This window comes from Mixophyes fleayi, chromosome 11 (assembly GCF_038048845.1).
Source record: "Mixophyes fleayi isolate aMixFle1 chromosome 11, aMixFle1.hap1, whole genome shotgun sequence".
In the NCBI taxonomy this organism is placed as follows: domain Eukaryota; kingdom Metazoa; phylum Chordata; class Amphibia; order Anura; family Limnodynastidae; genus Mixophyes; species Mixophyes fleayi.
Window position 1 is genome coordinate 19,894,900 of NC_134412.1, and position 72,089 is coordinate 19,966,988.

Consider the following 72,089-nt stretch of genomic DNA (forward strand, 5'->3'; position numbering starts at 1 on the left):
TAGAAGCTCAAGAAGCCTCTCTTAAAAGGATTAATCGAACCAAGAACATAATGCAATTTATTTAATGGCCCACTCCCACGTTCAACCTACACTGGAAATATGAAGGTTCTTATGACGTGATATGTTTGTGAAAAGCATCCGCAGTCTAGCTCAATCTTAAAGTGGTTAAATCGACAACTTAGTTTGAGTCTTGTGTTGCGCTTTTATTTCAACTTTTGATTACATTATCCAAAGCGAGCGTTTATTTAACTAGAACCACCGGACCTATTGGTTTCTGGCTAGAGAAAATCGCACTCCCTCATACCAGATTATTTTTTAGGCGAGGGATGTGCCAGCTAAAATAATCTCTGTTCTACAAGCGAGGATATTATTTAACACATTGTATAGATTTACAGATGGTGGAACTCATTTAGAGTAAATACAACAAGAAGGAGTGATTTTACACCTACCAGAGGCCAAATATAAAATGTCCAAAGAGATTTAGGACTAGATTTACTAAACTGCGGGTTTGAAGTGGAGGTGTTGCCTATAGCAACCAATCAGATTCTAGCTGTCATTTATTTAGTACATTCTACAAGATGACAGCTAGAATCTGATTGGTTGCTATAGGCAACACCTCCACTTTTTCAAACCCGCAGTTTAATAAATCTAGCCCTAAGAGTTGAAATGGGGATGTTTCCAAACTAGACTCTAAATCAGTGTGAAAATAAAGCTGTCCAAAGCAAAAGCAAATTAGAATCAGTGAAATAGAGGTGTGCTCCTTTGAAATTAATGAACTGTGTACAAGTGAATAGAATCATTTGAGAAAGTGCAACCAGGACAATTAAGACCACTGTGTATGTGCAAAACAAAAGAAAATATAGTCCGGAGCAGACAATATATAAATAATTTTGTGCACAATATAGCTGTGGTGGAATAAAGAAAAAGATGATATTTTACATATTTTTGCTCTGAGTATTATTATTATTATTACCATTTATTTATATAGCGCCAGTAATTCCGCAGCGCTGTACAGAGAACTCCCTCACATCAGTCCCTGCCCCAGTGGAGCTTACAATCTAAATCCCATAACACACACACAGATAGACACACAGACTAAGGGCAATTTAATAGCAGCCAAATAACCTACTAGTATGTTATTGGAGTGTGAGAGGAAACCGGAGCACCCGGAGGAAACCCACGTAAACACAGGGAGAACATACAAACTCCACACAGATAAGGCCATGGTTGGGAATTGAACTTGTGACTCTAGTGCTGTAAGGCAGAATTGCTAACCACTTAGCCACCGTATGCGCAAAACTGGGACTTGCGCCAAAGATGATCGCACATAAATTACACTTCCGACTGCCTATGATTTGAAGGGTGGATCTGGGTGGGAAATGGGAAGACTAGCGTAGACAATGTACAATAAGGGTGTGTAAAGGCTGAGCCCATGCACAAGAGGTGCGATTCAAGCTTTAGACATCTCTAAGGTACGTGTTTTTCAACCGTATCACTTGCACCAGCTGCAGGGCATAAGTGCCGATTGATAGTGATGACGGACATGTAGGCATGCCGCAAGATGTTGGAGGTTTCCTTGGCGCAGTATAGAAGAAACTGTTGGTGTTGTATGCCCTTGCGGCCATGGGGATGCTGGTGCTTGTAGTACTACAAACACCACCATGCCCAAACTGTTTATGGCAGTCAGGGCTTTCTGGCACCTGTAGTGCACCAACACAAAACTTTACTATAATAAAATATTTTATTGCCCACACCCACCGCCCAGGGGTGTGGGAAGAGCCTGAGTGCTTTCAGCATTTTATTGCTATAGTGCCAGATGCTTGTTCTAGTAATAACTGGGAGACCTCATGCTTTGTCTCCCAGATTTTGCTAGTACAAGCACTAGTTCGGCAGTACTAGGGTTAATCTGATTGGGGAAGGGAGGGCACGCTTTTTGTTATGTTTTAAGTTTTGTGTGCAGAGGCTGGCGGGTCTGGAGACTCTATTGCTGCGAGATCCACCGGCTCCAGCACAAATTTTCATGTATTTTGGGAGGGGGGTATTTTGCAGCTTTTAGTACAGTTTTTATTTATTTGTTATAACTATTTTGTGCCCGTGGGTCCGGCGGCATTGCTGTTTAATGTCAACATTGCGACTGGCGATATTATTACAGTCGAAAACCACAGTGTCCACGTTTTAAGCATGTAGACGGAATTAATCAGTCGACAGTTAAACTGGCAACATTTTGGTGCCGACAGCCTAACTGACGACAGATTAAGTGTCGAAAATATGACCATCACCAACAGATAAAAGCAGTGGTGAGTTTCGTGGTGGTGTGATTTGTAGTTTTGTATGCGAGACATCTGTTGCAGTAGTAAAAATCTGTTTCTTTTTTCTCCTAGCCAGGTAATAATCTTTGGCCTGATTCATTAGTAATCTTATCTTGTGCAAAAGTTAAGATGCTTATTTTAAAAAAAAAACGGGGAGATAAGAGTGAAGTTAAGATGGATTTTCATCTTAACTTAAGAAATTCTTCACTTACGCAGTGGATTTTGCTTCTTATCTCCCTTTTTTGAGCATGCACAGAGTGGATTTGCTTAAGATAAGCAAAACTGCAGATAAGATCACTAATGAATCAGGCCCCTTCTTATCATCTTTGGGCATGAAACTTGATGTGAGGAAGCTCTTTAGATTCCTAGCTTTCTTGTCAATTATCCTTCCTTCGATTTGGGAGAGTGTTTCTTTCAGTATCTCGTTCTGTAGGAGCATGTGCCAATGTATCTTCAGGATTCTTTCTAGTTATTTGTGGTGGCTGTTAAACTGGGCGAGGAAGTCAATTTCTTCTCATCTATGTAGTTGGGGTAAGTGGTCTCTTTCTGGCTTTTTTGTTTTTTTCTAGGTCCTTGTTGAGGAATGAGAGGTTGTATATCCTCTTTTGGATTTTTTTAAAGTATTGTGACTTGTTTCTCAAACCTATATATAGTGGAGCAATTTCTTCTGAGCCTCCTGAATTGTTCTCCAGGGATATTCTGTAGCCAGTGTTTGTGATGGTGGCTGGGATGTAATTGTTGCAGTCTACTAGTTTTAAGTAGGTATTTGTGTGCAGGTCTCCATCTTCAATGTAAATGGTGAGGTCTAGAAATTCCACCTGTTTGCTATTGATGTTGGTGGTGAAATGGAGGTTGAGTTTGTTGCTGTTGATGTAGTTGGTGAAGGTGGTTTTGTCTTTGTGGTTACCTTTCCAGATAAAGATGACATCATCTATGTCTCTCTGCCATAGAATGTTGTTGGGATGGTGGGTGTTGTCCTTCCATATGTTTTCCTCCTCCCAATTGGCCATGAAGAGGTTAGCATAACTTGGTGCGCATTTTGTCCCCATTGCTGTCCCTTTCATCTGTTTGTAACCACAAACCACAAACCCCAACCACAAGTACCAGAAGTATTTGTGGTTGGGGACGAAAGACATTTTATCTATGAGGAATTCTGTATGGGTGCTGGGTATATAGGTTTCTTGTTGAAGGAAGTATTTGTTGTGTGTGCCACCGCTATCGTGTTTGATAACTGTATACAGGGAGGTGATGCAGGTGGCGTGTAATAGTCGTCTCTCCACTCGAGATCATTTAAAAGCTTAAGAATATAGGAAGTGTCTTTTAAGTAGCTCCTTTATGTGCAGATCAGATGTTGGTGGAAGTGGTCTATGTATTCTGAGAGGTTGCAAGTTCGGGACTCTATCACCATTGTTAGGTGACAATAATTGAATACTTTTTTTTCTGTGCATTCTGCTGGGACTTTATATTGTACATATGTATTGTTTGTATATTGCAGTGTGTTGTCAGTCTGCATGTGCCGTATAGGCAGAGCGTACTTCTATCCATATTCAACAAGATCCCTTTCTTCAGATCCGCTTGTTGCTGAATATGGGCATACAGGTGTTCAAATTATGTGCAAAATAATAAACTAATTTACATCCCTTGCAACATGGTTTTGTCCAGAACACTTAAATAAGAACACTTGCTCAATTTCTTGCCTAAGTTCCTTAATGAATCAGACCCATGTGTCCTTATTCTTTCTGACTATCCATTATTGACCTTGGCTTGTTTCCTGAATATGATTGTTCGCTAGTGACCAAGATCTCCGTTTATCTACTGACTTTGATGCTATGCCGCTTGCCATGAACTTTGGCTTGTCTCTATGGTCTGTGTTCTGATTCCATTATTATTTTCTACTCTTGCAGTGGTCTCCAATGAATATCAGACTGTTAATTAGATTTTGCATCCCAGGTGAGCCATCGCAAGCTACTAGCAGCAAAGAGGGCCTCCTATTGTTCCCATGGCAGCCCCGCACCGCCACAAAAAATTGTGTAATGATAGAGTGATCGAAACTTGGTTGCTATGGGTTTTCTGCAAATTTACACTATTGCACCTGAGTTTATGAATGAACCTGCCCCATCTCTCTCTGTATATTGTTGGAAAAAAAGAGAAAACCTTTCAGCTACCATAGCAACAGTACTTCCATTTCGGCAGGTGAAATGTTATCTTATGAGTTACACTGTTACATTCCTGATACATAATTCTGGGAAAGTGCCATAAACACACATATTGTACAACTCACTTCCAATTTAAGTAAGAGACATTATAAGATCATTAAGGATTATATAGGCTCAGCATTTCAGAGGCTGCCGCCACATCATCAGAATGGCGAAGGATATAAAATCCCATTTAGAATTTAAATCCCGTAATAGAGAAATTATTCATTTTCCTTAAAAGGCCTGAGGGAGCTTTTCTGAGCCTGTGATATTATCTATAGCACTTGAAATATCATAGAGGCTGGTGTCAACTCTTCACTCCCTTCATTACGCGTATTATCCTTACGGAATACCGGCAACACAAGTCGCTTAAATGTTGTTATATTTTGCATTGCAAGGTTACATTTTTTTAAGGCTGAGAGCTAGACAAATACATACACTTTTCACGTCCGATTTTGCTAATAGAAATATTATGATAGCATCATAAATTGTCATGCCGGGAAGTCTTAACACTACCGTTTGATGTAGAATGCCATTTACAATTCTAATCTTGTAATGGATAAATGATTAATTCCCCTCAGTGGGCAGTAGCTCTGAGACTGTGCTAGCTCTGTGTCTGTGATATTATCTATAGCACTTGGAGATATCATAAAGGTTAAGACGTGATGAGATGCAGAGCATGTTTCTCTATCTACGCATCTCCAATTATATTTTTTTTCCATTAACAGGAACTGTTACCTCTGAGTCAGGTCATCTTTTGTTAACTACAGGCTATTCATTGCCTAAAGAAATCTCCTTTCTCCCATTCTCCCGAGAGGGGGGCAGATAAGAAATGTGCTCTATATTCTAATTACTTATTACTTACCAGCCCCCTACTCTCCAAGAGCAATACTCCCTGGCTGGACCGAGGATATAGAGCAAGGGGCGACAAATTAAATGCAAGTTCGGCTGTTTGGCATGCTAGTTGGGATAATAAGCATGCAAATCCCCCAACCTACAAGATGCTTCTACTCGGCCGACCTGTAAGGTAAAGTTAGTATTTAATAAGCATACAACTAAATGGCGGATTTTGTTTCCATTTGGAAATGGAGCTTCTATTGTAAAACATTACTGAGGCCTGATTAAGACTCTATTCACTGACAAGTACACGCATTTGTGAATATTATACGCTATCAACCTGTTCATTCTTTTTTACATATATTTTATGGTTAGCCTTAAATCTCTTCTTATCTGCATTTTTTTTATCATTTGCATGATATACATCATCAGCATCTATTTATTTGTATAGTGCCACTAATTCCGCAGCGCTGTACAGAGAACTTGCTCACATCAGTCCCTTCCCTGCCCCACTGGAGCTTGCAATCTAAATCCCCTAACATACACAGACTAAGGGCAATTTAATAACAGCCAATTAACCTACCAGTATGTTTTTGAAGTGTGGGAGTAAACCGGAGCACCCGGAGGAAACCCATGCAAACACGGGGAGAACATGCAAACTCCACACAGATAAGGCCATGGTCAGGAATCGAACTCATGACCCAAGTGCTGTAAGGCAGAAGTGCTAACCACTAAGCCACCATGCTGCCCATTGGTTCATGCTATTGAACCAAAACCCACGATAAGAGGTGTATAAACAATGCAGAAGTGGAATAGGGGGATAAACGGGGGTTTGCAGTAAAGAACTCTGTAATATTTGCTCATAACAAGTGAAACCGGAACCTAAATATCAAATAAGAGCAAATCAATTTATTTATGTGTGTCCCAGATGCTACAGACGTTATCGACAATTTCAGGGTTCAGATGAGTTGAAGTCTGTGTTTTATAGTGCACCGTTTACCACACAATGGAGACAGACATTTTTTTTTTACCTGAACAAGCATTTATGATAACGCAACAAAATTGCACCAATATACATCTCCTCACTTGTCTCAAAATATCTCCCAACTTGACACTTCCGTTCTGCACAAGATTTGCGTCTCTCTTCTACTCTCATCACATCCTCCCAGTCTCGGTTACAGGACTCTTTTCGGACTGCACCCACTTTGTGGAATTCCCTCCCTCGCACAGTAAGACTTTCCTCTAGCCTTCAAACCTTCAAGCGTTCTCTGAAAACTCAAAGACTAGCTTATAATATTCCTCAACCACCATCTTAATCTCCCTAGGTTACCCTATTACCACCCTCTACACAGCTAACACAAGACAACAACCCTCTGGCCAACTTTGCTGTGTGACTGATCACACAGCCCACTCAATACTTTTTACCTTAGCATTCTAGTTGGTCCAATGTGCAATATGATGTAACACGTGCCCTTGTGTATCAAACTCCCATTGTCCCATAGATTGTAAGCTTGCGAGCAGGGCCCTCTTACCTCTCTGTCTGTATGTATTACCCAGTATTGTTTTATTAATGTTTGTTCCCATTTGTAAAGCGCTATGGAATTTGCGCTATATAAATAAATGTTGATGATGATGATAATGTGTACCACTAACTAGCATAAAAAATGTGTATGCAAATGAGGTAGGTCATAAAAACTCACCGGGCCTGATTCATTAAGGTAAGTAAGGCAAAAAATGTGTACGTTTTCTCCTGGACAAAACCATGTTACAATGCAAGGGGTGTAAATTAGTTTATAATTTTGCACATAAGCTTTGTTTTTACACTGAAATTTACAGTTGATCTAGGACATACCTTGCCCCAACTATAAATCTGCCACCACATTTCAAATTTGCTTCCCCATCCAATGCAACATGGTTTTGCCAAGGTGCAAAGTTACTTATTTTTTTTGCTTTAGTTTTCTTAATGAATCAGGCCCTTCATATGTACAGTGCGCGTTGATAGCATCTTTATTTATGTATTTAATGCAGTGGTGGTAGTGGGGTTGTATACGGAGGTATGTCATACTGCAACTTCTCCTACTGCCTTCATTGTAAAACTATCACATTCCATTCACTTACATTCCTATTACATTTTTCATACTGCCACTTCTAAATTTCCATAACACCACCTCCAGATTTTAACCACTGATTTAATGTATAATAAAAAAATATATACATTTTTACCAACCATATTTGTAATAATAGTTATACTGTTTTGACTTTTTATAACATCATTTTTATGTATATATCCTGATGTGACCTTATATTCCACATATTCCTGTGCATATTCTGCCCTCTGTTGTGTCTGTTAGGCAACATTTAGGTAGAGCGTACGTCTACCCTGGTTCAAATCCAAACGCATCTTGAGATCCGCTTGGATTTGAATATGGGTGGAAATACGCTCAAGTTCCGTGCTCTTTATAAACCGCAAGTTGCGTTCGGACTTGAATCTGGACCGCCGTGTTTAGGGGACCAGTGCACTAGGTGAATAACTTAAGGAGAGAATTCCTATGAAATTTCTATTTTTCTCCTCTGGGTCCTTGGAGAATTATGAAGCCAAATGACTTTCAGGATGTCCTTCAGCAGGAAACAGGGATCTGGCGGGTGGTAAATCAGTATGAAAGCTCTGGACATTATTTTCACTTTAACCAAGCTCGTCTTCCCCACTCCACATAAAAACACAACATTACATTACATAAATCCAACCAACCGATCATATCGTTGTCATGTACCATGGTTATAACCGTGGAAAGGGACATAAGGAAAAGCAAGATAAGCCCCATCTTTCTAGAGACTGGACATCTGTCTATAGTATTTGAAATTCAGTTGTAATATTTGAAATAAAAGGGGACGTGTGAGAGGTATTTTGCTCTAGGCTAGGATAGGATTTAGAATATTTGTATTAGTTAAGTGTGAGGTAGAGCTGCAATTATTTATATAAAGTGAAATCTAATCCACAGGCTGCAATGGAAATAAATGATCAAGAAAAACACTTAGCTGCGCAGTATAACAGACCACTTCTGATTAGCTGCCCAGCCATTTACTAGCCAGGCTCACAGATGCTGCCATCATTCTGCAGGGTGTGCTCCTCGGAAGAGGTCGTTTTAGGTTGTTGGTTTTTTTTGGTTTGTTTTGTACTTATTTTAAAAGAAACTCTTATGAATTACTTGCTTCCCATGGACCAAGAAGAAAAGAAGATTTTTTAGGTAAGTATTTATTAGGGAACAGTTATTTTATTATTATAGGGGCACTTTTATTGGAGATTTTTTTTGAAATTTTATTATGGGTCACTTTTATTGAACACTACTGTGGAACTACAAGTGAAAGTATGCATTTGCTCCAATGTGAATCCTGTCGCTTGCAGTTCTACAAGTGCCAGCATGCAATAACAGTCATGGGCTCTCAGTACATGCTGGCACTTATAGTGCTACAATAGATTCATGTTTGGAGGTAAGTCCCTTTGTGCGCCATATATTGCGTGAATTCTCTCTGCGCGTGCTCCGAAATTGAAATTACGCCACTGAACGAAGTTGCACGCAATTCACGTCCGGTCGCACATGACACATTTACGACTGGCTACGATTTAAAAGGCGGAACTGAGGTTGGGAAAGGGGGGGACGAATTTAGGCAATGTATGGTAAAGCTGTGCTGAGGATGATCTGATGGGGCCGAATGAAGTTGTGGGTTTCTAGTAAGTGCGCTTGTTTTAGCAGTGTCATTTGCACCAGCTGCAGGGCAGGTGTAAGTGCCGACTGAATGCAATGGCTGTCACGACATAGTCTTTGTTTTAAAAAATACAATTATGCATGCAATTAGTTAGCGCAGAACATGTGTGTGCAAGTAATATATACTATTAAAACGCACATGTACAGTACGGATTTGGAACATCTAGATTTATGTATATAATGTAAGAAAATAATAAACTTTTAGTTAAAGCACAAGTATTTTTTAATTAATGTTTATATTTGCATGTGTTCTGATGTGACCTTATATTACACATATGCTGTTGTGTCTGCTATCAAGTAACGTTTAGGTAGAGCGCACTTACTCCCAGATTCACATCGAAACGCATCTTGAGATCCACTCAGATTTAAATATGGGGGAAGTTCCGTACTATTTTATTTAACCACAAGTTGAGATTAAAGTTTTTGCCCTGGTGTCCAACGGCCAAGGTTACCAGTGCTGCTGTAGGTGAAGAGGCCCAAACTGTTTTTTTGGCTTCCCCCCTAGAGGTCTGAGCTCAATGCTGGAAAATCTGGGTTGTTTATTTACTGTAATGGAGAGAGCATATTTTTACTCTTTTTTTCATTATTATTTTTTTCACATTACTGACAGACGAGAAAGCTCAATGCAGCAAGTGGTTTGAGCCATCCCACCTATCAGAACCATGGGCCTGATTCATTAAGGATCTTAACTTGAGAAACTTCTTATTTCAGTCTCCTGGACAAAACCATGTTACAATGCAAGGGGTGCAAATTAGTATTCTGTTTTGCACATAAGTTAAATACTGACTGTTTTTTCATGTAACACACAAATACTTGATAGCTTATTTGTACACTGAAATTTAAAGTTGATATTTGTGTGCTACATGGAAAAAACAGTCAGTATTTAACTTATGTGCAAAACAGAAAACTAATTTGCACCCATTGCATTGTAACATGGTTTTGTCCAGGAGACTGAAATAAGAAGTTTCTCAAGTTAAGATCCTTAATGAATCAAGCCCCATATCTTTTTATATAAAATATTCAGCAGCGTTTTTTATGCAGTTTGTATCTCAGCAAGGTCTCCAGACCGTAGTACGGAAACTTTTCAGTATTTTATCTTCCTATATGCTGTGCGGTTTCACCTTTAGTAAATCACATGATTCAGACACCAGACAGGAAATAAACAAAGAAGAAAGCTGGCGGTTTGTACAAACCGCTGATAAGTAACTGTCCCCCTACAGTTCTTCCTCCACGCTACCCAGCTATTAGGAGTTCCCTTCTTTGTGCTGTCTCTTCCCAGTAGTGATTGTTCTCTATCCTAAGCACATCTTGTGCACAAGTCGCGGGGCAATGGAGCACTGTTAACAGCGTCTATCTTTAAGGGAAAGGGAACTGCTAGTGGTGAAAGTATTGTTTAGGCTTCGGGCTCTGGTGGCAGAATTCAACGTGGTTATATGAAGGCATAACGGGCTTTTGGCAACTAAACTCAGTGGTGAGCACACAAAGGTATTTAACCGTTCACTTTACCAGATCACTGGAAAGCAATACAATTAATGCTGTTATGGCACAAAATCGATCTTGAAGGAACAAACGCATGGTCATGTCATTCCAAATATCATTTTATGGTTCTGCAAATACTTATATTGTCAACAGCCACCAGAGCACTAACCCCAATAAAGTAGGAGAGAGAGGAGACTTCTGTCTTGAAAAGTATTTATTTATATTAAAACACCACCAACTGGGCATGTTGTGACTCTATGGTACGGTGAAATGATAATGCTGTTGTCAAGCCACGCCATGGGCTCTGGGCTAGTCTTCAGTTGAGCGGCACGATAACTCGATACAAGTTTTGGTGAAACGCTATGTGTTGTGCATTGTGGTTCTCTGAGGTCTTCAACTTGTTTGACTCCTGATCTTGGCTTTTTTTTGCATGTCCTGATCTAGACATTAGTCTAACCCCCCCATATTATTGAGGTGCTTCATCTGCCTATCTGGATTAACCTCGACGTGACTTCCGTTTCTTTGAATCTGGTTTCTTAGTCATGTCACCCTGCTGTTAATCATCTCTTAGTAGTGTGGAAGTCCTGCGGGCGACTGAATACTGGTGAGCTCAATTAGTTTGGAGGGATAGTGGACTGCTATTGAAGATAGAGAATGATTGCCAGGTCAGAACCTAAAAACGATAAAAATAGGCTTTTGTATCTATTCAATACTGGACTATGCAATAAAGCTTTTTCTTTTACACTCACTGTCAATCAAAGCATTATTCTTGTGTTTGCACTCAAACCAAGTAGACGTCTGACTAATCCTGTCCTAATGGCCCTTTACACAGCACTTTCCTTTCTGATCCAAACAGCTCAATGCTTCAAATGAGCAATTTGATTGGGGATTTAAACAAATAAATAAATATATAATACCCTTGATTTATGCTACCACCAGATCCATTTTTTCTCGACAGCTAAATCCAGTGAATCAAAATAGATTTTCCTCACATCATATTACTCACGTAGACTTTTGCTTTGCTTTAGAAAACTGCACTTAACTAATCTGCAGGAATTCATCCTTTAAGGCTGCCAGGATGAGGGTATTATCTGATGGTTGGCCAATTTAAGCTGTCTCTCAGTCACATGTGACATCTCAGAAGGCAGAGAATCTCAGTTCTAATCAGAGATGAAGTTTACAAGCTTGGTAAAAAGACTTTTCACGCAGGGCATCAAGCAGGATGGAGGGCGAGCTCACACCAACCTCTGCCTGCAGGGGAAAGTTCCATAATAATTTGCACTGCGGTATCTTGGCCTGTCAGAGACACCGCTACAATAAATCCAACAGAAGAGACGGGCGAAAAACATTCGTCTTAAAGTAAAACAAAAGTTATAATCAATGTGTAATTGGCAGTCTCTTTCAAAATAAAACTACCAGGTCTTAATAAAGGTTAAAAAAAAAAAAAAACAACAAAACTCACGATTGGCCCCTCCCCCAGTGGGCGGAGCCAAATAAACTTTGCGCCTTATTTATTACAAAGAATATTAGGATAATTATTTTTTTTTTATCGCTGAAAAGAAGAAAAACGAAGGAGAGTATCATCAAGGGGAATACTGGCATGGGATGGTAAGAGTTAACTTACCATTTCAATCGTGCCGGTCTCTGTAGCTGTGGGCATGCATGCTCAGTTCCGCTAAATAAAAATAAAATAAAAAATGGCACAGATTTAATTTATTTTAGGGAATAAAAATATTTTTTTGAAATAAGTAACATTTTAAGAATATTTTTTTTCTCTCAGAGATGGCGATAATAAAACAAATATCGAAGTGGTATAAGTATCGCTACAATACTTGATAAATAGGCTTAATCATGCAAAAAGGCACGGGGAACTCTTCGCCGGCAACCATTTTGAGTGAAAATAGGTCGTACTACCAACAAAAATTCCCATTTTCCTACAATAGGACATTCCGTTGTTAGACAGATATCCCCTTTACCTCACAGAGAACAGGACTGGGAGTTCTGAATTCACTTATAATAAGCAATATTGGGTTTTATTGTTAAGAAAAGTGGAGATGTTGCCTATAGCAACCAATCAGATTCTAGTTATCATTTTTCTAGAACATTCTACAAACTGATAGCTAGACTCTGATTGGTTGCTATTGGCAACATCTCCACTTTTCAAACTAGTCGGAAACTCACAGCTTGATACTTGGTCATTTGCCATTGTACTTGTATTCTCTACTGAATTAATAGTCTTTATTCAATGAATATTACCTCATGCGTCAGTGATGTTGTCAGTGATATCACACAATGCTTCATTTCATGCCTCCAAGCTACACTATCAGCCCACAAAATGGCTGCTACTCCATATGTAGATTGTTATTATTATTGTTTAATTGTATATTGTCACCATATTACACAGCACTTTTCCAAAGAACATTGAATCCTTCACGTCAGTCCCTGCCCTGTTATAGCTTACACAATCACTAAAGTCCAATTTAGTCAGACGCCAATTAACCATACTTGCCAACTCTCCCTGAATGTCAGGGAGACTCCCTGAAATAGGGATGATCTCCCTCACTCCCTGAAGAGTCTGGCATTCTCCCTGATGCTGAGCCAGTACAAGACGTGGTTGGCTTCGCCATCTGTGGCATGATGACACAGTTCAGAAATTGTGTCCTATGTCCATGTATTGATGCCTATGGAGGTGGCCATTTTCATGGAGACCAAGATGTAATCAAAGACTGACAGGTAAGACAACATGACTTCAGTAATGGAGACAGATATGTAAAAGACACTTCAGTCTCTAGAGATTCATTAGCTGCTTTTCTTTAACGCATAGTTGCCTACTCTCCCGCATTTCTGGGAGACCTCCCGGTTCTCGCCCCCACAAAAGATAAGTGGCGGAGGGGGAGCGGGGGCTTAGTGATGCAAATATTGCATCATAATAGCCCCGCCACCTCCTGTAATTGGCCAAAATTGTGACAATCGTTTAGGGGGCGGGGCCAAAATGATGCGATTCGTCAAGGTCCCCCGAGTTCTCCCTGAAGCCAACGAGGAAAAGTTGTCAAGTATGCAATTAACCAGTATGTTTTTGTACAGTGGGGACGAACCGAAACACCCATAAGAAGCCAAGACATGTGGAGAACACATATGACATATACAGAAGACAGATGCCGAAATAAGTACGACCAAACTGAAAAATAAATATAAAGCTGAAAAAAAAGCACCAAGTTAAAGGATCTTAAAGCAGCCATCCCACATAGGTTTTTTTTTTTCTTTAAATAACAAGTGAAGTACCTTTTAATCATCCATCTGAACATTATTCTTAGATGTCCTCCTTCAAATCATTATCCCCTCTGGAAGAAAACAGGTATGACTGCCAGACACAGACGCTAGTTCACACAGCTCTCAGTATGTGTGGTGATGGCAGAGGGGTGAAGAAGGGGGAGGACATCACCGTGCAGAAAGAGCTCAGAGGGGTATTCCAAAGCCTCTCTGCTCATTTCATCATGTGACTGTGGTTGCCATGGAAGCCCATGAAGCTCTGTAGAATCATCAATAGGAGCCTAACAAAACAAAAAACAGAGAAATGGTAAATATCAAGATTCTTCGGCTAGCCTGCCACAGTGATTTAAGGATTGCTGCTTTAAATGTGATCTCTCTGATAATACACGTCTTTAAATCACTTTTCTAAATAAGCCTTCAAGATGCACAATGCATATGGCTTGGGGAAGATTGAGTTATCTCAGTACTGCTCAGAATTAATCTTCCACAAATAGACCCTATGAATGCAATCCAGCAGCTGAGGCTTCTCAGCAGTTTACCTCATTAAGGTTCTTATAAAGCTGGTTAGGAGGCTGTAATAAGATGCCCAATTATTACCACCCTTTGCATTTCTTTTTACAATCACTGGCATTGTCAGAATGACATCTTCCAAAAATGAAAATCCAGGCACTATTATTTTATCATTTCAGATGTCATTCAAAATCTTTCTGCTAACAGAATGAATCACAGGGTAATGTGTTTGCTATGGAAAAGCCTCTGGGTTAATCGGAGGCACCTTTAGATTGTGCGGCTGCCAAGATAAGGAAGAAATTAGGAGAAATGCACTGATATCAGATAAAAAACAACAACTTTTATCTTCCCTTCTGGTTAATTGCCAATGACCTCAACACCAAACATGGACACCTGTAGAATTTTTATTTTATTTTAACAACTATTTCTGTAATATTTTAACATTGAACCGAAGTTAAAAAAATATTTTGATAAGTTGTTTTAGTCCAATTGTATAGTGGCATTTTACCCTAGGCTTTCCAACCATAGTACAACCTAGTGGCATGCTGGTTAGCATTGCTGTCTCACAGTGCTTGGGTCATGAATTCAATTCCAACCAAAGCTTTGTCTGTGTGAAATTTGTATGTTCTCCCCATGAATATCCTTGTGATGCTCTGGTTCCACTTCTCACAATCGCCCCTAGGAAATACCGACACCATGGTTGGGACAACCTAAAGTTTTGCATACACGTACGGTGAATTTTTATTTTATTTTTTCTTTATATAGCTATGGAGACATTAGAACTAGAGATGTTCACTAACGCCCGTGTTCTGGTTTTGGTTTTGATTTTGGATCTGGCTTAACTTTGTGTTTTGGTTTTGGCAAAACCGTCTTTGAGTGTTTTGGCTTTAGTTTAGGGTTTGGATCACGATTATTTTTCTAAAATCCCTCTTTTTTTGTTGTTGCTAAAATCACATATTTTTGGGGGTTTTTCCCTCTACGTTATTGTTAACCTCAATAACACTAATTTCAAGTCCTTTGCAGTCAATTTTGACCACCTCACAGGTCACAATATTATTTTCATGCACTTTCAAACAAAAACTGTATATTTAGAAGACCAAGCCTGCCAGACCTATTATTTGTATTTCAGCAATGACAATTAGCAGTGGAGCAATGGAGCTCTCCTGAATGTCACTGGAGACTTTGAAGAACACTGCTACCCCCTGCTCTTTCTATTCAACCTATGATGCTGCCCAACTGCTCTACAGACTGCCAAGAACTGTGCTCCCCTTCTGTGTCCCTCTGTGAAATGGCGCTGGATCGCCGTGGAGGGCGGTACTTATAGAATCCAAAGCTCGCGAGATCGGAGATCCGATGACGTAACAATGACGTTTTGCCTCGTTTTCAATTCCGAGGGCACGCAAAAGTACCGAGCCAGCTCTGGTCGGTACTCAAATCTGCTAAGTGCAGGTGTGTTCGGTTCTCGGGGAACCGATCCTGAGCATCTCTATTTAGAACCAGTGGGAGATTGACAGTTACCAGACCCATCTATTAGTACATTAATACTAACCCTGGGAACTCCCTTCTACTGGATTAAGCTGCCCCACTCACATAACTGATGCGTGTACTCCTTCTTGGTCTACTTTCTTGAGTTTCCTCCACCTATCAATGCTTTGCTTAGTTGTATGTTAGCTCCACCTACAGTGACAGTCTCCACCTACTGTTGCTGTGACTCCGCCTACTAATGTGTGCTGCATTGGCCTCGCCTACCCCCTATGTGGCTAGGGCTAAGCATATGCTAACACCGCCTACTTTTGTGTTGGCCTCACCCTTAGTTGGTTTGGTCCCGCCTATACAAGGCCGCTTTCAAAATATTATCAAGGGTCACTGCTGACAGTACATGTAGTTCCACATCAACTTTAAAGTCGTTAGTTGTGGGTTTGAGGGTAGCCCCAGCTGCAAACCCAGTGGACCTTCACTATGTCAGTTGGCTAAAGCAATATTCATAAGAATGCTGCCTATTCAAATCATTAGTAAATGGTGTGACCTAATTCAAGCAGGCATCTTACAGCTGAACAAATAGCCATGGGAATGCAAGCTATCTGCTTTTCTGAGCATGTGTGCACTTGGGCTTCACTGCACATGCTCTCTGATGATACAAGTTGGTGGTAGCTGCGGGCATTGGAGGAAATAGCGCCATTGTAGTGAGTGCAGCAGCTATGTGCCCCACCTCACTTCCGCCCCCTGTAGGCACTGGACCTATGCAACAGTGGTAGATCTGCCAATGTCTGAGGAACTTTTTAGAACTATGATGATCTTTTCCAAGGTTATACTGTCTCACAAAATATTTTGAGTTTAATATTATTTTGCAGATACAGTTATTTGTAAAGTGTGTAATATACAGCCATAACTGCCGACATTACAGATTGAATTAAAATAGGCTATGCCCCCAATCCATCTAATCAATGCCTAGGTCTGCCAAAGCCACACCCATTTAAAAAGAGACCACACCCCTTTCCCAATAGACACGTGCTCTCCTGACCATACATAATCAGGTCTGTTGGCAGATTGCATAACTCCCTTGCTAATGAAAATCATGGGTCGTTTCCCTTTAACACATATTGTTTCTGTTCTGCATTGTCATAAAGGACACATTTCGGATCTAGATCTAGAATGTTCACGTGTTAAATGTCCACTGGACATCACATCTTACAATATACATCAGCAGCCACCAGTCTCTGTGATAGATTCCAGGATCAGAATGTACAGTAAATCCTTATTTTCTTTTTACTTGTTCTATTGAGTTTGGGTGATACTATTATCATGGGCAGCATGGTGGCTTAGCAGGGCCGTAGCTAGGGCTGTGTGACAGGGGTGATAGCCCAGGGCGCAACGCTGAAGGGTGGGCGCAATTTAGGAATATTATAGGTTAATTTGGTTAAAATTGAGGGCTAGAGGGGCGGCATTTGTCTTTAGCGCCCCAGGCACTAGAATTCTAAGTTATGGCTCTGTGGCATAGTGGTTAGCACTCCTGCCTCACAGCATTGGGGTTCTGAGTTCAATTCCTGACCATGGCCTTATATGTGTGGAGTTTGTATGTTCTCCCTGTGTTTGTGTGGGTTTCCTCACATGGTTCCAAAACTATTATTATGTAGAGGCATATGTGGTACCAAGACTACTGGGCAGTCATACTGTCTGACATGTGTAATGGGCAGCATGGTGGCTCAGTGGTTAGCACTTCTGCCTCACAGCACTCACTCAGGACCATGAGTTCAATTCCTGACAATGGCCTTATCTGTGTGGAGTTTGTATGTTCTCCCGTGTTTGTGTGGGTGCCCTCTGTGTGCTCCGGTTTCTTCCCCCACTCCAAAAATACACCAGTATGCTAATTGGCCACTATTAAAATTGATCTTGGTCTGTGTATGATAGGGAATTTAGACTATAAGCTCCAATGGGCCAGGGACTGAGTTAGTCGGGCTATATAAATATCTAATGATGATTATCGTGGGTAGCTAGCTGATTTTTCTACAGAGCACAACACATATTATTGGCTTGAAGGTTCAACTCATACGTTAAAATTTAGCAGTATTTTAAAAGATGTAGAACTCTCTCTAAATCGAGCTTAGTCAACGTGTTGGGAAACTACAAGTCCCAGCTTGTCCAGACTTCAGCAAGGAATTCTGGCTTATGGAAGTTATGTTTCTTGCCAGTACTCATGAGAATAAAGAAAAACACAAAACTCTGAAGGTTGACAAACACTAAAGACCTTCCTGGCACTAACACCAACTAAATCACCTAAAGGTCTTCAAGCTACTCGTGTAACTGTTTAATGTATCTGCAGGACGATGGAGCCAGGAATCGAGGACAATGAAATCAGCTGTTCCCTAGGTGACTGGAAGGTAAGAGGTAAGGAGTTTGCAAAACACGATTTGATATTGAAATTACTTCAGTGATTTAAAACGCAGCCGTTTAACTGAACAATGTTCCCACCAGCTCATAATTCCTCCACGAATGGTGCCAAATTACACCTGGAGGCCATCCAATGAAAAAGCATCACCATAAGGAAAGCACAAGGACTATAAACTATTTTCCTGCAAAATGAAAAGAATATATGCAGCACTGTCTCCTACTGTGTTAGTCTCTAAAGTCACTAATCATATATATGGCGAAAACGTTACTGATTGATGGCATCATGTGCGATACAATCCAGCAATGAGGTCACAAGCTGTGACTTAAAGTTAAAGAAATAATCTACAATGGGACTGATGCACAATAATGGCCTGATTCCTGTTCGTACGTAAGTCCATTTGTGTGCCGTATCTTGTGGGAATTCACTCCAAAACGGAACTTATGCTAATGAATGCAATTGCATGGAGTTCCGGCCCAAACGCAAATTACATTTATGACCTACGACTTAAAGGATGGAATGGGGGTGGGAAGGGGCAGACGAACGTATAAGAGCGCGCCAAGGATCAAGGTGTAAGTGATGACTGTCACTGCATCATCTTTGTATAGCAGTGTTATAACCAGCGATAACCATTTCATAAATAGACTGAAGTGACAGAGAGCCCTACAAAACTATCCAATTGTTGCCTACTCTCCCGGAATGTCCGGGAGACTCCCGAATGTCTTCGCTAGTGAAGTGGGTGGGGGCGGGGCTTAGCAAGGCGATTCACGGCTAATTGAGTCATCATGGCCCCGCCCCCTGCTGTAATAGGCTGAACATGGTGATGTTTAGCTGAGGGGTGGGGCCTAATGACGCGTTTCACATGACCATGCCACCAGGAATCGACAGCGAGTAATCCCCCTCCCGAAGGGGATATCTCAGAAGTTGACAAGTATAAACTCCGTATTTTAGCCAACAACAGGGCTTCAATAAATTGGCCCCTTAGTCCCACAGTCTAAACTTCAGGCAGATGATACCCACTAAGAGTTTGGTATCCGACTGTCCTCATATTACAGGACACCATCAGACTGCCCCCTTTTGGTGTAAGAACCATTTCACCCCGGTCAGTGGCATGCCTACTTTTTGCTGTTGTATAACACATTTTCCTTGTCTGGATTATTTACCAAGTACAAATGATTAGTAAATTTACAAACTATGAGCAATTTGTTTGATCAGTTTAGTGAACATTAGACAATGACAGCAAGCATTTAGTTGGCCTATTGCAGTTATATGCTATTAGTTTTTCAATGTTGTGATACAGTAGTTTTTTTTAAGCTTTAGAAATCACTTTTTCTATTTTTTGCTTAGTAAATATATATTTTGGTTTTATATATTCGCATAACTCCCAACATCTGGGTATACAGCCACGGGACAGGGCGCATGGTCACATTTCAATGGGTGCATGTCTACACACCCGGGGGCGTGACTAGCGCTTTAGAAGTGCTCGGCTGTCCGTAGTCTCCTCCCCTCCCATCACCTCCATTGCCCCGCGCACCCGTTCACAGTTCATACATCATACACAGCAGCAGTGAACAGACAATACATCCCAAATTTCCCACCTGCTGGACAAAGCTGTGTCCCGATCACGTTGGCAGGACAGAGCTCTCAAACCGGGACTGTCCTGCCTAAATCAGAATGGTTTTTAATAATGTAAAAAAAATACACATAGTTTAATATAAAACAGCAGAAAGTAACATGCATAATGTAAAACTTTCGGGAACTGAAGATTTTGGACATAACATTTGTTCTATAGTGGGAGAGCACCTTTACTATGCCCAGTAGACTGACCAGGTGTTAGAGATCAATACTAGCGCTTGACCCAAGGGCCCTGCACAAGGGCAGGATGGATTGGAAAGTTAACGTGTACCTGGAAAATTTTGTGAAAGTGACCTCATGTTGTTGTCTTGCCCAAATTGTTGGTAGGTGGTGTAAAATCAGAATGAGGCTATGCTTAATACTGTGATAACAATAAGTTATTGCCGCAATTTAACAAAGAAATGTTGCCAAAATTATTTTAAAAAAAATATAAGTCTACACAATATTGAGACCCACTGAACCCATGATAGCTACTAATTTCATGCTAGGATGATGCATATTCATGTTACAGTAATTATGTGACCGTAAACCTTGTGGTGGTTAGTAAAGAAATAAGACAATCCAAGCTTTAGCAGCCCTGGTCTATCCACAAGGTATTTGTCGGAAGGAGTTCTCAATTTTTTATCTTTACCAGATCAGAATGAACTGAGCCGACACATGGAGAAGCTGGAATCAGATATTGCTCATCCGTCAGGACCCATCAATGGCCAATCCATCCTCTTGAAACCCAGGTAAGACCCATTCATACTGATAATATTAGAAGATAAGCATTTTTATATCTCTAACATATAAGAAACTCCCCGGCGCTAAAAGCCATAAATGACAAACCAAGAACCAAATATATTACAAATCATTAATCACACAAAAATATAATACGACAGAATGATTTGATGCACTGACCAAAAATAAAAATAATAATAATAATAATAATTATAGCAAAGGGGAAAGTATAAATATATATATAAATACAACTCAAAAAGTTGTCCATAACAGGGGGGTACCCTCAAAAAAACAATGATGTTCCAGAGAGTTATAATATCCTTGTAGATCATAATTATAATCCAATAAAAGTGCAGAAATGGTTCCAAAAATTATTCACTTTTCCATAGACGTTCCAGAAATAAGCCGATAATAGTCCTATACATAGTTACTTTGTAGGACAGTAAAAAAATATCCCTTTCAGAGATTTTCCATTGCAAGGCTTACAAAATACAGTGTGTACATATTTGACACTTTACTTATATATTATACACAAGTGAGGCTACATGTATGTCACAAAGCTCCGGGGTGGGCACAAACAGATAGAACAGCCGGTAGACTGGGTGAGCCATAGAGTAGACTCCCAAGGGAACCTACAAATAAACCCAACAGCGGAACTGTACTATTAGGACTTAAAATTTGCATAAAACATCAAAGAAGCTTTATTAATAGATCAGAGAGTTGCTACAGAAAGTATTCCTGTGCTGCGGTGCCAAGATCAGGTGCCATCTTGTAGCAAGAGCACAACAGAGACCAGCTCTCTAGACACCGGCCGACTTATTTGGCATCGGTCACACTGAACAATGACAACAGACAGGTTTTTATGCTTGAGACTCCTCCCACAGCCCTATCTTGACGAGCAGGTCACACTCCCAGCTTCCCTTTAACAAGGAGTGCTCATCAGCTGCTCTGCTTGGTTCTTACTGCGGACATGCCCTGTCACTTTCAGAGCATGTAAGCTAAGTTAGACTTCATAGTATTTTGTCACACATATATCCTCCACCTGTTTATCTTTAAGATAGCTGCACTACTGCACAAAAGTGTAACCCTGTTTGAAGCCTTTCTGTGCACATTGCCAGCTAAACACCTCTTTTAGAAGCCTGTGTCAAACACCACCATTTGTCACAATATATCTAGATAGATATATTTATGTAAATATAAATATTCATAAACAAATAAAATAACATAAATAGCAAAAAATAAATAGTATGATAAAATAGATATGATAAATGCTGGCACAAGAAGTTTGCCTGTTCTAGCAGTGAGTTGGTTAATAGCTTTTGGATACATTATGTTCATCTCTGCAGTAATGTGGTAGGGAGGCCACATGGACTGGATTAATCATGCTCCAGTTGCAATAGTAAACTCCAGGGCACTCATGTTGTCTTTCTTTTCCAATTTCTTGCTAGAAAACATAGCCTGCAACAGATTATTAAGGAGTATGAAGGCCTGAACCTTAAAATACCTTGCTGTCGAAAATTTCAAACGCCTCCCGCCTCTCAGCCTCTCGCCCTCTGCATGGAGTGTCCGGTACGTACATAATTACAATGTCAATCAAAATTCTGTGTTCCACTATTGAGAATTATGATCTACTATATGTGGATAGAGATGCTACAGGAGCCTTCTGAGCCCTGAAGAGAGCAGCACACCTGTAGCTGGTATTATTAACACCGACGTAGATGTCGGATTTCATTATGTTTTTGTGATAGGGCGATGTCAAAACAACAGGTCGGAGCGGATTGTTTTCCCGGGCAGAAATCATGGTGGGCATGCAAGCATGGCAGATTAATGTACTGAGCCATATATGGTGCCAAAACTATTATGATGCAGAAACATATATAATGTGGCTCAGTGGTTAGTATGTCTGCCTCACAGCACTCACTAAGGGCCATTAGTTCAATTCCCAATCATGGCCTTATTTGTGTGGAGTCGTGTTTGTGTGGGTCTCCTCCGGGTGCTCCGGTTTCCTCCCACACTCCAACTCACTGTATGTTAATTGACTTCTAACAATGGGTGAATATAGACTGTAAGCTCCAATGAGGTAGGGACTGATGTGAATGACAAATATTCTCTGTACAGAGATGCGGAATAGGTGGCACTATATAAATAAATGACAATGTTTCAAGTTTAATATACAGAGCCATACATGTTGCTGTAACTAATATGCAGAGATATAACTGGTGCTCAGACTATCTAGCAGATTCATATGTTGTGCTTTAACTAAATGTGCAGTCAGGACAAGGCTGTAGCACCTTTTTTTGGAGGGGGGATATATGTTCTTTTCCTCTCCTGCCTAAGAACACAGCCATGAATAAAGAATGGTACCAAAACATCCTCCAAGAGCAATTTCTCCCAACCATCCAAGAACAGTTTGGGGATGAACAATGCCTTTTCTAGCATGATGGAGCACCTTGCCATAAGGCAAAAGTGATAACTAAGTGGCTCAGTGATCAAAACATCGAAATTTTGGGTCCATGGCCAGGAAACTTCCCAGACCTTAATCACATTGACAACTTGTGGTCAATCCTCAAGAGGAGGGTGGACAAACAAAAACCCACAAATTCTGACAAACTCCAAGCATTGATTAGGCAAGAATGGGCGGCGATCAGTCAGTATGTGGCCCAGAAGTTGATTGACAGCATGCCAGGGCGAATTGCAGAAGTCTTCAAAAAGAAGGATCAACACTGCAAATATTGACTCTTTCTATAAACTTGTAATGTAATTGTCAATAAAAGCCTTTTACACTTATGAAATGCTTGCAATTTTACTTTAGTATACCATAGCTGACAAAAAGGTATAAAAACACTGGAACAGCAAACTTTGTAAAAAAAACAATATTTGTGTCATTCTCAAAACTTTTGGCCATGACAACGAATGCTGAAGGCAGCAGAACAGTGAAGAGAGGCATTTATATATCCTACTAAGGCGAGTTTTTTCTTGATAAGGCGTTAATACATCTAAATGAAGAACGCCTTTGTTGATAGTAAACAGAAGCAAGATAAAAGCTTTACTAGATTACAGCTGGAATAACATACAATTAAGCTTATTTTTACTTTCTTTTTCCCTGAGTCTTTTAATGCAAAAGCTTGTAGCCGAGATGAAAGGAGCCCGCTAATCACACAAGCAGTCTGTCCCACTAACCCGAATTCTGAGCAACAGCTGTGATCACTACCAAAACAATGACTACTACAGGCATGAGAATGTGTGAATGGTAATTATCCAACTAGAGAAGACCATGCGGAAATGAGCATTCAATGTTACAGAAAGGTGTAGATAAATACTCAAGTTCAAGCTATAGGTCACTGGCGGGGCTTTCACATAAGAAATGACTGTATTTCAACAAGACAGTTAGTCACCTAAGAGGAGTCTCTAAATTCACAGCTCGTTGCACATGTTACGAAGGAGAACTCAAAAGTTTGCTATTTTAAATGTCTAGAAGTGAAATATGTTTGAGGGATTGCAGAATGCTGCTGTGCTTCATATTTCTAATTACCATAAACAGTATTATGAGTCATTCGGATATTTTTGCAACCGAAAAGCCAATGAATTCATCCCTAAAAAGCCGCCCGAGGCTTTTGGAGTAGGACAATGAAAATAAAAAGTACCTGCCTTATTAAATCAGAAGGTGGCCTAGTAGTTAGCACTTCTGCCTCACAGCGCTGGGGTCATGAGTTCAATTCCCGACCATGGCCTTATCTGTGTGGAGTTTGTATGTTCTCCCCGTGTTTGCGTGGGTTTCCTCCGGGTGCTCCGGTTTCCTCCCGCACTCCAAAAACATACTTGTAGGTTAATTGGCTGCTATCTAAATTGACCCTCTACTCTCTTTGTCTGTCTGTCTGTGTGTGTGTGTATGTTAGGAATTTAGACTGTAAGCTCCAATGGGGCAGGGACTGATGTGAGTGAGTTCTCTGTACAGCGCTGCAGAATCAGTGGCGCTATATAAATAAATGGTGATGATGATGATGATGATGATGATGAAAGGTCTTTGCGATGAAAAAAAAATATTGCATCCAAAATCCATAAAAATAGGAATGTGGGGCCTGAATTATTAAGGATCTTAATTTGAGATACTTCTTATTTCATTCTCCTGGACAAAACCATGTTACAATGCAAGGAGTGCAAATTAGTATTCTGTTTGGGTATATTTGGTTCGGGTATATTTGGTTCTCGGGAAACCGAGCGTGAGCATCTCTAGTTCAAAGCTTCTTGGGACCATATGGAAGGATCTGCTCCTTTACTGGTCATGGTTTATGGGTTATGGCGGTAAGAGGAGTGACAATGATGAAAAAAGAACTTATGAATCTCCAGTAATAATTCCCAAATCCCAAAAACCTTTATAAGTCTTTCAGGTTAGTGGGCTGATACCAGTCCTGAATCGCTTATACTTTGCTTTGGTCCTTTGTAAAACCTTGGTTCGTAAAGGATATAATCCAGAAAGGCTACTTGATATATTTCAAATTTACATTTCTCTAATTTTGCGATTACTTGAAACTCTCTTCGTTTCTGGATCACAGCTTTAACATGGACATGATGCTTTGATAAAGAACAAGAATATATAAGGATGACGTCCAGATATACCATGATTTTCCAAGAAATGCCCTAAGAACATCATTGATAAGTTCTCGGAAGACCAAAGGTGCATTACATAGCCCAAAGGGCATGACCTGTCATCTCCTTGGCAAATGCGGATGAGGTTGTATGGACCTCCAAGGTTTTTTTGGTGAAGATACACACTCCCTTTAACTGATTAAACAGTTCAGGAATGAGTAGAAAGGACACTTGTTCTTTACAGTGACTTAATTGAGCCCCCTGTAGTCCACACAGGGTTTCAAGCGCTTATCCTTCTTGGCTATGAAGAATAAACCAGCATCGAGAGGGTCTGATGATACCTTTGGACAAATTTTCTGCAACATAATTCCTTTAGTGCCTTGAGTTTCAGTGAGGCCAGATTGAACAGTTGTCCTTTAGGCAATTTAGCCCCTGCTATGAGGTCAATCACACAGTCTTAAGGCCTATGGGTTGGCAATGAGTCTGCCGCTTTTTTAGTAAAGACATCTGCAAATTCCATGTACACATCTGGCATAGAATTAGATGGAGATGAAGCCAACCTCACGGGAGTGAGATACAAGTTTGGGCACAGGGTTTACCCCAACAAGTGATTTGTCTGTGTGAACAGTCAATCTGCGGATTATGTAGAAACAGCCATGAGCACCCCAATATAACAGGATGACTAGGAGACCTGGCAACATAGAATGAGATTAACTCAGAGTGTAGACATCCCAGCCGTAAACTAAGTGAAAGGGACGGTTTTCAGCCTTATTGGTCCCCCAGAGAGTAAGTGTCACGGGCACTAGGAGTCTTTACCCAGTATCACCCGCTGATGGTCTTATCAGAGCAGTAGAGTTGGTATATGATACTCTGGTGGCAGGGTGATAATGGAACTGGAAACAGCAGATGGTTAGAGAATGCCCAGAAAGTCTATGACTAGCAGCACTGGTAAACAATAGGTAACTGAACACGAGGATCCGGATGGACAAGGACACGTGAGGGTAGTCAGTGGTCTGCGCACGGCAAGTTGTACCACTGCTATAGTGAGAAAGAATGTCCAGGAGTAATAAGGTGGTGGAAGTCAGCGGTCTGCGTATAGCAAGTTGTACCGCTGTCTGTAGTGAAGGAATGGAATCCAGGTGGAGGTAACGGGGAAGTCAGTGGTCTGCGTGTAGCAAGTTGTACCACTGCTTATGTGAGAGGATATATGCAACTGGTGACACAGGGAAACAGGAATCAGGGGTCTGCCTCTAGCAAGTTGTATCACTGAATATATATGTGAGAAAGGACACGAGGAGATAAATGCAATGCAGAGTCTACACGGGTACACTGAACTTGATCCCATGTTGAACTGCACACAATAATAATAATGAATGAACAGCACTGCACAGATAAACAAAGTCACTAGAATAGTCCAGCAAAAGGAAACACAGTCAATAATAGCAATAGTCTCAGAGGATGGAAACTCCGGAGGAGAACAACTCAGTCCAGATGGATATGCAATACACCAGCACAGTCAATGAGAAGTATGCATACCGTGGTTCAGATGAGCAGGCTGTTAGAGATAGCTGCAGGGATACCTGAGCGGCAGGGAACTGACGAGATGAGAAATCCTTGCAGAATGGAAGCGGAAGGTAGGTGCAGCGCACTGTAGGTAGGCCAGCAAGGACGACAAAATACTCAGGAAGCAGTAGTATATCGAATTGAACAGCAGGAGACCACAGGAGAGCTGAAGCGATGTAGCAGAGCTGGAAGCCAAGGAGCGTAGACTCGATGCTAACAGGCAAGTTGACACAAATGGATACACTGTAGAAGCAGTAGGCAGCGGGTCAGCTGACGGCAGGTAGAATGCAGACTGGAGCGCTGAGACGAGCAGGACTCTGTAGACACGCTGAAGTAGCTAACAGGAATCAGCTGGAACAGTAGCGATGTAACACAGGAGAGTTGGAGAGATCTGTAACTTGTTAGACACACGGAGGCAGCGGATAGGAATCAGCTGCTGGAGTCACGATGAAACACAGGAGAGTTTGAAGTAATCTGTAACTGTAGATATACGGAGGCAGCGGATAGGAATCAGCTGCTGGAGTCACGATGAAACACAGGAGAGTTTGCAGTAATCTGTAACTGTAGATATACGGAGGCAGCGGATAGGAATCAGCTGCTGGAGTCACTAGGAACACGAGGAGTAGAAGTGGTCTGGAAACCACAAACGGCAAACAGGAATCAGCATAAGCTGAACACACGAGGAGGCACTGGAACACCTTCAGAGACTCATGAGGAATGAGACTCCAAGATCAGGCAACGTGGTATTGACCACAGGTGCTTAATATAGGGAGTGTTGCCTGATCAGCCAATTAAGTTAAAGGAACAGAACTGAAGGTTAGAAGGGACTGCACATGCGCAGTACCTCATTATAATGGACGGACACGGTTCCTAGCTACCTTAGAAGTAGCACTCACAGTCCGGTGAGTGACAGTAAGGTTCCATCCAAACCTGAAATATAAACTGATGTTTCCAGGGCTATAGTAATTTCTGTGTGATTTCCTGCTGCTCTACTGTCCACTAGAGTGGTGGTAGAAAAATGAACTCATCAGTAACCTCAACAGCAATCTGCAGGGAGTTAGGAGCCGGAGAGTTACTTTGACCTAGGAAAAGCTCCCCATCTTCTCCCAGGCCCTGAAGTTTCCTGACATCTTTGGACTTTTTCGTGCTGAATGTCCCACGCTTCCACAGCATAATCCTTGAGACCTTCTCCTGATGCTTTCTTTCAAAGATATGTGGTAGATACAAACATGCATGAGTTCAGAATTGTCCCTACTAGAGGGTGGAGAGAAAGGACGAGTGGTAACAATACAAGATTCATTCTTCTTTTGGCATTCTTTGTGTTTCCTGTCTATGCAAATAAACAGACTCATGAGAGATTCGGGAACAGGGAAGCTGCACTTGATTATCTTTGATGGTGTCAGTAAGTCCTACTCTGAATTGGCTTCTGAGCGCCTGGTCAATCCATCCAGAGTCCACTGACCACCTATGAAATTCAGAGCAGTGTTATTCTGCTCATTTCATGAGATTCTGTGGTAGCCACCCTATCGGGGTCATCATATATGAGCCCCAAGGCACTAAAGAACGCATCCATGAAAAATAATGAAAGACTGTATGCATCCAGCCCAAAGGCCCAGGTCCGCGGGTCATTTTGCAACAGCGATATCACAATGCCGACTCGCTGTTCCTCTGTACCAGAAGAGATTGGCCTGAGTCTGCAATGTGCAATGTAGTTTGCAAAGCCTTCTACATTGTACATGAGAGCATACTTACATTACCCCCTCAACAGCAGCGATAATACCATAGCCATGGTGAATGACGTCAGGAAGTGCAGCCGGGTTCTTACTTGATCGTGATTGGTTGAAGTCGCTTTGAAGAGTAGTCGTCACTGCTGATCGTTGGGAAGGTGCCCTTCAGAGTCCTCATGTCGGGGTAAGTGTTGTCGGGGTACTCGGCATCAATATGCCGTACCCCACCCCACCGAACGGCCATACTGTACTCGGGCTGCATCAGCTCACCCCTTCCCCCTTTTCCACCTCTTTAAACGTAGAGAGGCGCAGCAGGGCGATATATCTTCATACAGACAAAATATATTTCTGCCCTATTTACAGGGTAAAACTGTACAACAGACACAATGACAGACACAATATTGGAACCTTGAAGGCGAAAAATAAATGGCTGTCACCCCTGCCACTTTACATACGACTAAGCAAATGAGACATAGATATTAAGCTGCCTCACTTGCAATACACCAATCTGAGAAGATAACAGAACGTCACATTAAACCTGACATGTACAGGAGTCAATCCTTCCAGCTGCCACCAGCAGCTTTGCAAACAGTAACTATTAGATGTTCCATTTACCATAAAATGCAGAAACAAAATCACTAGCTTCACGGTATAAATGTATTTCTGTCTACAGGAATCAGCAAGACATTGCAGCATTTCTGATTTTTCTGATAATAACTAAATCATGTACAGAAAGAACTTTTAACTATAAAGAAAGCCCCATGCTAGCATTAATCAGCGGTATTGTATGCCAAACAAAGTAGGAATGTTGTGTCAACAGCAAAGGCTTATCTAATACTAAATTGAACATTGAAGTGAATTCATTAAGAACTTGTCAGGATAGAACTTTGGAGCTACTTGGTAATAAATACAGTAATATATATATATATATATATATATATATATATATATATATATATATATATATATATATATATATGTGTGTGTGTGTATGTGTATGTATATATATATATGTGTATGTATGCAGTGTCGGACTGTCCCCCCCCCCCCCCCGGTTGGCACCAACCCTGATTGCTCCACTCTTCGTTGGTGTGGGAGGGGACAGACACTTTAAAAAACAAAAAAGAAACAAAAAAAACCCATACTCACGTGGTCGCGGCGCCGCGCTCCTCCTCCCTCCTCTCTGCTCCGTCCCCACTGAATGTCGGGCGTGATGACGCCCGACATTCAGTGGAGAGCGGAGCAGAGAGGAGTCGCAAAAAGAAAGATGACAGAAGAAGAGAAGAAAAGAGAAGAAAGAAGCCGATAGAAAAGGTAAGTGAAGGAACGGAAGCAAGGGGGAGCACAGACAGCATGGCAGAGTGTGAAGGGGGGCAAAGGCAGCATGGCAGAGAGTGAAGGGAGAGCAAAGGCAGCATGGCATAGTGTGAAGGGAGCAGGGCCGGTGCAAGGTTGCCCGGCACCCTAGGCAAAGCTTAAGCTTGACGCCCCCCCCCCCCAAATAAAAAAAAATCTAATTTCCCAGTCACTAACACACTTAAATATAATACTCTTACCTCCTCTTGGCTGGCTACAATGCAGTCCAGATGTCTGACGCAGCACTGATGTCTGATGCAGAATGCTGTCCAGGCTTCACTGCTGCCCAGTAGCAAACACAGGATATCTAGAGGTGAGGCTCCAAATGCTAGACTTCAGAACAAAACAAATGAAAGAAAAGAAAACATGACATCACTCACCTGTTACACACTGACATGTACCCCGCTGCCCACCAACTTCACTCACACATGCCCATCTGCCCACTAGCTGTTCTCACATATGTCACACCTTGCCCATCAGCTTGTGTCACATATGTCAGCCGCATAGGCGACACCAGCTTTACTCACATGCCCCCCTGCCCACTACTGGGCTTTTTATTTTAGTATTTGGCCACTACTTGGCTCTCCTCTGTTGCTGTCTATTAATGTATCCTGTAGATGATATATTAAATATACTAACACATGCAAATAAATAGAGAAAGGTAATCTAAATGACAGATAATCCAGACCGTTCTATTTTATTTGCATTTGTTAATGTATTCTGTAGATGTAAAATTAATTATACTAATAGAGGGCAACAAAGGAGAGCCAAATAGAGGGCAAATACTAATGCACATAAATGGTTCCTTAACTATCCTACAGTAGCCCCAGCAAGGTGAATTAAAGCTGTGCTTCATTATGCATAGCTGCATTTTGTCACGGCACTATTTTAGTATAAAGACCCCATAGTCTCTAACTCAAGGACATTTCTAAGTGTAATCCCCCGTCTCCCTATTTTCTCCAGCCTCCTCCTCCCCCCCCCCAATTTTTTGTAGCATCCATTCTCCCCCTTTGTATAGCCTCCATTCTCCCCCCTTTGTATAGCCTCCATTCTTCCCCCTTTGTATAGCCTCCATTCTCCCCCTTTGTATAGCCTCCATTCTCCCCCCTTTGTATAGCCTCCATTCTCCCCCTTTATATAGCCTCCATTCTCCCTCTTTGTATAGCCTCCATTCTCCCCCTTTATATAGCCTCCATTCTCCCTCTTTGTATAGCCTCCATTCTCACCCTTTTGTATAGCCTCCATTCTCCCCCTTTTGTATAGCCTCCATTCTCCCCCTTTTGTATAGCCTCCATTCTCCCCCTTTTGTATAGCCTCCATTCTCCCTCTTTTGTATAGCCTCCATTCTCCCCCTTTGTATAGCCTCCATTCTCCCCCCTTTGTATAGCCTCCATTCTCCCTCTTTGTATAGCCTCCATTCTCCCCCTTTATATAGCCTCCATTCTCCCTCTTTGTATAGCCTCCATTCTCCCCCTTTATATAGCCTCCATTCTCCCTCTTTGTATAGCCTCCATTCTCCCCCTTTTGTATAGCCTCCATTCTCCTCCCCCTTTGTATAGCCTCCATTCTCCCCCTTTTGTATAGCCTCCATTCTCCCTCTTTTGTATAGCCTCCATTCTCCCTCCTTACTGTAGCTTCCATTCCCCTCTTTCTGTAGCTTCCATTCTCCCCCCTATGTATAGCATCCGTCCCCTGTCCCCTCCTGTTATCTGTAGCCTCCTCTTTCCTGTACTCACCTTAACTTCTTCATTTTCCTTCCTTTCTCTTCTTCCTCGCTTCTGTCTTCTTTCTCGCTTCTGTCTTCTTTCTCTGTCTCCTCTACAATGGCAGTGTCGTGCGTCGTGACGTCACCAGGCGCCGGGTAAATTTTAAAATGCGGTGCTGCTACAGTGCAGCACCGCATTATAGCGATCGAGCGGGCGGGCGAGCGGGCGGGCGAGCGGGCGGGCGAGCGGGCGGGAGCATTTATTTAATTATCCCTGGGTCCCCCACTTCAGTGCCGCCCTCCAGAGCCCGACGCCCTAGGCAACTGCCTAACGTTGCCTAATGGGAGCGCCGGTCCTGGAAGGGAGAGCAAAGGCAGCATGGCGGAGAGTGAAGGGAGAGCAAAGGCAGCATGGCACAGTGTGAAGGGGGGCCAAAGCAGCTGTTCTAAGGGCAGGTCAAGATTGTGTACTCTTTATATACACTAGAGATGGGCGGGTCCGGTTCTCCGAGAACCGAACCCACCCGAACTTTGGGTATCCGAGTACCGAGCTGAGCAGCTCGGTACTCTCCCGCCCATTCCGAATCCAAATCGAGGCCGAACGTCATTGTGACGTCGTCGGATCTCGGGACTCGGTTCTCGCGATACTTCAACTTTATAAATACACGCCTCCACAGCAATCCATCGCCATTTGACAGAGGGAGAGAGCAGGGTGTAGTCATAGGCTAATTAGAGCAGGGACAGAGAATACCATATTGTTCTTGCAATTGCTCTAACCAAAATCGCTAGTGCAGAGAGGAGGATAGAGGTTTATTATTTTTTCTTCATATTTGGCACTCCCCAGCGCTTTTGGGGTGTCCCCCATAATTGTGCATTAATATTTCTGGCTGTCAAAAGTCATATCTGTCAGCATTATCTACTAAATAATTTGTAGCACACCTCAGTGTTTTTGGGGTGTCCTCCCTAATTGTGCATTAATATTTCTGGCTGTCAAAAGTCATATCTGTCAGCAGTATCTACTCAATAATTTTTAGCACTCCTCAGTGTTTTTGGGGTGTCCTCCCTAATTGTGCATTAATATTTCTGGCTGTCAAAAGTCATATCTGTCAGCAGTATCTACTCAATAATTTGTAGCACTCCTCAGTGTTTTTGGGGTGTCCTCCCTAATTGTGCATTAATATTTCTGGCTGTCAAAAGTCATATCTGTCAGCAGTATCTACTCAATAATTTGTAGCACTCCTCAGTGTTTTTGGGGTGTCCTCCCTAATTGTGCATTAATATTTCTGGCTGTCAAAAGTCATATCTGTCAGCAGTATCTACTCAATAATTTTTAGCACTCCTCAGTGTTTTTGGGGTGTCCTCCCTAATTGTGCATTAATATTTCTGGCTGTCAAAAGTCATATCTGTCAGCAGTATCTACTCAATAATTTGTAGCACTCCTCAGTGTTTTTGGGGTGTCCTCCCTAATTGTGCATTAATATTTCTGGCTGTCAAAAGTCATATCTGTCAGCAGTATCTACTCAATAATTTGTAGCACTCCTCAGTGTTTTTGGGGTGTCCTCCCTAATTGTGCATTAATATTTCTGGCTGTCAAAAGTCATATCTGTCAGCAGTATCTACTCAATAATTTGTAGCACTCCTCAGTGTTTTTGGGGTGTCCTCCCTAATTGTGCATTAATATTTCTGGCTGTCAAAAGTCATATCTGTCAGCAGTATCTACTCAATAATTTGTAGCACTCCTCAGTGTTTTTGGGGTGTCCTCCCTAATTGTGCATTAATATTTCTGGCTGTCAAAAGTCATATCTGTCAGCAGTATCTACTCAATAATTTTTAGCACTCCTCAGTGTTTTTGGGGTGTCCTCCCTAATTGTGCATTAATATTTCTGGCTGTCAAAAGTCATATCTGTCAGCAGTATCTACTCAATAATTTGTAGCACTCCTCAGTGTTTTTGGGGTGTCCTCCCTAATTGTGCATTAATATTTCTGGCTGTCAAAAGTCATATCTGTCAGCAGTATCTACTCAATAATTTGTAGCACTCCTCAGTGTTTTTGGGGTGTCCTCCCTAATTGTGCATTAATATTTCTGGCTGTCAAAAGTCATATCTGTCAGCAGTATCTACTCAATAATTTTTAGCACTCCTCAGTGTTTTTGGGGTGTCCTCCCTAATTGTGCATTAATATTTCTGGCTGTCAAAAGTCATATCTGTCAGCAGTATCTACTCAATAATTTGTAGCACTCCTCAGTGTTTTTGGGGTGTCCTCCCTAATTGTGCATTAATATTTCTGGCTGTCAAAAGTCATATCTGTCAGCAGTATCTACTCAATAATTTGTAGCACTCCTCAGTGTTTTTGGGGTGTCCTCCCTAATTGTGCATTAATATTTCTGGCTGTCAAAAGTCATATCTGTCAGCAGTATCTACTCAATAATTTTTAGCACTCCTCAGTGTTTTTGGGGTGTCCTCCCTAATTGTGCATTAATATTTCTGGCTGTCAAAAGTCATATCTGTCAGCAGTATCTACTCAATAATTTGTAGCACTCCTCAGTGTTTTTGGGGTGTCCTCCCTAATTGTGCATTAATATTTCTGGCTGTCAAAAGTCATATCTGTCAGCAGTATCTACTCAATAATTTGTAGCACTCCTCAGTGTTTTTGGGGTGTCCTCCCTAATTGTGCATTAATATTTCTGGCTGTCAAAAGTCATATCTGTCAGCAGTATCTACTCAATAATTTTTAGCACTCCTCAGTGTTTTTGGGGTGTCCTCCCTAATTGTGCATTAATATTTCTGGCTGTCAAAAGTCATATCTGTCAGCAGTATCTACTCAATAATTTGTAGCACTCCTCAGTGTTTTTGGGGTGTCCTCCCTAATTGTGCATTAATATTTCTGGCTGTCAAAAGTCATATCTGTCAGCAGTATCTACTCAATAATTTGTAGCACTCCTCAGTGTTTTTGGGGTGTCCTCCCTAATTGTGCATTAATATTTCTGGCTGTCAAAAGTCATATCTGTCAGCAGTATCTACTCAATAATTTGTAGCACTCCTCAGTGTTTTTGGGGTGTCCTCCCTAATTGTGCATTAATATTTCTGGCTGTCAAAAGTCATATCTGTCAGCAGTATCTACTCAATAATTTTTAGCACTCCTCAGTGTTTTTGGGGTGTCCTCCCTAATTGTGCATTAATATTTCTGGCTGTCAAAAGTCATATCTGTCAGCAGTATCTACTCAATAATTTGTAGCACTCCTCAGTGTTTTTGGGGTGTCCTCCCTAATTGTGCATTAATATTTCTGGCTGTCAAAAGTCATATCTGTCAGCAGTATCTACTCAATAATTTGTAGCACTCCTCAGTGTTTTTGGGGTGTCCTCCCTAATTGTGCATTAATATTTCTGGCTGTCAAAAGTCATATCTGTCAGCAGTATCTACTCAATAATTTTTAGCACTCCTCAGTGTTTTTGGGGTGTCCTCCCTAATTGTGCATTAATATTTCTGGCTGTCAAAAGTCATATCTGTCAGCAGTATCTACTCAATAATTTGTAGCACTCCTCAGTGTTTTTGGGGTGTCCTCCCTAATTGTGCATTAATATTTCTGGCTGTCAAAAGTCATATCTGTCAGCAGTATCTACTCAATAATTTTTAGCACTCCTCAGTGTTTTTGGGGTGTCCTCCCTAATTGTGCATTAATATTTCTGGCTGTCAAAAGTCATATCTGTCAGCAGTATCTACTCAATAATTTGTAGCACTCCTCAGTGTTTTTGGGGTGTCCTCCCTAATTGTGCATTAATATTTCTGGCTGTCAAAAGTCATATCTGTCAGCAGTATCTACTCAATAATTTGTAGCACTCCTCAGTGTTTTTGGGGTGTCCTCCCTAATTGTGCATTAATATTTCTGGCTGTCAAAAGTCATATCTGTCAGCAGTATCTACTCAATAATTTTTAGCACTCCTCAGTGTTTTTGGGGTGTCCTCCCTAATTGTGCATTAATATTTCTGGCTGTCAAAAGTCATATCTGTCAGCAGTATCTACTCAATAATTTTTAGCACTCCTCAGTGTTTTTGGGGTGTCCTCCCTAATTGTGCATTAATATTTCTGGCTGTCAAAAGTCATATCTGTCAGCAGTATCTACTCAATAATTTTTAGCACTCCTCAGTGTTTTTGGGGTGTCCTCCCTAATTGTGCATTAATATTTCTGGCTGTCAAAAGTCATAACTGTCAGCAGAATCTACTCAATAATTTTTAGCACTCCCCAGTGGTTTGCGCTCAGAATGGATTCAAAGCAGTCCACATATGATCTAAATGAGCAACCAGGTTCTGTCACCAGTCCTGATGTTAGTGTTCCCAGTACGTCATCTGGCCAAGGCGATGTCAAACAACAGAGTGTTTTCAAATTAGTGCAAAAAACAAAAACCAAAAAAAAATTTACTGTATTGAAGCGAAAAAGAAGTGTAACTGAGCAAAAGTTAAGTGACGATAAAAAAAAAATTGCAAGCATGCCATTCTACACACGCAGTGGCAAAGAGAGAATGAGGCCTTCACCTTTGGCTATTAGTGGCAGATCCCAAAAAGTTACCCAGGCTACAATTGGTGCACAACTACTGTTACGCGTCAAAGCTGAGCTGCAAGATACCAGTGAGGCATTACAGGAGAATATTTGCTCTGATTCACAAATGACAACAATCCCTGTGGAGAGTCCATCCAACAGTGGGATGTCTAATCGTGAGCATTCTGCTGATGTGTGCCTTAATAGCCCGAGTGTAGCCGGTGATACCCAAATTGAGGATGCCACTTTGGAATTAGAAGAGGATGAGGGGGAGATTTGTGTAGGCGACGAGGGCGCTAATGATGATGTTGATGATTATGATGCAGACAGATACCAAATTGCCTTTCTCAATTTCTATTTATATTCTAGATTATATAACGGCTGAATAGTTTTCTATTTTACTCCTAGTGGAGAGAGGATCTGATGCAGACAGATACCAAACTGCCTTTGTCCATTTCAATTTATATTGTACAGTATATAACGGCTGAATTTATTAGTATTTTATACAAGTGGAGGGGGGCCTAGAGAGACAGAAACCAAACTGGCTTTCTCCATGTCAATTAATATTGTACAGTCTATAACGGCTGGATTTTTTGGTATTTTATACAAGTGGAGGGGGGCCTAGAGAGACAGAAACCAAACTGGCTTTCTCCATGTCAATTAATATTGTACAGTCTATAATGGCTGAATTTTTTGTTTTTTTAAAAAAGTGGAGGGGGCCTATAGAGACAGAAAGCAAACTGTCTTTTTCCATTTCTTTACATATTTAACTATAAGTGTAGGGTGTAATATAGATTCAAAGACGATGGCTGCATTGCCAATATGCATAGATGGAGAGGAAGACAATCTGTTTTGTGTGTAGAATAAATGAAGGCCTACCAACGAAGAATTAAACAGTTTTTTTGGATGATTTATTACCTCAACAATTAGATTACTAATCTCTAAAACAGTTGGAGCACTAAATTGGGTTATTTTAGGCACAAAAACATGTATTTTCCAACAAAATAGCAAAACAAAACCAAACAAAACCAAAACCAAAACCAAAACACGCAATGGCGGTTTTGCAAAACCAAAACCAAAACCAAAACACAACGGTAATCCAGATCCAAAACCGAATCCAAAACCAAAACACGGGGGTCAGTGACCATCTCTAATATACACACTGCATTCTTTTTATACTACACTATGGTGCTAGCTGTCCTTCGTGGGCTGACCACTCCCCTTCTAGTGTCTGGTCTCGCCTCCATGATGGCTGGCCACACCCCCTCTGGTGAGCCCCTAGAGTTGCAGTCCCCTGGTGGGCCCTTCATGCCCCAGTCTGACACTGTATGTATGTATATATGTGTATGTATGTATGTATGTATGTTTGTGTATGTGTATATGTGTGTGAATGTGTATGTGTGTGTGTATGTATATATGAATATATGTTATATATATATATATATATATATATATATATATATATATATATATATATATATATATACTGTATATTTGTAGTTCTAAAACATTTTTTATCCTATAGAAGCCCTGCTGTCTGGCAGAACTGACCAATTAGGAGCAATTCAAATTCAAACAGTGCATTCTCAATTGCTAACAAGGCGGCTGTTTTAAAAAATATTCTCAGCATTCTCTTTTTTAAATTTTTACCCCTGGGACAAGAAGTAGGGAGGGACATAGCAAGGAACCCCCACGGTTCCGCCAACTACTGTGCGTTCAATTTGTAAACAGTTGATCCTTTTTGTCAACCTAATTTTGATAATACACAGCTATTATAGTGATATATCTGGGCTTCAGTCATTATGGAGAGCAAGGCAAATAAAGGAATAAATTTGCTCTCCGACAAACCATGTTACAATGCAAGGGGGAGCAAATTAGTTTATTATTTTGCACATAAGGAAAATACTGTCTTTTTTGCCATGTAGCACACAATTACTTGATAGCTTTATTATTACACTGAAATATAAAGTTGATCTAGGACATGCCATACCCCTACTATAAATATGTCCCCACATTTTAAATTTTACCTCCCCTACAATGCAACATGGTTTTGCCAAGGTGTAAAGTTACTCCTTTTTTTTTGCTTTGCTCGCCTTAATGAGTCGGGCCCACTGACTGTACTCTGCATGTGAAGTTATCAGTAAAAAGTAGCAGATATTGATGTGAAAGAACATTTCCCCCTATAGGTCAATTACATTTAGTTATGGTTTTTGCTATTTTTTTATGAAATATATTGTTTTATCATTTTAACAGTTTTCATAAATGCCTCCCATTATTTTGAGCGGATTAATCAAATTGTATTAAGATTATATAATTCAGAGACAGAACTAAAGCACTTGCAATAGAGAGTAACATGTAGTACTAAAATGGGTAGCCGAAAGGCATAGCTTTTATAGTCAAAGATTATAAGCAATTTATATAAGAGTTAAAGCAGCTTTATAAACATCACGTCATTTTACCCACTGCGTATCCAGAGCACAAGACAGGCCAGTGCTGAAACAGCCTACTCCCACAGACAGACTCTTTCACCCTCACTTAAGCTCATTAGTGCAAGATAGGTGTTTTCGGCTCAGCAGGTACACTCGCACTATAGAAACAGCCTCAATGAAAATAATCTAAAAGTTTAAGGATAGTTTGAAGATGCTTCCTAAGGCTAGAAAGTAAACACACTGGAGAATTTTCCGACCAATTTGTTATCTACAACAAATGTACCTACGACTCAAGGTCTGAACGGTCGGGCAATTCATGCATACACATTACACACAATTTACCTTCAGATCTGTGCTCTTCATCTGGTCCTGTAGTTGTTTAGAGAATGGCAGCACAAGATGCATTCATTCATTCCTGTCACACTGATTAACCGCCTTGTTTTAGCTATCCACATGTCATAACGAATTTCATTAGCTTCTGTGACTCTGAAACTAAATATTCAGTCTCAGAACGAACAAATGAATTATTCCATCTACAGCACTCTCTACATTTAGTCCCCGGGACATGTTCATTGCCAGCATCAGCTGAAATGACCATGACTCTGCAAACGCTATGGAGATCGTGATCATGAGAGCATACACACTACATGATCAGAAGGTGATTGGTACAAGATTATTAAACAGTACGACCAACCAAATGAAACGATAATTGGCACTTTGGAACAATTGTCGTTCATTGAGTAAGTATACACACTAACGCGATATGTGGCCAAGCGGTCGTTCATCGGATGATAGGCCAGATGTTGTGGCTACTCTTTTTGATCTTTTAATGGGTTGTTATTAATCTTTAGTTATAGGGCGCCACATGAGGTCTGCAGCGCCGTACAGAGGGCTAACAATAATACAGTACATAGTATAACAGTACAATACAGAAAACAAATAACACTACAACTCACGACACAGCTACTGACAGCCTGGAAAAAAGTTATAGGTAATAAGAACAGGAGGGAAGAGGGCTCTGCTCACTAGAGTTTACAATCTAAAGGGAGAGTGGCAGACACATGGGGTGAGCCAATGTAAGGGCATCTGAGAGCAAGAGAGGGAGAGATGGAGGATGAAAGAGGGTGAGGTATGCTACATGGTGAAAGTGGAGGACTGATAGGATTTTCTAAGCGGGTGGGTTTTCAATGACCGTTTGAAGTCATATAGGAGAAATCTTGGATAAGGGAGTTAAATGTGGTTAGAAGAAGTGGGGGCACCAGAGTCATGAGCAGTGGTAAGGGTGCGGTTGTAGAGGGAGGCCGTCTGGTTGGGTCAGGCAGGATGGATAGAGGGTTTCAATCAAAAGGGCCAAAATAGCAGGATCAAGAGTATCAAGATTGCATCTAGTAATAGTGGATGTTGGCGTGGAGAGGAGCGCAGGAGAGGAGACGGTGGTCAGAGAGTGGGAAGGGAGAGTTGGAGAAGTCAGAAAAAGTGCATCGGTGGGAGACGATGAGCCCAAGGGAGTGACCGAGACAGTGGATAGGGGAAGAGGTCCATTGTGAGGGGCCAAAGGAGGAAAAAAGGGCAAGAAGTTTGATGGATGCTGAGCCTGTGGGGTGGTCGATGGGGATGTTAAAGTCGCCTAGGATGATGGAGGGGAGGTCTGAGGAGAGGTAGAGAGGAAGGCAGCAAAATTATCAAGAAATTGAGAACTGGGACAAGGGGTCGGTAGATGACTGAGACACGGAAATGTATGGGGTAGAAGAGATGCGGGGAAAGCCGTATCAGTGGACGAAAACCAGGTTTCTGTGATGGCAAGAAGGTTAAGATAGCTAGAGATGAAAAGATCATGGATAGAGAGGACGGTTTGTTGTGGATGGATCTGGAATTCCAAAGAGCACAGGAGAAATGAAGAGAGCTAAGTGGGGAGATATGGATGATATTGGCTAGGTTGCTGATGGGCTGGATCTGAGACGGAGATGGGGACAGCGGGTGAGGATGGGTATTGGATGGTACAATGGTGACATGGTGAAAACCTAAGGGAGTAGGGAGAGGAAGGACAGAATGGGCGAGTATGGACTCTCAAATGAGCGGGTGAAGGATTCAGGGGTATTAGGAGGGAGATCAGGGTGAGAGAAAAAAGACAGAAATGTGTATGTAACGGACTGATGTGTATGAGACTGGACCTCTCTGCATGTACAGTAAGAATTTTAAGGACACATTCCCCTTACAGTATTATTGCGCTATGGATAGTTTTGTCTCTGCCGTTATATGATATCATTTGTCTAAATAATTTATTAGTAATAGGGTATGTAATTATCACATCATTCCCTGCCCCATTGGAGCTTACAATCTAAATTCCTTCCCACACACACAAACTTAGGTCCACTTTATCAGAAGCCTAGTAGCCTGCCAGTATGTTTTTGATGTTTGGGAGGAAACCAGAGCAGCCGGAGGAAACCCACACAAGCACGGGGAGAACATATAGACACCACACAGATAGGGCCCTGGTCAGGATCAAACTCATGACTGCAGCGTTGTGAGGCAGCAATGCTAACCACTGCTGTGTCTTATTTAATATGCATCAAATTATATACAGAAGTATGTACAATGATATCGCTTGCTCCTATTTTAGATTTTCAATACGGATCAAACAGGCTGCCACGCCGATTGTTTTCCTTTCTTTTGCTATTCTTTTCCTGCCTCTGCAGCAGCTCACTCTGTAACATATCGCAAAGAAATTGGCGCCCAAAGGGAAACTGAACTAAATGGTCTGAGTCTGTCAGTCAAGAGAGCTCGGTTACCATGACAACCGTGCCTATAATAAGTTGAGCTCGAGAATTCTATATCTGTATCTCCGTTACTTACAGTTTAAAAGGTTTGTAAGTACGCCTCACAAAGGAGGCAGAGCAGGATCTGAATGCACGCAGATCAAAAATATCAATGGTGTTAAATTACCAGCATAGAGATATTTGCTTGCCAGAAATATTTTAATTAGTTTTTTTTTTTGCTGCCTAGAGAGATAATCCGCACAAGGTCAAAAAGTTGATTTGATTTTACAGTGTATACTTCACATATCTTTTTGAAGTTGGGATCATTCGAAAATATTGTCTACTGTTCTTGAAAAACACTTCTGTTTTTTTTTCTTTTGTTAAATGTTCTTTCTTCTATTTCAGCACGGTGCTGGGATTACGATTGCTGGCAGTATTAGCTGTTAGAGATCATTACTTGTCATTACTTATTTTATGTGACACATAATCTAGTACAGAGGAAAGCAGTATTCCGCATTTCTGCTGTGGTCGTACTACAATTCCCATGATGCTTTGCCAGCATTCAAGGCTCTTGCAGCTGTTCACATTTGTTGAATTATTAGATATATTTACCACTGTATTTAGCAATGTTTAATTGTGAAATCATTTATTGCATTTAACCCAATAGGATTTTATCAAACTATTACAGTTGGAATTTGTAGGGTAGTAGAAATGTCAAGTCAAAATTAAAAATGAAAGGACTATTATTTACTAAAAACCCTCAATTAGCTGAATTGAGCTGGTCGCTTGCCCAGGTCAAGCCACAGTATAGGAGATACTCATACCCATCATCATCATCATCATCTATATCTGCTTCTTCTCCAGGCACACCAGCCTGGAGAAGTTTGAAAGTGAACTCTGCTCAGTGTAGGTTATCAACCCAGCTGATTGGCCAGTTGAACTGACTTGTCCAATCAGCAGCGTGTACAACTGTTCACGAGGTAGACTTTCTAATGATAGCCTGAGGACCAGCGGTTACAGATGCCAATAGGGGTGATCGCTCAAATCACGAAGGTCCAACACATCCCACCACCAAAGAGGGGGTATCATTAGCGAATAATAATATTTTTATGGAGTCCATCTTTTACACGTACACGGGATAGGTACAGAACTCTAAAACCGTATTAGCTGCCGCAATACTGTTCCTGTCTATAGGCACATTCCACTGGGTTGGTGTAAGTGCCTATTGTGTTCAGTTTTTGGTCTCAGTAAGTGTGTGCATACCTCCCAATATATCTAAAGGCAACATGCCCACTTTCCACAAAATCGCGACCACTTTCTGGCAAAGCTTCACCCGTTTCAGTGCAAGGTTTGCCCCATTCGAGGTCCGTAAATCAGGACTGTCCCGGTGAAATTGGGACAATTGGGAGGTATGGTTTATGTATAAATTAATTTAAAATGCATGTGTCTCGAACAAGTCTAAAGTTAATTAGTGCTTTAGAATATACAGAAGAATAGATCACCCTGTATCCCAATCATTGTACTAGAACGTTCACATTGTTGTAACAAACAGTAGCCGGTTAAAGCACTAGAACATTCATAGGTTCAGAACAATCTGTACTCAATCTCTGTGCTATAAAATACACATTGTTAGATTAGCCAATCAGGGCATGAGAACAATTATATGGCTAGACCTCAGGGGAGGGCTTGCAAATTTTAGCCCGGGGGGCAAGACTCAACTCAGCAGCCTATGTTAAAGGAAAAAAGTGCAGGTGGTCCAGTGACCAAGCCCAAGGTAGCCCACTATGGGTGGGGCCTGGGGGGCAGATGCCTCCCTGCCCGCCAACCCAGCCTGCCCCTGCTGGGCCTTCTTGTAACTAATCAGCGCTTTAGATCACTGATGTGGTTAGATCAACTTGTAGCCAATCATCAGTATTGGGATAGTCACATGGATAGCTCAATCTGTAGCAAAACAGAGAATTAGAACATTAACAAAACAAACATAAAATGAAACCATCTCTTATCTGTAATAAAGACCTGGAAATGTTTCAATATTTACCAATAGTTGCTATTATTTTGTAGTCTTTGCATTTTAATATTTATTAAATAGAAGTATTCAAAAGTATTATTATTATAATGAAGTGTAATCAACAGGTCACGATGAGGATTTCACAGCACCAAGTCCAAGACTGAATTTTTTGTGACGCACTTACAAGCACCTGCTCAGCACCATAATGGAATTTGGTTTTGGTTTTTTTAAAAGTTTGTAACTATGGGCCTGATTCATTAAGGAAAGTTAAGCAAGAAATTGAGTAAGTTTTCTTACTTCAGTTTTCTGGACAAAACCATGTTGCAATGCAAGGGGTGCAAATTAGTTTATTATTTTCCACATAAGGAAAATACTGGCTGTTTTTTCATGTATCGCACAAATACCTGATAGCTTATTTGTACACTGAAATTTAAAGTTGATCTAGGAAGAAAAAGACAGCATTTTCCTTATGTGCAAAATAATAAACTAATATGCACCCCTTGCATTGTAACATGGTTTTGTCCAGGAGAAAACTGAAGTAAAAAAAAATGAGTACTTTCCTAAATGAATCAGCTCCTATAACTTTATACATGGAGCAAAGTGCACACTTCCAACATTTTGTGCTTTTATAGAAATCACGTAAGGCAGCAGTATGACATTGCTTTTATATAATATGCTTTTAGAGATATTTTCTGCAATTACGGGATTGTTTTAGCCAATTCCATGAAAAGTGTTCCCAGTAGCGTGAACTCTGCTCACAGCTCTATTAAACACATTACGTGCTTTTTGTATCTCTCTTTGTTCCTACCAGTCAGAAAATGATTTCAGCCACTGGGATATTTTGAAAGCCATAGAACAAATTTTGCCAAAAGCCTTTGAGAAGAAGCAATTGACCAAGATCCAGTTTGAGAACACGAACATCGTCTGTGAAACAGCGGGGCACAAAAACAGGTCACCGCAAAAATGACAGTAAATAAGTGTTGACTAGGTGAAATTCTCAAAAAAAAGAAGCAATTTAGTTTTGAGAGAAATGCATTAGGGCTATTACTGAGAGACCGTCGTCTGCTTCCTTATAGGTGTCTGGTAATTAAAATGTTGTGGACTGAGACCAAATAATAATTTGATATTGCTTCAACTTGCTTCTAGTGGCAGTTTTACTTGTCCATCCAGTATAGAAAACTGCAAAAAAAAAAAAGAAGCAATGAAAATGAAGTAAAAAAATGAGTACGTAGTCTCCTGGACGAAACCATGTTTCAATGCAAGTGGTGCAAATTAGGTTTCTATTTTGCACATATGTTAAATAGTGTCTTTTTCATGTAGCACACAAATATCAACTTTATACTTCAGTGTACAAATAAGCTATCAAGTATTTGTGTGCTACATGAAAAAAAAAACAGCCAGTTTTTAACTTATGAGCAAAATAGAAAACTAATTTGCACCCCTTGCATTGTAACATGGTTTTGTCCAGGAGACGACTTACTCAATTTTTTACTTAGCTTTAATTAATGAATCAGACCCATTGTGCATAGTTCAGGACTGATCCTTAAAACGGCAATTGACAATCTTTACATTTGTTATACTTAAACTTCGTCCCTTATTTACAAAATTTGTACTCAGAATGAAACCTTGCACCTTTGAAGACAGTAAGTGACCAGTTTATCACATTCTTGCCTACTTTCAGGCAGTACAGTCTGGGAGATCCCGGGCAGGGGGCATGACTAGAGGGCGGGAGGGGGCGTGGTCAATCGCGTCATTTGGGCCCCGCCCCCGCAAACAAAACGTCGTTTTGTCGCGTGGGGTGGGGCTAAAATGACACGATTCACAGGGAATCGCGCTATTTTGGCCAGGGAATTGCGGGATGCGGGAGCCTTGCCTGCTCTCCCGGGAGTCCGGGAGACCGACCTGGATTTTGGGAGTCTCCCGGACATTGCGGGAGAGTTGGCAAGTAAGGTTTGTCATTATCCGCTTTTCTGGTCGGGAAAAAGATAGTAATCCATGATAAAAATAAATAGCTCTTATACTCAGCTGCCATAGCAAATGCTATCCAGAATAATAAGAGTGAATTAATGCTCCATAGAACCCCGGTGCATGCGTGGAACTAGAGGTCCTGATATGAGCTCTCAGTAACTTTGCTATTAAAGAAAAAGTTAAATAAAGTTTTTTGCAAAAAAACTCCAAAAACTTGATTACAAAAAACATAGTGTTATTTGTAATCTATGGGGGAATTTAAATTTCCCCGAAGTAGTGCAGCGTTAAACCTATTATCGTTATTACAGTAAATTGAACCCAGCTAGCAAAAAGCCGGCGTTGAAACTAATTTCCCCCCTTTAAGTTGTATCTACCGTTTGCCCCCTGTCCCCAAACCCACCACAGAAAACAATTATTTTTTTCCTGACAGAAGGGCAATAACTCAATAACTTAATTTTAAAGTGTCCTGCACTAAAAGATTTAATTAATTTAATCAATACATTTGTATTTTCCGAGCTCCACTTTGGTTAATACCATCCTAAGATGATGTTATAATAGCGGGTTTGTATCACCGCAATACATGATCATTTTTCTCCTCCATGCAAAAAAAACAGAGGAGCCTTTGCAGACATGAACTTATGGCTGCACTGCAGGTGATATTCCAACCATCATTGTTGATAACCCAACCAGGGTTAAGTATTGCCTGTATGCGGGTAGGGTTATGGGATATAACCATTGGTATCATGTAGGCTTAAAAACAAGTCCTTGCACCATCACACAGGTCTTACACTGCAAAAGGACTTTTCATCCTTTGATAAATTGGCCACTAAGACATGTGTCGCACTACTTGCAGTTTTCTCATGTAACCTGTCACTTACACACAATGGCAGATGTTTTGTGAGCTGAACCAATTTTAAGCTTCACATTGCACTAAGAACTAGTAACATTACTGAGGCATGAGGATCGAAATGCCTCATAGAGCAGTGATATCACTCATTTCTAGTGGTATTGCCCATATCTGCTTTTAACACTACAAAAAAATTCCATGGGTAATACCTCCCTTTCTACACAGTGATCTGTGGAACAGTTTTCATCAATGTCATAAACTTGCTCTTTAAAGGGAACAATCATTTTTAATAGCAGGTAATATATTTGGTTCATGATTCTGACCGTGATTTTCCATCTTTGCCTCCAGATGGCTGATCACTGTTTCGGACTTCCAGATCCGGAACCGTTTGTTTCGCTCAGGATTGATGATTAACGGTAAAGACTTTCTTCTACGCTGCCATGATGACGTCATTGCAGAGGATTACAAACAGCATTTGAGAAGGGCTCTGGCCAAGCAGAAGATAGTGGACATGCTGAGCTCCTCTAAAGCAGTATAGGCAGCCACCGATATCCGGTCACCAACGCATTTTGTGGTTTGTGGCTGAGATCACTTTTACTGCACATTTATACATGTTTTAGAATAAAAACATGTTGTCAGAGCAAGGAAAAATGTCTGGCGGTATTCTGTAAAATATACCTAGATCCTTCAAATGGTTCCCAAAATCATCACTAACCACACTTTAAACTTTTTCCAACTCTCCCTTGAAAGTTACTCTGAAGTCAGCGCTGATCAAAATAAGAAGATGGCAGGTAAGTTTTCTATCCACTACACTACAGAAAATATGGGGTGGGAATAAGCACGGCAATATTTATTAAAAAAACTAATGGTGGCGCAACTTATATATTTTTTTTAAAATAAAGTTTTATTGAAGGTTTATATTTGTTTACAATAAAGTGATCACGGATTATAATTATTATAACGAAGGGACAGAGATTATAATTTATTACAATAAGGGGGCATCATAGATTATTATTATTATTATTATTATTATTATAATGAAGGGAGCGCATTTCCTTATTTTTTCCATTGTACCCACTGGCCAGGGTATCAGGAGGCTAAGTAGCATTGGCCCGAGCATCCCTAAGTGTGGGGGCCCAAATATTTGTTTCGGGCTACCCCGAGTATCTGGGCCAATGAAACATAGCACGGCCCACTAGTGACATCCCTGAGGCAGCCTATCAAATCCCTAACCACTAGTGACATCACTGATGCATGTAGTAACTCCCCTGTGTCACAGTATACCCAAGACAGCCCCATTTTTTTTATCCCAAACTCCTTAACTATGTTCATTTTCTAAAATGTCAGATGCACCCAAATTAACAAGTCAAGTGGGAATCAGTTCTTATAACTATTGTACCTGATTTTCAATCTAAAGGGGAGAATGAAGTTTTATGAACAGAGCAAATTTTATCGTCCTGGGTTTTCATTTCAAATAATAGACCCTAGACAAGAGGGACAACGTGATGATAGGACTGACACTATGTTACTCTTTAACAGTGTTCATACACCCTAAATATATGGAGATAGTAGCATCACTTGTAACAATTCTTATCCGCTGATGAAGCAGAATATCACAGATACTGTGAGATATTTTGACAGATCCTTTACTGTGAATTGTTATGATAATAATATACTGCTAAGAATTGAAATAATAATCCCCTATCACCGGCTGATGCTGAGCCTTCATTTCCATCTCTTACATCCGATACGGCAGTATTGTACATTCTGGACCCAAAATAGAGAATAAACCCGCAGCTCACATTAAACAAATAAGTGATATAAATATACTATAGCATTTATCAGCTTTCTAAATTAAAACTAGGTGGGGACATGGTAGTGTTGGCTAGTGGTAGTGTCCTATGGCTGTATAGAATATATTATGTCCAGTGGTCAGGTCATGTTGGGGGTGTAGTGACCTATGTCTGTATATAGTGTAATAGAATTGTATTATGATCATGTCCAGTGATCAGGTCATGTTGGGGGTGTAGTGTCCTATGTCTGTATAGAGTGTAATAGAATTGTATTATGATCATGTCCAGTGATCAGGTCATGTTGGGGGTGTAGTGTCCTATGTCTGTATAGAGTGTAATAGAATTGTATTATGATCATGTCCAGTGATCAGGTCATGTTGGGGGTGTAGTGTCCTATGTCTGTATAGAGTGTAATAGAATTGTATTATGATCATGTCCAGCGGTCAGGTCATGTTGGGGATGTAGTGTCCTATGTCTGTATACAGTGTAATAGAATTGTATTATGATCATGTCCAGTGGTCAGGTCATGTTGGGGGTGTAGTGTCCTATGTCTGTATATAGTGTAATGGAATTGTATTATGATCATGTCCAGTGGTCAGGTAATGTTGGGATGTAGTGTCCTATGTCTGTATAGACTATAGAGTGTAATAGAATTGTATTATGATCATGTCCAGTGATCAGGTCATGTTGGGGGTGTAGTGTCCTATGTCTGTATAGAGTGTAATAGAATTGTATTATGATCATGTCCAGTGGTCAGGTCATGTTGGGGTGTAGCGTCCTATGTCTTTATAGACATAGGACGCTCAGAAAGATCCTGTGACATCACCAAGCTGCCAGCTTTCAGTACATTGGCTCTGAATGATCACATGAGCTCTGCATCATAGGAATCTCTTCTCACACCTACAGCTAATTTAAAGAACGTTTAAGTTATATATGAGACACAATTTTATAGCTAATACAAATGGATAGTCATAGCTGCCCTGAAGACAGCTAACTTCAAGCAAACATGCTATTATTATGATATTATATTAAGATGAATACATGAGAATCTATACAGCTGTAGCCCACATGTCTTATTTTATGTTGGCAGATATCTGTTTAATATGCAGATGTGTGACAGGTCTGCTTTAAAAACTTAATTACAATGCTAGTGTTTGTGCCAAGACAACTAAAGTTATTAATAATTTAAGTTATTTACTCAGTGAACTTGTTTTCCTGTATGGATCTATCTAGTCAAAGGATCTGTACACCTCATACAGCCCCTGTACAAATCACTCAGCTAAATAGAGCAAATAATTGGGATCTGGGGAATGAGACCCCAGCAAATGTCTATTATTAGGAACGGAGAGGATTTAGTACAGGGGTAAATGGAAACCCCCTTTGATATACTTTCTCTACTGGTTTAGTTAACAATGCATAGCAATACATTTAACTATTGTAACTATGTTCAAATAACTGATGCACTGAGAAATATTTGTGTATTGGAAAGATACTAAACCAAAAAGCATTTAACACAAGGAGGTAACTGTATCAAGCTGCCTATAGCAACCAATCAGATTCTAGTTATGATGCATCTAGTACAGTCATGGCCAAAAGTTTTGAGAATTACACAAATATTGGTTTTTACAAAGTTTGCTGCTTCAGTGTTCTTAGACCTTTTTGTCAGATGTTGCTATGGTATATTGAAGTAAAATTACAAGCATTTCATAAGTGTCAAAGGCTTTTATTGACAATTACATTAAGTTTATGCAAAAAGTCAATATTTGCAGTGTTGACCCTTCTTTTTGAAGACCTCTGCAATTTGTCCTGGCATGCTGTCAATCAACTTCTGGGCTACATACTGAGTGATGGCTGCCCATTTTTGCGCAATCAATGCTTGGAGTTTGTCAGAATTTGTGAGTTTTTGTTTGTCCACCCGCCTCTTGTGGATTGGCAACAACTTCTCAATAGGATTAAGGTCTGGGGACTTTCCTGGCCATGGACCCAAAATTTAGATGTTTTTATCCCTGATGGCCTGGTGTCAAGAAACCCAGCAAAGAAGCCATTTCTCTCCAGAAAAATTGTCAGGGACAGAAAGATATTCTCCAAAAGGTACAGGGATTGGACTGCTGAGGACCAGCATAAAGTAATTTTCTCTGATGAATCCCTTTTCAGATTGTTTGGGGCATCTGGAAAAAAAGTCCGGAGAGGGGAAGGGGAGTCCTACCATCAGTCCTGTGTCATGCCAAAAGAAAAGCACCCTGAGACCATTTATGTGTGGGATTGCTTCTCAACAAAGGGAGTGGGCTCAATCACAATTTTGCCTAAAAACTCAGCCATGAATAAAGAATGGTACCAAAACTAGAGATGCTCGGGCTCGGTTCTCCGACAAGCGAGCCCACCCCCCCCCCCCCCCCCCGAACTTCGGTCCGAGTAGGCGTGGTATTTTCGCGCCTTCAGAAGTGAAAATGAGGCAAAACATCATTGTTGCATTGCCGCATCTCTCGAGTTTTTGATTCTAGTACCGCCCTCCAAGTCGATCTAGTGCCATTTCACTGAGAGACACAGAAGGGGAGCATGGTTCTTGGCAGTCTCTAGTGCATTTCGGCAACGTCATATTTAAAACAGAAAAAGAGGAGGGGTGGCAGTTTTCTTAAAAGTCTCCAGTGGCATTCTACTGAGATATAGCTCACACAGAAACAGGAGAGGTCCATTGCTCCATGGCTAATTGTCATTGCTGAAATAGAAATAATAGGGTTGTCAGTGTTCTTCAAAATCTGAGGTCACATTGTACTGTGCTATAGCTCACCCAGAAATAGAAGAGGTGATAGTGTTTATTGCTGAAACAGAAATTCAAATATTAGGGCTGGCAGTGTGTCAGGACTTTGAGATGGATGAAGCTACTAACTGATATTAGCTTAACTGTAAAGAGAGGCGCAGAATCACTTGACTCAAGCTAACAGTGTTTGAACTCAGAACTCACACAATCTACTTGGAGGTACAGAGCTTTTTCAATAATGATAGCCACGTGCAGGAGATGCTGTGGGCCGAAAAAATTCGGGACATTTTCGGCATTCTGCAACAACATGTAGAAAATTGCAGCAGCTGCAAGAATAATTTATTTTACCCTGCCACTAACTGAAGCAAGAGGTGGTAACATGGTGGAATTCCACCCTGTATAAGCTTGTGAGGAGGGAGGAAAAGCGAAAAGCCATCCATGCTTACACCACAAGCCATGACATTGGGAAAGGAGGAGGAATGTATTTTAGTTCAGTGCAGTGGAGAGTACTTTCCGTGTTGTGCAAGGTGCTGAAAACATTCGTAGTAGTCACCTGTGAATTGAGTTCAGACACTGTTAGCTTGAGAAAAGTGATTCCCTTAATTAGACTTTTGGAAAAGCCCCTTAAAAACTGAAGGAGGAGATGAAACAAAGAAATTACGCTAAGTATGTCGGCTTGTAGATGAAGTACTTTAATCGCTTTGCCAGGATCGAAGAGTTATCAACTTCTGGAAATCGGATCACTACATTTTGGTGACTGTGCTTGTTCCTAGGTTTAAGAGTTATGTCTTCTCTTTATTCCCACTCTCCCAGATCACAAGAGATGCAATGAGCTCCTGGTGAGCAAGTTGACAGCTGAAGTGGTACCTGACACGATGGCGTCCCCTCCTTCAGTTTCTCAGGCTACTGCTGCTAGGAAAAAAACTAAGCTTTTCTACGAGACCCAAAGATGATGCAGATGATTAAGCAAAACATTCTGACATTTGGTGTGGTCTAAAAGAATTGCCCAAAAAATGTAACATCTCTGTTATAAAACGAACTACAAATTCCACGAGCAAGGCATTTACTAGCATTTAGATCAAAGTACAGAGACTTCTGTAATGATGGATTCCAGCCAGGATTATTTAATATCGAGTGATGAGGATGATGACAATGTAGATTGCAGGTGCTGGGATCTAGCTGAAAGAAGGAAGGTAGCTGATGCTGGAATGCTTATTAATATTTAGGTAAAATGGCATGTTAGCAATTTTATGTTTTTCTACAGTAAAGTTTCACCTTTATTATAGATGTGTTTTTTTCTTTAAAAAGTTACAAGCTTTTTTTTTACATTTTTGTTTTTGACATTTATATTACAGATACTTCTGTTATGGTAGTTTCCTACGGGGTTGAACTAATATTGTGCTAGGGTGATGTACACACTGATGAGGGTGAGAATGAGTCTGAAGATGATGATAACAACATCTTGCCACTGTAGAGTTCATTGACAGCACTGTTACCTTAGGTGACCTAAGCCCATTGTTAGCTTGTTTTGTGGGGCCCAAACAAACCAAGCACATCAGCCTCAAAAGTGTCACTCCTTGTCGCTGAAGTGCTTGGTTTGTTAAAATGTGCAAGTCCTTTTTAAGATCCATTATAAGGGTGGGTGGGAAGGTCCCAAGGACTATTCCTTCTTGTGCCACTTTTCCTTTACTTTTTTTTTCACTGGGTTCACAATCTCCAACCAGCCTGGGCACCCTGGATTGGTCTTGGTCTGATAAAAGCACACATCCCGGGGGGGTCAGCACTCGTCACCATGTATTAGCTGTAGAATTACCACAGTTATCCAAGTAACGGGCAGAGCGATCAAAGGAACCATAACTGATTTAATGAGCCATTCGCAGTTTCACTGTACTGCCGTGTGCTCTGGGTGACGGCAATGTCCTCATCTTCATCTTCCAAATCTTCGTCTGCAGGGGCTGGTGACACACCCATTTGATTTCTCAGGTCTCTTAGCTGTTCTTTAAACTGGGCATATTTATCATCCTGCCTCAGGGCATCCTCTGTATTATTCTTCTGAAGCACAGTGTATCTCCTGTGTACAAGCTCTCTTCAATCTGGAATCTCAGCCGGTGGGTCACATTTTAATTTAAGTACGGTCTCCTCAGCTCCATATATATATTGGTTTAAATCTCTGTTTAATGCAGCGTATTCCAACATGATGCATTCCATGCTGCCCACATGTTCCGTGTCACAGTCTGTCTGAAGCAGATTTAATGCCACTCCAGTTGTAATATCTATTCCTGTGTCTACATAAGTTTGACAGTTCTTCAGGGATGAGGGGGAAGTATCCAGAGAGGAGAAGAGATTAAAGATGCAGCACGAGCAGACATGGTTTAATAATGTAAAGTTCTTTGACAGCACTGTTGGGTTAAGGCAGCTAAGCTATTGGTAGCTTGTTTTGTGGGGGCCCAAACAAATCAAGCACTTCAGCCACAAAAGTGGCACTCCTTGTTGCTGGAGTGCTTGCTTTGTTAAAATGTACATGTCCTTTTCAATATCTTACATAAGGGTGAGTGGGAGGACCCAAGGACAATTCCATCTTGCACCACTTTTCTTTTCTGCCACTGCTGTGTGGCAATGTTTCCTAGATGTGCTAGGAACTGCCATGTGTTTGTGTCATTGCTCTGTCGCTTAGCATCCAACCAGGTCACTGCAGTCTTTGTCCGAAAGTGGATGAAAATAATATTGTGACCTGTGAGGTGGTCAAAATTAACTGAAAATGACTGGAAATTGAGGTTATTGAGGTTAATAATAATGTAAAAACAAAAAAAGAGCAAAATAATGTGATTTTAGCTTATTTTATTAAAAAAATACAGATCCAAAACCAAAACACTCGAAGGTAACTTTAACAAAACCAAAACACGAACTCAATCCAGATCCAAAACCAAAGCCAAAATATGGGGGACAGTGACCATCTCTAACCAAAATATCCTCCTAGAGTAATTGCTCCCAACTATCCAAGAACAGTTTGGTGACGAATAATGCCTTTTCCAGCATGATGGAGCACCTTGCCATAAGACAAAAGTGATAACTATATGGCTCGGGGATCAAAACATCGAAATTTTGGGTCCATGGCCAGGAAACTCCCCAGACCTTAATCACATTGAGAACTCTTGGTCAATCCTCAAGAGGCGGGTGGACAAAAAACCCCCACAAATTCTGACAAACTCCAAGCATTGATTAAGCAAGAATGGGCGGCCATCAGTCAGTATGTGGCCCAGAAGCTGATTGACAGCATGCCAGGGCGAATTGCAGAGGTCTTCAAAGAGAAAAGTCAGCACTGCAAATATTGACTCTATGCATAAACTTAATGTAATTATCAATAAAAGCCTTTGACACTTATGAAATGCTTGTAATTTTTCTTCAGTATACCATAGCAATATCTGACAAAAAGGTCTAAAAACACTGAAGCAGCAAACTGTGAAAACCAATATTTGTGTAATTCTCAAAACTTTTGGCCATGACTGTACATTCTACACAAAGCCAGCTAGAATCTTATTGGTTACTAGCGGCAACACCTCCACTTTTGAAACCAGCCGGAATCTCGCAGCTTGATACATTTAACCCAAGGTGTGGTCCTTAATGCAGCACGCCTCTCACAGCATGCAGTATATCGGATACATTGTATTGTTGTAAACAGCTTTGATTCTTTTAGTCTGAATCCCCAGCACAATAAGCATCCTTAACCCCCACATTCAGTCACTGTCTTGATATAATGAAGTCCTATTTCTCCTTTGCAGACATTAAGAATATAAACATCTGTGCTAGGATCAGAGACGAAATATGTTTGATTTACAGGAACCAGGAGTAGGATCAATAAAAGAAAATTAAATGACCTGTTCACTTTAAATTCTATTCACTTTGTTAGTTTGTTATTACAGGTTTCAAAGCCGTGTCCCTTGAACATCATATATATAGACAAAATACAGCCAGACCATGAGTACCCTGCGCCTCTTCCCTTGTTGTAAGCTGTGACCTATTGATTTAAATGGAATATAAAGCACCAACAGGGCCCTCTCTACCTCCCGGTTCTCTTGTAAATGTTTCTTTATGTTCTAAGTTGTGCCGTCTGCTATTGTTCCTGCTCTTGCTCCAATATTTATTTGTATTATGTTTTGTTCGTGTATTGCTAACTGTACGGCGCTGCAGAATCTGTGGTACTTCATACATAAATGATGATGATACTGATGATGATGATGATGATGATTGCAAAATATAAGTTAATAATTACAGACCTGGGGTTTTTGTTTCAATTATTTTTTTATTTCTTGCCTCTAAGTGCCGTCTTTATAACTCTACATTTAAGTGTGCTACAGTTCAAAGTATTTTATTTGGAAATAAAATATACATTACTTAAGGATTAAACTGAGATTCAGGCACATTTGCAACCTAACATTTTTAGCATATGAGCGAAGCAACAAATTGTACAGAACTTTTAATGCTCACGCTACATCTTCTATAGAATCTAGGGCCTGATTCATTAAGGATCTTAACTTGAGAAACTTCTTATTGCAGTCTCCTGGACAAAACCATGTTACAATGCAAGGGGTGCAAATTAGAAGTCTGTTTTGCACAGAAGTTTAAATACTGACTGTTTTTTCATGTAGCACACAATTACTTGATAGCTTATTTGTACACTGAAATTTAAAGTTGATATTTGTGTGCTACGTGAAAAAACAGTCAGTATTTAAACTTCTGTGCAAAACAGACTTCTAATTTGCACCCCTTGCATTGTAACATGGTTTTGTCCAGGAGACTGCAATAAGAAGTTTCTCAAGTTAAGATCCTTAATGAATTAGGCCCCTAGACTTAGGCTAGGTAAACACTGAAATTTTTTTCGACCAACGTGTCATCTACAACAACTTTCCCGTTGACCCGAAAGTTCGATCGCTCTGACGATTAATGCATACACACTAGTCGCGTTTTAGCCGATTAACGAAAGACCGACCATCCAGGAAGCGACTTTTCCCCACCATATTGTCGTGAGCAAAGATTAGAAATTTGTACACACTTAAACGACTATGTAACAATATCCCCATGAAATTTAAATCAGGGGCAGAGCATGTTCAATATTAACAAACCCAAACCTCATAAAAAAGGGAAGGCAACACATTTTCTTCATACATCGCTAGCATGTGTACATTGTACGTTCATTCTCAACCACACGAAAAAATATTTTTACTAATATGGTTACTTTTGAAGAACGACAAGCAATTGCTCTTTCAAGTGACACATAGCTATATTTAAGGAGGCTGACATAAGCAATACACATATAAATAAAATTTTGTTTGTTATAAGTAGAGATGGTCACTGACCCCCGTGTTTTGGTTTTGGATTCGGTTTTGGATCTGGATTACCGTCGTGTTTTGGTTTTGGTTTTGGTTTTGCAAAACCGCCATTGCGTGTTTTGGTTTTGGTTTTGGTTTTGTTTGGTTTTGTTTTGCTATTTTTTGGGAAAATCCATGTTTTTGGGCCTAAATTAACCCAATTTAGTGCTCCAACTGTTTTAGAGACAAGTAATCTAATTGTTGAGGTAATAAATCATCCAAAAAAACAGTTTAATTCTTCGTTGGTAGGCCTATTCTACACACAAAACAGATTGTCTTCCTCTCCATCTATGCATATTGGCAATGCAGCCATCGTCTTTGAATGTATATTACACCCTACACTTATAGTTAAATATGTAAAGAAATGGAAAAAGCCAGTTTGGTTTCTGTCTCTCAAGGCCCCCCTCCACTTGTATAAAATAGCAAAAAATTCAGCCATTATAGACTGTACAATATTAATTGACATGGAGAAAGCCAGTTTGGTTTCTGTCTCTCTAGGCCCCCCTCCACTTGTATAAAATACTAAAAAATTCAGCCATTATAGACTGTACAATATTAATTGACATGGAGAAAGACAGTTTGGGGTCACTCTGTCTCTCTAGGCCCCCCTCCACTTGTATAAAATACCAAAAAATTCAGCCATTATAGACTGTACAATATTAATTGACATGGAGAAAGCCAGTTTGGTTTCTGTCTCTCTAGGCCCCCCTCCACTTGTATAAAATACTAAAAAATTCAGCCATTATAGACTGTACAATATTAATTGACATGGAGAAAGACAGTTTGGGGTCACTCTGTCTCTCTAGGCCCCCCTCCACTTGTATAAAATACCAAAAAATTCAGCCATTATAGACTGTACAATATTAATTGACATGGAGAAAGCCAGTTTGGTTTCTGTCTCTCTAGGCCCCCCTCCACTTGTATAAAATACTAAAAAATTCAGCCATTATAGACTGTACAATATTAATTGACATGGAGAAAGACAGTTTGGGGTCACTCTGTCTCTCTAGGCCCCCCTCCACTTGTATAAAATACCAAAAAATTCAGCCATTATAGACTGTACAATATTAATTGACATGGAGAAAGCCAGTTTGGTTTCTGTCTCTCTAGGCCCCCCTCCACTTGTATAAAATACTAAAAAATTCAGCCATTATAGACTGTACAATATTAATTGACATGGAGAAAGACAGTTTGGGGTCACTCTGTCTCTCTAGGCCCCCCTCCACTTGTATAAAATACCAAAAAATTCAGCCATTATAGACTGTACAATATTAATTGACATGGAGAAAGCCAGTTTGGTTTCTGTCTCTCTAGGCCCCCCTCCACTTGTATAAAATACTAAAAAATTCAGCCATTATAGACTGTACAATATTAATTGACATGGAGAAAGCCAGTTTGGTTTCTGTCTCTCTAGGCCCCCCTCCACTTGTATAAAATACTAAAAAATTCAGCCATTATAGACTGTACAATATTATGAAAAATGGACAAAGCCAGTTTAGGGTCACTCTGTCTATGACACCCTACCCTTAAGGATAAATTGCCCTAACAGCAGCCTTTCAAGATGGTATGTGATATGGAAATGCCACAAGTCCCTTTCCTCTTTGGGGGTAGATTGCACCCTACACTTACATAGAAAGTTTTAAAAAGATGTTATCGGCATCATCTTCAGCTTCATCCTCACCCTCATCAGTGTGTACGTCATCATCACAGACTATCAATTCATCGCCGCTTGAATCCGCCATTAGAGAACAGTCAGTGCTTGGATGTCTTGGATGGTGAAGGCCTTCCTCGTGGAAGATGTAGTTCATTTTTATAAACATCATTTTCTCCACATTTTTGGGAAGTAACCTTCTACGGCGATCACTGACTAAGTTCCCTGCTGTGCTGAACACTCGTTCAGAGTACACACTGGAGGGTGGGCAGCTTAGGTATTGCAAAGCAAGTTTGTACATGGGTTTCCAAATGGCCTGCTTTTCTTCCCAGTAAGGAAAGGGACTGTCTGACATTTCCATATCAACTACCTCTTGAAAGTAATCCTCCACCATCCTTTGCATGTTTATACTCATATTGGATGGACTTATGGGCAAAGTGACACATTTTTTTGAAAAATCCTTCAAACCAGCCCAGATGTTAAATTGTTCTCGTCTGCCCCCTGTGTCTTCCCTGCTTCTTTTTTGGAAATTTAATTTTTTACGAGCAACAGCTTGAGAAAGTGAAGGAGGACACGTCGTCAAGCCGAGGCCCAGTTCAGCGGCCAACTTGCTGAGCAATAGCTCCTTGCAAAAGTTCACATCTCGCTCATTTACAAGTAAAGACTCAATGTAGGTTTTAAACCTTGGATCAAGCACAGTGGCCAAAACGTACTGATCCGAGTTCAAGATCTTAATAACTCGAGGATCATTGTGAAGCGAATTAAGTACTTGATCGACAAGGCCAACATACTTTGCTGAATTGCTTGCTTTCAGCTCCTCCTTCATTTTCTCAAGCTGCTTTTCCAATAGTCTAATTAAAGGAATGACTTGGCTCAAACTAGCAGAGTCTACACTGACCTCACATGTCACAACTTCAAATGGTTTCAGCACCTTGCACAGCACTGAAAGGATTCCCCACTGTGCAAGAGTGAAATACATCCCCCCTCCTTTCCCAATGTCATGACTTGTGCAATATGCTTGGATGGCTTTGCGCTGTTCCTCCATCCTCTGAAGCATGTACAGGGTGGAATTCCACCGAGTTACCACCTCTTGCTTAAGTTGGTGGCAGGGCAAGTTAAACTGCTCTTGGAGCTGCTGTAATCTCCTACATGCTGTGGCTGAATGCCTGAAATGGCCTGAAATTTTACGGGCCACCGAAAGCATCTCCTGCACCTCACGGTTATTTCGTAGGAAGCTCTGCACCACCAAGTTGATGGTGTGAGCAAAACAGGGAATATGTTGGAAATCACCCAGCTGTAATGCTCGCACTATATTGTTGGCGTTATCTGAAATGACATACCCTGGGGAGAGTCCGAGTGGTATAAGCCATGCATCAATCACATCTCTCAGTTTGCGTAACAAATTGTCAGCCGTATGCCTGTTAGTGAAGCCGGTGATACAAAGAGTGGCCTGCCTGTGACAAATGTTACGTAGTGGTGTACATGCTGCTGCTGTTCCTGCTGGTGAAGGTGAATGACCAACCCAGTGGGCTGTCACAGTCATATAGTCTTTGGTTTGGCCACTTCCACTTGTCCACATATCTGTGGTTAAGTGAACAGTGGGCAGAATGGCATTTTTCAGCGCAATCTCTACATTTTTACACACTTTTTGGTATAGTTGTGGAATAGCTTTACGGGAGAAATGGTGTCGCGATGGAATTCTGTAACGCGGACACAAAACCTCAATTAACTGTGAAAAACCAGCTGCGTTTATTGTGGAGATTGGACGCAGATCTAACACTAACATTGCAGCCATGGCGTCTGTGATTCGCTTGGCGACTGGGTGACTGCTGTCATATTTGCTTCCCCTCGCAAATGATTGTTTCACAGTTAATTGCTGAAATGTAGGACTGCTCATTTTATTCACCTGCCTCTGGGATGACGATTCACCCCCAGCAGCAGCAACAGCAGCAGCAGGACTAACGCTTTCTTCAGAGGAATCAATAATAGTGCCGGAGTCATCCAGCCTTAAGTGGGATGCCGGGCTAACTCCGAGCGCTACTGAGGATATTGATGAGGATGGTGTGGTGGGTGTATTTTGTAGCCGTCGGTATGTCGGTGAGCGGAGGGTCTTAGCTGATGAGGGAGTGCTTGTATTCTTTTGGGAAGAACTTTCAGCTTTTCCCAACACTTTGCCATGAACTCTCGTTAGATGGCGTAACATAGACGAGGTTCCAAGATGGTTAAGGTCCCTCCCTCGACTGACTGTGGCTTCACATACACTACAAATGGCTATACAATTGTTGTCTGGATTTGGGTAGAAATAATTCCACACATAAGAAGTGGATTTTTTTGTTTTATGCCCAGGCATGACAATGGCCTTTTTCTTGTCACGTGCCAGAACTGCTGCCACTGGTGCAGGACTTACACAAACAACCTCATCCTCATCAACATCCTCATTAGCGCCCTCGTCGCCTACACAAATCTCCCCCTCATCCTCTTCTAATTCCAAAGTGGCATCCTCAATTTGGGTATCACCGGCTACACTCGGGCTATTAAGGCACACATCAGCAGAATGCTCACGATTAGACATCCCACTGTTGGATGGACTCTCCACAGGGATTGTTGTCATTTGTGAATCAGAGCAAATATTCTCCTGTAATGCCTCACTGGTATCTTGCAGCTCAGCTTTGACGCGTAACAGTAGTTGTGCACCAATTGTAGCCTGGGTAACTTTTTGGGATCTGCCACTAATAGCCAAAGGTGAAGGCCTCATTCTCTCTTTGCCACTGCGTGTGTAGAATGGCATGCTTGCAATTTTTTTTTTATCGTCACTTAACTTTTGCTCAGTTACACTTCTTTTTCGCTTCAATACAGTAAATTTTTTTTTGGTTTTTGTTTTTTGCACTAATTTGAAAACACTCTGTTGTTTGACATCGCCTTGGCCAGATGACGTACTGGGAACACTAACATCAGGACTGGTGACAGAACCTGGTTGCTCATTTAGATCATATGTGGACTGCTTTGAATCCATTCTGAGCGCAAACCACTGAGGAGTGCTAAAAATTATTGAGTAGATACTGCTGACAGATATGACTTTTGACAGCCAGAAATATTAATGCACAATTAGGGAGGACACCCCAAAAACACTGAGGAGTGCTAAAAATTATTGAGTAGATACTGCTGACAGATATGACTTTTGACAGCCAGAAATATTAATGCACAATTAGGGAGGACACCCCAAAAACACTGAGGAGTGCTAAAAATTATTGAGTAGATACTGCTGACAGATATGACTTTTGACAGCCAGAAATATTAATGCACAATTAGGGAGGACACCCCAAAAACACTGAGGAGTGCTAAAAATTATTGAGTAGATACTGCTGACAGATATGACTTTTGACAGCCAGAAATATTAATGCACAATTAGGGAGGACACCCCAAAAACACTGAGGAGTGCTAAAAATTATTGAGTAGATACTGCTGACAGATATGACTTTTGACAGCCAGAAATATTAATGCACAATTAGGGAGGACACCCCAAAAACACTGAGGAGTGCTAAAAATTATTGAGTAGATACTGCTGACAGATATGACTTTTGACAGCCAGAAATATTAATGCACAATTAGGGAGGACACCCCAAAAACACTGAGGAGTGCTAAAAATTATTGAGTAGATACTGCTGACAGATATGACTTTTGACAGCCAGAAATATTAATGCACAATTAGGGAGGACACCCCAAAAACACTGAGGAGTGCTAAAAATTATTGAGTAGATACTGCTGACAGATATGACTTTTGACAGCCAGAAATATTAATGCACAATTAGGGAGGACACCCCAAAAACACTGAGGAGTGCTAAAAATTATTGAGTAGATACTGCTGACAGATATGACTTTTGACAGCCAGAAATATTAATGCACAATTAGGGAGGACACCCCAAAAACACTGAGGAGTGCTAAAAATTATTGAGTAGATACTGCTGACAGATATGACTTTTGACAGCCAGAAATATTAATGCACAATTAGGGAGGACACCCCAAAAACACTGAGGAGTGCTAAAAATTATTGAGTAGATACTGCTGACAGATATGACTTTTGACAGCCAGAAATATTAATGCACAATTAGGGAGGACACCCCAAAAACACTGAGGAGTGCTAAAAATTATTGAGTAGATACTGCTGACAGATATGACTTTTGACAGCCAGAAATATTAATGCACAATTAGGGAGGACACCCCAAAAACACTGAGGTGTGCTACAAATTATTGAGTAGATACTGCTGACAGATATGACTTTTGACAGCCAGAAATATTAATGCACAATTATGGGGGACACCCCAAAAGCGCTGGGGAGTGCCAAATATGAAGAAAAAATAATAAACCTCTATCCTCCTCTCTGCACTAGCGATTTTGGTTAGAGCAATTGCAAGAACAATATGGTATTCTCTGTCCCTGCTCTAATTAGCCTATGACTACACCCTGCTCTCTCCCTCTGTCAAATGGCGATGGATTGCTGTGGAGGCGTGTATTTATAAAGTTGAAGTATCGCGAGAACCGAGTCCCGAGATCCGACGACGTCACAATGACGTTCGGCCTCGATTTGGATTCGGAATGGGCGGGAGAGTACCGAGCTGCTCAGCTCGGTACTCGGATACCCAAAGTTCGGGTGGGTTCGGTTCTCGGAGAACCGGACCCGCCCATCTCTAGTTATAAGACTACACTGACAAAGGTTTATAATTAAACTGGCAGTGGGGCAGGACGTCTGTCCAAAAAGCGCTACTGTACATGCGCAAACTGCTCAAACAGGTGGTTCATGGCTGGTGATTGGGTTTGACGAGGGGGGTAGCTTATTTGTCCCTCTTTCGGGACTCCAAATGATGGGAGGTGTGGCCAAATAGTAAATTAGTTTAAAGGTCCTTTACGTTTACATAGAAGACATCTGATCCCCCTTATCTGTAACCCGTTGTGTTGAACATCAGTTTGACAATAAAAAAACACTGAAATTAAACATTTTATCCAATAGTATTATATACTAGATTTGTGTTTTCCCTCCATTAATAACGGTCTGTAAAATGAAATACACATCACATTTAAAATAAAAAACGATATTCCTTAGTTTGCTTTACCTTAGCCAATCAAGACAATATAAAGCACCATAATATAAATATAACATTTATTGTGTTCTATATGATTAAATACATATGTCAAAGTTGTATAAGAAATGTCACAAAAAAATTTAAACAAATGTGAACTTTTTTTCTCATTTTGTTTCACCCATTATAATTCCTGTGTGTCCGACCACTGTGTCACTATAAGAGCCTTGCACACTGGAGATAGCTAGTCAGGGGCGCACACAGGGGGGGTTGCTGGTTCTCCAGAAACCCCTCCCCTCCTCGAAGAGCAAGGGCAAAGCAGTGCCCCTACATAATGGCACTGTATTGTACAGCAGCCGCGGCGATGTCAAAGAAGCGTCCGCGATGGTGCTATATTGTAGTACAATACATCACCGCTGTGGAAGCTTCCTTGACAGCGCCGCGGCTGCTGTACAATACAGTGCCGATGAAATGGAGCTGCTGCGGCAGCTCTCTCACTAAAAAAAATTTCGGGGGGGGGATGCTTAAAAATCCTCGGTGCACCCCTGCTAGTGATGCCAACTCTCCACCTTCATCACTGACCCATATAAGATGATAAAGGTTATGATGTTATTAAAATAATAGTGGGTGATCTGTCTTTCTTGGCACTATACCAGTCCATCTAATTGCGTGTAATCTTATAAACCTGAAATAAGACACAGACACAGATACTTGGAAAATTGGTATTAAACCTTCATGATGGTGGTGAGAGCCTAGCAGTCAGCTAACAACTAAACTTCAATCAATAAACCGTGGGGGACAAACACTCAACCACTAACCAAGAATCTCATATTTACCAATTGGCCCATGCAAATCTGGCATCAGCGTGACTGCTCCCTTCTAGAATCGACATCACCATGACTTGCAAAGCATGCCAAGGAGACCCTCCGCGCAGATAGGGTCATGTTCTTCGAAAAGGGGCAGTGACGAGCGGCCAAAAGGGGTAGCACCGTTGATTAGTCGCAGACTGCACAGCGCTCCTACCCACTGCACCTCCTCTGTATAAATGAAATGTTAAAACCACTTACTAAACCTAAATAGGGTGGGTGGGCGGTATCAGTGACGATCCGGAACTGAAAGACCCAGCATCCCTTGCTCACTGAATTTATATAGGAAAAACAAAAAAACCAATGACTTCTTATTGGCTGGATTAATGTAAACACAAGAACACTTAATGGTAAGTGCCTATTCAGATAGATACCCAACACATAATTTTAAAAGTTCTCAGCTTTCTGCTGCACTTATTCTATTATTATTAATATTATTATTATTATTATCATCAGGTGACCGGGACACACAGCACAGTGGGCGCAGTGTGATCACAAGGGGGCACAGCGTGGTTCTGATGAAGGGGCACAGTGTAATTTAGAAGGGGCACAGTGTGAACATAAGGATGCACAGCATGGTGATGATGAAGGGGCACAGTAAGTTGTGTGTGATGGCACAGGGGGCTTTTGGTAATTGTGTGTGTGTGAAGGGACAGGGGGCTTGTGGAAGTGTGTGTGTGTGTGTGTGTGTGTGTGTGTGTGTGTGTGTGATGGCAAAGGGGGCTTGTGACAATGTACTGCGTGTGATGACACAGGGGGCTTGTGGAAATGTAATGTGTGTGAGGTAGGTAGTGGCTAATTAATGGGTGCTATTTTGTTTGTGGGATGATGGTGAGGCCATTTAATAGTGGGGACTATTAATTTAAGATGGGTTGGTTTGGGGGCTATTGAATGTGGGTGTGAGTTTGGGGAGAATGAGTTCTCTATTAAATGTGACAATGAATTATTTAATGGTAGTGATTGTTGCGGGAAATAGGTTTATTCATGAAATATAAATACTATTAATTTATTGCTGGGGCTGTTTAAAGTGAGGGAAATAGGTTTATTTATTAAATGGAAATACTATTATTATAATGTTGGAGTTGGAGGAAGTTGGAGGAAGGCTTAATTATTATTCGTGGGTGCTATTGATTTAATGACGGGGATGGTTGGAATTTTCTAAATGTACCCATTTTTTTTTTCAAAATAGGGCCCCCAACATTCCAGGATCCAGGCAAGCTGCAACTAAAGAAACCAGCAGCCACAGGTGGTGAAAGTGACAAGAAAAGGTAGGAGAGGGCAGCACAGTCTGTCAAATGTTCTGATTCTAGTGCGACAATCCCGATTATTGGTGACAGGTCAATCTAAGGGGCAGGTCAAGACTGTGAACTCTTTATGTACACACTGCATTCTTTATATACTACACTATGGGGCTAGATGTCTTTCGTGGGCTTAGCGCACCCCCTCTGGTGGTTTGGTTTCGCCTTTCTAGTGGCTGTTCACACCCACTCTGGTGGGCCTCTATCATTGTATTCCCCCCTGTGAATATGAAATAAGGGCACTTGTGTGGTATGTTATAAGTCGTGTGCAAAACTATTTACCACAGTATTAACTGGAATTCTACTATGAGGGCACAACTAAGCGGCCCTGAAAGTCAGGACTGCTGGGACATGAGTCACGCTCCATCGAGCGGGCACTGCACACTTCTGCCAATGGTGTACACAGCAATGCAGGGTGTTTTCTGAAGGAGGGTGGCCTAGCGCTTTTCACCAGCTAGACACGCCTCAATGATGCACAGCCGCACCCCCAATTGTATGACCACTTCCACTTTTGCCATGCTCAACTATAAGGGGGGCCCCATGAAGATGTTATACCGGGCCCTGAATTCCTCTTGGCAGCTTTGGCAACTACTAAGTGTAGGGGACGGGTCATCTGCATTCAACCAATTACCTTGACAGGAAAGAAAGAAGTGAACTCTTATTTTGCCATATAAAATGTACCGAGTCTGCTGGCTGCTTGGAATACATGACATGATTAAATTTCCCTAGCAGCAGAGTATCTCTGGAAACTGTATTTAAATGTTGCAAATGACAACCAAGAAATGTCTCTTGTCTTAGTAAGTGATCAGTTTTGTGACTGTTACACTTTCTGTTTTGCTAAAGTTTTCACGCTGGTTCCACAGCCCCATGTTCCAGGCTGATAATGCTCAAAACGCAATTTTAGATCTATTTTGAGATTGCTCTTTCCTTCAAGCCCTCCTTTCATTTGCTGCTTCCCAGCTTCCAGCACAGAGTAAAAATAACATTAGTTTTTCGCTCCCCTTGCAGGAAAAGTACAGGATTACAGAAACAAATCAAACGTCTGTTATTTCCAATGTGCAAAATTGGACAATACTGCAATCTCGGAAATGCAATAGAGACAGTGTCGATCTCATTTACAAAGTGTGCATTGGTTTTGCAGCCGGGTGTCTAGTTGGTCTGCCCAATGCACACCAAGGTGAACCACTGCTCTACAATTCCGGGAGTCTAGCTCTGCAGGGGTGGAAAAGGGAACACTGTGCAAACAGACAATCACCATCAAAGTCCAAATGCTTCCATTTCTCTTCTAAGTGCTGCCCGGTTTATAAAATCTGGGGGTAAATGTATTATCGTCCGGTTTCCCTTTACAAGGCAGCGCCGCTTTAAATTTAAGCTGTCAACTCACCGAACTCCCGCGAGTTGACAAAACCGGACGATAACACATTTACCCCCTGGTATCATTTAATTATGACAATGATGAGGGTGTCTATTACATGTAACAACTTTGTGTGTTTTAAGCTTTTTTTTTACTCCAGATAAAGTGCACATAAAAATGCGCTTCTTTACCAAAGCGTCAAGGGAATGTGCAAAATGCATCTAATTAAAAGTATCAGACAAAAAGTAAAAAAGATATAAATATAAAAGTGTGCGGCAAAACCCGTTCTCCTCCAGCTCTGAGCTGGGGCAAAAACTCTAGTGTTTTTGTGAAATATTATTTTTGTCCTGACTTACGAAATTAGACGCACTTTTGTGCTGGATCTCTACTTGGCAAGAATGGGGACGAAGACCTGAATAGAGATGAGGATATTTAAATGCCAGGTTTTTGTAAACATAAGACACTTATCTTAAATAGTTAAGTTGAAGAATTGTTGATTAGCCAATGAGGAGAAAAGAGGACGGAGTATACCTAGGGCTCTTTAGCACAGTGTCACAGGAAGTTGTCCCATCTCAGGAACATCCTCCCTCTCTCCCTTGTTGCTTAAGTATGTTTTATTATTGTTGATATTGTGTGCTACTAACCTTCTTTTCTTCCTTTCATTCAGAAGAGGCCCAGTAGGCAGGAAAACGCTGCAGACAGCGGTTAATACAAGGCGCAAAATGTGTATTATTGGCCGCAGGCAGGGCCATCTTTTCCATTGGGCACGATGGGCAGCTGCCCGGGAGCCCCACGGGCAAGGGGGCCTCATAGGCACAGCTCTTAATGAGAATAAATAATCCTGCAAAAGAAAAAAACCTGCAAAAAAAACCTTCAAGGGTCACTGAGCAAATACATCTATCTATCTCTATCTCTATATATCTATATCTATATATGTATACATCTATATATCTATATCTATGGGCCCCGATGCACTGCTTTGCCCGGGGGCCCATAATGTTGTTAAGATGGCCCTGGCCGCAGGAGTCTTCCTCCCTTCGATCTTGTCTCTTTAGGGGGTCATCTCTGAAGGTGCCCTGGGTATCGTTTTAAGATGATTACCCGTGAGGCCAGAGGGGCTGGAGTCTTTCTGACGCCGCAAGGTTGCGCAATGGATTGATTGGCTGGCTTGCCAGTCCTTTACGGTTTTGTATACGGTACTTGGGCATTGACTGGAGCTTGCCTGCATCCGCTTTCGTTGCCACCATTCTTGACTCAATTAAATAAACTGTGACCTTAGTTCGCCAAAATTAATTCTGCTGTCCAAGTCATTATTTTAGTTTATTATATTTAAACCTACTGGCGTTTAACGCATTTCTAAACCCAACCCCTCCTATTGGTGGGTGCAAAATTCTGCTTCTCTGCAAACACTGCCATAGTGCTCTGTAAGTTCGTTCACTTGATAGGAAATATAGACAAACGCCATACTATGAAGTCACCACAAAAGCAGGTGGTTGTATGTAATATCTATAATAATTTACAGTAGGGAGTATTATTCCTTGATGATATCAGAACTCACTGATTGCAAATATTATTTACATATGTTAACATCACTTGTGTATGCTCAAAGGGCCGACTATCGATACTTGGACTTAGAATCGTCTCTAAAAATCTAAAGTTTTCTGTATTTCTCAAATTTTAGATAAAATTAAAAAACTCTACTAACTCTACCTACTTTTCTAAAGGACCAACAGGTGTGTTCATGTTCGAGCCAGTTTACACACAATCAAGCCAGTTCGCACATGTCCAAGCTAAATTTGATACGTTTTGGCAACTTTTGATTGTGAATTGTGAACTTCGAATGCGTGCAGCATTTAGAACAGTGATGAGGTTCTCTGTTTGAGGTACTCAAACCTCATCACTGTAGTAAATGACTCACATGAGGTTTGATTAGAAATAGCCACACCTCACGGAAAAAGAAAATAAAGCTTGTGCTATACAAATGGCCTGTGGCTGGTGGACTGAAAGTATAGTTTCTGTCGAGGGAGGTTGATATAAAGGAAAAGATGATTGGTGATGACATCATTAGAAAGAAGACGAAGGAGTTGACGTGTAGTATGAGTGGATGGGTAATGATGACATCACTAGAGTGACAATATTGTAGGGAAGTTTGACAAGTACAAAAAAGGTAGAAGGTGATGAGATCATTTAAGTGAAGATGGGTAAGGGTTAATGTGCAGTAAGAAAGGAAGTGATGACATCACTAGAGTGAGGATGTGGGGAGCAGATGTGTAGTAAGAGTGGATAAGAATTGATGACATCATTAGAGTGAGGATGGGGTGAACAGATGTGTAGTAAGAGTGGATAAGAAGTAATGACATCACTAGAGTGAGGATAGATGATTGCTGTGTAGTAAGAGAGGATAGGAATTGATGACATCACTAGAGTGAGGATTGGGAAGGGATGATGTGTAGGTCCGGAAGTGATGACATCACTAGAGTGGGGATGAGGGGAGTTGATCTGTAGTCAGAGAGGATAGGAAGTGATGACATCACTAGAGTGAGGATGAGGGGAGTTGATCTGTAGTAAGAGTGTATAAGAAGTGATGACATCACTAGAGTGAGGATTGGGAAGGGATGATGTGTAGGTCCGGAAGTGATGACATCACTAGAGTGAGGATGTGGGGAGTTGATCTGTAGTCAGAGAGGATAGGAAGTGATGACATCACTAGAGTGAGGATTGGGAAGGGAGGATGTGTAGGTCCGGAAGTGATGACATCACTAGAGTGAGGATGTGGGGAGTTGATCTGTAGTCAGAGAGGATAGGAAGTGATGACATCACTGGAGGGAGGATAGAGGATTGCTGTGTAGTAAGAGTGTAAAAGAAGTGATGACATCACTGGAGTGAGGATGAGGAAGGGCTGATGAGCAGTAAGAAGTGACGACAGAGACTGCTGTTGTACTAAATTCAGACTAGTGCAATAATTTATCATTATCACAATGATAAATTAAGATGGTTTTTGAATCTATATGGACAATGTTTTATAAAAATATTAGCACAAAATTTTGATTAGAATCATTTATAATTGAATGTTGTCTAAAACTAAAAAGAACTGAGGATTTGTAATAAGAAAATAAGTTTAAAAAAATAATTAGAACCAATTTAGTCCGCAGGAGCACAGAGAGGACAGTATAAAATGTACTGTTTGCTGACACGTCACCCATCCCAGCATCAGAAGCTGAGTCCAGCGAGGCAATGTCTGCAAAGTCAGCACGTCAGCTTTATCCTTGTATAAAGGCCAGTTTGAGCTGTCTGGCTTCCATCCACCTCAATCTGCTGCTCATGATGTAATCTCTGGCGGAGGAAGAACAGTCAGTATAAAAATTGCACCCATTCCAAAAAAACTACAGGAGTGAAGGAGGCTGCAGTGGGTAATTGAGGATATTAGCAGACGTTCCTTCTTAATCTCACACAAAGAAATGTTGATTATAAGGAAAGGAAGGTTATCCGAGCCTGCCTCGTAATTAATAACCCTCATTAATCACAACATCACTGACATTCAATGAAAAATCATAGATCCCTGTAAACATACAATATAATAAACACTGGACATGTTGCTTTGCTTTGTAACTGATAGGCTGCACCTTACGCGTTTTGGTTCAGCACACAACACAGCTGCCTCTCAGGATGTGTAGACAAGTTTCACTTTAACCTTCTTGTTGCTGGGGAATTAGGTCTTAAGATAATACAAAATAAATGCTAGTAATATGAAATTATATTTCTCTTTTACTCTAAATTCCAGTCGTAACCCAATTGTGTCAGGTTATTGTACACAGAGTTTATCTATAATTATCTTTTGCTGCTATAAACGTTTAAACAGATGGACCAAGACGGCAGCAACAGATGGATTTCTCACTTTTCGTGTATTAAAAGGAAAAAAAAAGAAAAAACTGACACTATGCAGCATTTTAAATGTACAGCATTGTATATTACATGCCGGTTTATGTCCTCTGGACAGCAGTTTTGGAAATATTGAAGTTAAAAATGGGATGCTATTATGTGTTGCACTTAAGATGTGTTTTTAATAGACATACAATTTCCAGATTTCATTAGTTCAACTTCTGGGTCGGAGAATCTCAGCCCCTCTTACTGCTGCTCAGGTATAGTGACCAGGAGGCTCCGCCCCTCTTACTGCTGCTCAGGTATAGTGACCAGGAGGCTCCGCCCCTCTTACTGCTGCTCAGGCACAGTGACCAGGAGGCTCCACCCCTCTCATTGCTGCACAGGTATAGTGACCAGGGGGCTCTGCCCATCTTATTGCTGCATAGGCACAGTGACCAGGAAGCTCCGCCCCTCTCATTGCTGCACAGGTATAGTGACCAGGAGGCTCCGCCCCTCTCATTGCTGCATAGGCACAGTGACCAGGAAGCTCCGCCCCTCTCATTGCTGCACAGGTATAGTGACCAGGAGGCTCCGCCCCTCTCATTGCTGCACAGGCACAGTGACCCGGAGGTTCCGCCCCTCTCACTGCTGCACAGCCACAGTGACCAGGAGGCTCCACCCCTCTCATTGGTGCACAGGCACAGAGACCAGGAGGCTCTGCCCATCTCACTGCTGCACAGGCACAGAGACCAGGAGGCTCTGCCCATCTCATTGCTGCACAGGCACAGTGACCAGGAGGCTCCACCCATCTCATTGCTGCACAGGCACAGTGACCAGGAGGCTCTGCCCATCATCATTGCTGCACAGGCACAGTGACCAAGAGGCTCTGCCCATCTCATTGCTGCACAGGTATAGTGACCAGGAGACTCCGCCCCTCTCATTGCTGCACAGGTATAGTGACCAGGAGGCTCCGCCCCTCTCATTGCTGCACAGGCACAGTGACCAGGAGGCTCTGCCCATCATCATTGCTGCACAGGCACAGTGACCAAGAGGCTCTGCCCATCTCATTGCTGCACAGGTATAGTGACCAGGGGGCTCTGCCCATCTTATTGCTGTATAGGCACAGTGACCAGGAGACTCCGCCCCTCTCATTGCCTCACAGGTATAGTGAAAAACAGTATTTGATAAACTGCTCCCTCATGCCGTCTGCAGGGGATGAAGCCAACTGGGAAACTTTTTAGGAAGATGATCCCCAGGAGGGCTGTGATCAGTTGGACAGTACCAGTTACAGGCTTTATTATCTACTAGCACTAGGTTACAATGAATCAAACAGAGTATGCCCTACATAATTTAATTATCACAGTATTACTTTTTTTGTTTTAAGACCGCTTCATGGTGGCTGGCCCCTCCCCACAGTTCAGCCACCTTATTACATGTGCCACGGAACAGGTAGATCCGCACCCCCCCCCCCCCCCCACACACACACACGCTCCCATACCACCGGCTCCTCTATAATGCAGCTGAGGCTTTCAGTATATAAGTGTGCGGTGTCCCTCTAATTGGGGGACGCTCTCTGAAGCTGAGCATAATTACTGAGTGCTGGACTGGTTCAGTGCATGTACCTCCCCAGCTGCACTCTGATAGGAAAGGAGGAAGGAAAAGAGTAGGATTAAGGAGTAGGAGGCTGGAGGGAGAAGGACGAAGAAGGAAGTGGAGAAGTAGGGTAACTGAATCTCTCGGCTCTTGGTTCCTAGAACATAGGATTCCTGGGTCTGCAGACTTCTTAGTTTCTCTACCCTTTCTATATCTAAACATAGTAACATAGTAACATAGTTGATGAGGTTGAAAAAAGACACCAGTCCATCAAGTTCAACCTATTTTGGATCTCCTGCGATCCTGCACTTATATTTGAAATTGATCCAGAGTAAGTAACCGCCAATCTGTTTCAATTGTGAAAATCCCCCCAGACACAATATTGTAGC

General features: G+C 41.2%; 1 protein-coding gene and 1 long non-coding RNA gene across 4 annotated transcripts; one reads left to right on the forward strand and one right to left on the reverse strand.

Moving 5' to 3' along the window:
* The first annotated feature begins 2,222 nt into the window (after positions 1-2,222).
* On the forward strand, positions 2,223-46,822 carry C11H19orf81 (chromosome 11 C19orf81 homolog). Of its 3 annotated transcripts, XM_075191532.1 has the most exons (7): positions 2,223-2,297; positions 4,214-4,259; positions 18,185-18,249; positions 20,520-20,616; positions 22,054-22,174; positions 44,082-44,221; positions 46,434-46,821. In XM_075191532.1, the coding sequence occupies exons 3-7, from the start codon at positions 18,189-18,191 to the stop codon at positions 46,621-46,623; spliced, it is 609 nt and encodes a 202-aa protein (XP_075047633.1). In that variant the 5' UTR covers positions 2,223-2,297; positions 4,214-4,259; positions 18,185-18,188; the 3' UTR covers positions 46,624-46,821. The 3 variants fall into 3 exon arrangements, with proteins under 3 accessions (XP_075047633.1, XP_075047632.1, XP_075047631.1); XM_075191531.1 differs by lacking the exon at positions 4,214-4,259 and having other exon boundaries at positions 2,229-2,297; positions 46,434-46,820; XM_075191530.1 differs by lacking the exons at positions 2,223-2,297; positions 4,214-4,259 and adding an exon at positions 12,152-12,192 and having other exon boundaries at positions 46,434-46,822.
* Positions 10,929-16,035, reverse strand: LOC142107887 (uncharacterized). Its single transcript, XR_012680033.1, has 4 exons — positions 15,955-16,035; positions 13,867-14,135; positions 12,209-12,259; positions 10,929-11,880 (listed from the first exon to the last, which is right to left on the reverse strand). It is a non-coding gene; the product is annotated as an uncharacterized LOC142107887 (long non-coding RNA).
* Positions 46,823-72,089: the final 25,267 nt, after the last annotated feature.

Bases quoted from the DNA above. Each gene is read 5' to 3' on its own strand.
- C11H19orf81 (XM_075191530.1), top strand. The intron at 20,617-22,053 runs GTAAGACCCATT...ATTTCTTGCTAG, and splicing joins TCCATCCTCTTGAAACCCAG to AAAACATAGCCTGCAACAGA. The intron at 22,175-44,081 runs GTACGTACATAA...TGTTCCTACCAG, and splicing joins CCCTCTGCATGGAGTGTCCG to TCAGAAAATGATTTCAGCCA.